Source organism: Meriones unguiculatus, assembly GCF_030254825.1.
Source record: "Meriones unguiculatus strain TT.TT164.6M chromosome X unlocalized genomic scaffold, Bangor_MerUng_6.1 ChrX_unordered_Scaffold_30, whole genome shotgun sequence".
Taxonomy (NCBI): domain Eukaryota; kingdom Metazoa; phylum Chordata; class Mammalia; order Rodentia; family Muridae; genus Meriones; species Meriones unguiculatus.
The window spans coordinates 6,334,237-6,406,325 of NW_026843706.1; positions in this window are offsets into that span (position 1 = coordinate 6,334,237).

Here is a 72,089-nt window from a genome sequence, read left to right on the forward strand (position 1 = left end):
AGGCAGGGATTCCAAAACCAGGGATGATCTCACAAAGGAGTAGACCATAGACTGTCTTTTGTTGATGGTGGGGAAAGCCTCCACATGAGAAAGTCTCGACCAAGACCAGGAAGTACATTATGTGTTTAATGGTGCACATAAGGGTAAAGTCAAGTTGCCACTCAGTCCATGGGAGAGAGCCTCTAGCCTGGTTGGTAGAAAAGGGGGGGGGGCTACAATATCTGAATTTGAAATCTGATATCTGACAGATTTTTACAAAAAGCAGTAATAGTCCTTAAGAAACACAAGTCCTCAGGGTGGGCTGCAGGAAGGTCTTACCAAAGTAAGACAAGGCTTGGCTATTAGGATAAAAGAGCTGGTGTAGAGAGGACAAAATTTGATGAGTGTCAGGAGATACAAAGGGAGATATATGTTGTAGTGCAATGATGTCCTGTGGTGGTTAAAGTGAATCTGGACCTCCAAGGGCCCAGATCTAGCTGCCCTGTCAGCTTGGTTATTTCCCTTAGAGATGATGGAATAATTGGTCCCATGTGAGGCTTTTAACATGGCCATGACTTGGTCAGCATTGATCATTAATCCCTCCTTTTGTTGTAGGTAACCCATGCTTTTTTTAGATGGTAGCATGGGATAGGAGGATATGAAAGGCATATTTAGATTCTGTGTAGATATTTAAGGATTGTTGCTGTGCCAATTGGAAGGCATAGGCAAGAGCTATTAGTTGAGCCTGCTGATTAGTGGTGCTGACAGGGAAAACCTGTGCCTCAGCGACTTCAGTATCTGACACTATGGCATAGTCAACTTTTCAGGCTCCCTTGTGTACAAAGGAGATGCTATCTCTGCACGATGTATAGATGACCTAAGCCATTGTGCCCTTCAGCATGTGTCAAGGATGGGACAATAGTTCTTCTATGGTTTCAATGCAAGAGATGTGGCATGGTCTGTGTTTGGTCTGGGGAAAAGATTTGAGATATTAAGAGGTGGGCATGATTAGAGAGTAAGTGTAGAGTCTTCTATTAGTGCTACTTGGAGAGAAAGAACTCTTCAGGAAGATAGAGTTGGCAAGCCTTTATATATTAAAGGTGTGTCAGTTTGTGGGAAGGGAAGACAGTAGTAGGTGACCCAAAAGTTAGTTTTTTAAATTTGTGAATAAGTAGATCAGAAGTTGCTAAAACATATAAGCAGGAAGCCCATCACTGGGTAGTCAGGTCTAATTTTTTGACAGGTATGCTAAGGGTTCAAAGGAAGATCCTATTTGGGTCATCTAGTCTTGGTGACCTAAGACCCTGAGGATGTATCCTTCTTTTTCTGTTACATAGATGAAGAAGGGATGGGTTAGGTACAAGAGGTGTAAGGCTGGGACCTGAATGAGAGCCAGTTGGAGCTTTTGAAAGGGTTTGGTAATAGGTTTGATAAGGAGTACATGTGAAGGGCTTAGGGCTGCCTTATATAGGGAGTAGGCAATAAGAGAAAATAAAGGAATCCAGCAACAAGCGTAAGAAGCCAGCTATTCTTAGGAATGATAAAATTTCCTCTTTATTAGAGAGGACTGCTAGAAACTGGATTAGGTGTTTTCTATCTAAGATAATGGCTTTGTGGGTTGGAGTGCCAATTAAGTGACCTGAAATGTGCACAGCTGGGCCTTAGAGGTGAGACTCTGTAGTCCCTGCCGGACATAAAATTTAGAAGAGCAGAGGTGTTATTTTGGCTAGTTTGTAGGGATGGACTAGAGAAAAGAAGGTCATCTACATACTGCATACGTTTAGATTTAGGGAGATATAAGGAGAGTAGAAGACATCTGTGTGGCTTGGCCACACAGATGAGGGCTGTCCTGGAACCTCTGGAGTAGGATAGTCCAGGTAAGCTGGGTAGAGAACTGGGTGTCAGGGTCAGTCCAAGTGAAAGCAAAAATTTCTTTTGACTGAGTATTGAGGGGGATAAAGAAGAAGTCATAACTGTGGTCCTAGACTGAGAAATAGGAGGCCCCTGAGGGGATAGTGGAGAGGATGGTCACTCACTCAGACGCAGGAAAACATTTATGTCAACCAAAAGGAGAAACTCATTAATCGTGGGGAGATGGATGCAAGAGCCCAGCGATTGGGTGATCAGAAAGTGAGTCTTTTGCTGGTGGACCAGAAATAGAGATCTGGTGTGGCTTCCACCCACAAAGGGGAGCACAAGCAACAGGAGAGGCTACTGAGTCTTGGAACCAATGATACAATCTATGTGGCAGATGCTATAAAGTCACACCATGACACAGATCTGACATGGGAGGTTTATTAAGGGAAGTGATACAAAGGCAGCCTCTGAGTGAGGGTAGATGGAAAGAGAGTGGGGGAAAGGGAAAAATACCTTTTATAAGGGGGTGTACTTCATGTGCAGGGGGAGGACATGTGGTTTATGGCAACATTGGGAATGCATTGCTTCTCAACAGCTAGTGATGATGTATCCTGCTGTTGCTGAGTCCCTGGATCTGGCTGAGGACATCCCTGAGTTCTAAAAGTGGTGGAATAGGAACTCACTTTAAAGAACACTGGGATGAAAGAATGATTTGGAACTGATGGAGGGCATAGTGAATCAAACAATGATTTTCTTTTCAAAAACATTTTGTTTGTTATTATAATGTAAGGGCAATTTATATCAGGCCTGCAATTTGACTTAGATGTTTGGTGGCACTAGAAGCTAATCCTGCATGATAATCAATGTTGCTCACTCTTTGCAATTACTGATAGTTCTTGAGACAATTAACAGCATGATCATCAAAGGATTTAGAGTAAAATCCCAGCTTCTTAACCACATTCCTAGTTTCCAAAGGTGTTCTCTCTGAACTCACGGGAAGGACTTAAAATTTTAATTGCATCCATTATATAGGTATACCCAAACATTATTATTTATATATTGTGAATGGAGTGTGATTATCTGGTGGTTATATTTTAGTATTATTTCAGTTTTCTGGTAAAATGTAAGTAGTGCTTCTGTAGACAGTGGCAGAGCATTGTATTACTTTTGTTTCTATTGCTGTGATAGATATGTACAAATATGTAGCAACTCTTCCAGATTATGTGGTAGAACCCAAGGCTTTGTGCTTGGTAGGTAGTCACTAAATCAATTGAACTACATTCTCAAACACAAAGGTTCCTCTGTATATATAGTGTAGGTCCAAATATATGTATGTATGTGTGCATGTATGTATTTCAGGAGTAACCAAATTATATCAGTAGCATGCAAGTACTTAAATTATAGTCATTTAAAAGATTTTATTTTTGAAGGTGTCAATACATTCATTACATTCTTATTTTCTTTCTCAAAGACTTCCATAGATTTAAATATATAATGTCCTCATCATGTTTTAGAGTTATTTCACATATGTTAGCAAATTTATCAATTACTCTGACTCGTAAGTACTCTGAATCATAGTGTTGAAGTTGGTGGCACACTCTGTCTTCCCTAAAGTTGTAAAGGTCAATGATTTATTTCATGTAATTAAATCTTATTGTAGCCTTGCTATTCTCTGGTAAATCAGAGTTCAAGAAAGTGTGCAGTATCATGGGATGAAGCTACAAAATCCCAGTAATTTCAAAAAATTAAATTCACAAATATGAATAGGAACTTGAATGTTTTTTGCGTCCTTTCCCCCTATAAACTCATAGTGTGATGGTAAAAGTTGCAACCCTTTGAAATTCTATAAAAAAAAAAAAATTCTACCAAAGAAATTGTTCAGAAACTAGGAGTCACATTGTAAAGATAAATCATCGTTATTCACATGATACAGAGATTTTCCTTCAATTTCACTTGTGTGTGTCAGAGAGAGACAAAATCAGACAGAGATAGGGAGAGATAAAGACAGAGATGGAGGTATAGGTTCATTTGGTCTGTACACAGTAATTAGCATATGGAGGCTGGGGATATTTGCTCCCAAACCCCAAGGGGATGTGATCAGAGGGCCAGACACTGAGTTCATGTCAGATATAACCCTCTGTCAGATATAGGGTTAATGAAGATCCTTTCCAAATATGTATGCTGTTGTTTTGTTCTGATGACAGTGTCCCTAACTTTATAGTAGCTTTTCACTTTCATGTGGTCCCATTTATTAATTTTTAATCTTAGAGCCTGTGCGGTTGGTGTTCTGTTGAGAAAGTTGTCTCCTGTGTCAATGTGTTCCAGGCTCTACCTTACTTTTTTTTCTAAGAAATTTAGTGTGTCTCATTTTATGTGGAAGTCTTTAACCAACATGGACTTTAGTTTTGTGGAGGAGGATAAATATGGATCTATTTGGATTTTTTTTCACATGTAGATAACCAGTTAGACCAGCAACATTTGTTGAAGATGCTATCTTTTATTTTCCTTTATAAGGTTTTGGCTTCTTTGTCAAAAATCAAGTACACACAGTTGTTTGGGTTTATTTCTGGGTCTTTGATTTGATTTGATTTCCTTGAGGCACCATTCTGTTTTACTGTCAGTAACGTGGTTTTTTTACTGTTGCTCTGTAGTACAGTTTGAGCTTCAGAAGATCTGTTATTTTATAGAACTGTTTTATCAATTCTGGGTTTTTCGTTTTTCCATATGAAACTGAGAATTATTCTTTCAAGTTCTGTAAAGGACTGTGTCAGTGTTCTGATGGGAAATGCATTGACTCTGTAGATTGCTTTTGGAAGAATGGCCATTTTCACTATGTTAATCTTAGTGATCCATGAGCATGGGAGATCTTTCCATCTTCTGTTCTCTTATTCAACTTCTTTCTTCAGAGACGTAAAGTTTTTCATTTTTCATACAGGTCTTTCAACTCGCTTGGTTCCAGTCACACCAAGTTACTTCAGATTATTTGTGATTATTGTGAAGGTTGTTGTTTCCCTAATTTCTTTCTCAACTCATTTGTCTTTTGAATACAGGAGGAATACTGCTTTCTAGAAAGGGTTTTGTATCTAGCCACTTTGCTGACCATGTTTATCAACTGTAGGAGTTTTCTGGTTAGAATTTTTGGAGTCACTCATATATACTATCATATAATATGCAAATAGTGACACTTTGACCTCTTCTTTTCCAATTTGTATTCCCTTGATCTCCTTTGGTTGTCTTATTACTCTAGCTAGGACTTCAAATACTAAGCTAAAGAGATAAAGAGAGGGTGGTTAGCCTTGCCTTGTTCCTGATTTCAGTAGGATTGATTTAAGTTTTTCTCCATTGAGTTTGATGTTGGTTATAGGCTTGCTGTATGTTACATTTACTATGTTTAGGTATGTGCCTTGTATCGCTGATCTCCCCAAGACTCTAAACATGAATGAGTATTGTATTTTGTCAACTTCTTTTTGGGCATCTAAAGAGATGATTATCCTGTGCTTTTTTTCCCCTACTGTTTGTTTATGTGGTTGATTACGTTGATGGATTTCCATATATTGAACCACCCCTGAATGCCTGGGATGAAACCTACTTTGCCATGGTGGATGTGTTTTTTGGATTCAGTTTGTGAGTATTTTATTGAGTATTTTTGCATCAATGCTAATAAGAGAGATTGGTCAAAAGTTCTCTTTTTTTGATTGATACATTGTGGGGATCATGTATCAAGGTAAGTATGACTACAGAATGAGTTTGTAATGTTCCTTCTGTTTATATTTTGTGGACTACTTTGAACAGTATTGGAGTTAGTTCCTCTTTGAAGGTCTGGTAGAATTCTACACTGTATTCATCTGGCCCTAGGCATTTTTAGGAAAAGAAACTTTTGATAACTGCTTCTATTTCCTTGGGGGATATAGGACTATTTAATCTATTTACTTGCTCTTGGTTTAATTTTGGTAAGTAGAATCTATCAAGAATATTGTCCATTTAGTTTAGATTTTCAAATTTTGTGGCTTATAAGCATTTGAAGTAAGACCCTATAATTCTTTGAATTTCCTCAATATCTGTTTATGTCCCCTTTTTCATTTCTGATTTTCATGGTTTGGGTAGTTTCTCTCTGCCTTTTAATTATTTTAGCTAAGGGTTTGTCTGCCTTGTTGATATTCTCAAAGAACCAGCTCTTGGTTTTGTTGATTCTTTGAATTGTTCATATTTTTCTAATTTATTGCTTTCAGGGATGAGTTTGATTATTTCCAACTGTCTACTTCTCTTCGGTGTGTCTGCTTCTTTTTTTTTTTACTATGGTTTTCAGATGTGTCATTAAGTTGCTTGCATTAGATGTCTCATACTTCTTTCTGAAGGCCCTTTGCTCTATTAACTTTCCTCTTATCTCGGCTTTCATTCTGTCCCATAAGTTTGGCTAAGTTGTGCCTTCATTTTCATTGATTTTTAAGAAGTCTATAACTTCTTTTTTTTATCTCTTCCCTGATCCAACTGTTGTTAAACAGAGAATTGTTCACTTGCCATGTGTGTGTAGGCTTTTTGATATATCTGTTATATTTGAGGTCTAGTTTTAGGCCATAGTTGTCTGATAGGATACAGGGGATTATTTCAAACTTCCTGTATCTGTTGAGGCTTTCTTTGTGCCTGATTGTATGATCAATTTTAGAGAAGGTTCCATGGGGTGCTGAGAAGAGGCATATGCTTTTGTGTTTGGGTGAAAAGTTACATATACATCTATTAAGTCCACATGATTTAGGACCTCTGTACATTACATTATTTCTCTATTCAGCATCTGTCTAGATGATTTGTCCCTTGGTGAGAGTGGAGTATTCAAGCTTCCCACTATTAAGGTTGTGGGATCAAAGTGTGATTTGAGTTTTTAGTTTAGTTTTGTTTTTTATTAATTACAGTTTATTCACTTTTTATCCCCCTTAGCTCCCACCCACTCTCCCCCTTCTCCACCATGTCCCTCCCCAAGTCCACTGATAAGGGGAGGCCTTCCTCTCCTTCCTTTTGATCTTAGTCTATCAGGTCTCATCAGGAGTAGGCTGCATTGTCTTCCTCTGTGGCCTGATAAGACTGCTTCCCTCTTAGGGGGAAGTGATTAAAGAGCAGGCCAATCAGTTCATGTCAGAGACAGTCCCGGTTCCCATTACTATGGAACCCACTTGGACACTGAACTGCCATGGGCTACATCTGTACAGGGGTTCTAAGTTATCTCCATGAATGGTCCTTGGTTGGATTATCAGTCTCAGAAAAGTCCAGGTGTTCATGTATTTGGAGCATAGATGCTCAAGACTGTGAGGTCATCTTGGTGGATCTTCCTTTGATGAGAATGAAGTGTCCCTCCTAATTCTTTTTAATTGATTTTGGTTGAAAATCTATTTTGTTAGATATTAGGATTGCTACTCCAGCTCATTCTCTGGTCTGTTTGCTTGGAAAAAAAATTCCAGCCCTTTACTCTGAGGTAGTGTCAGTCTGTGTTGCAGAGGTGTGCTTCTTGAATGAAGCAAAATGTTGCATTCTTTTTCCACAACCATTCTGTTAGTCTGTGTCTTTTTATTGCAGAGTTGAGTCTATTGATGTTGACAGATAACTGTGACTAATGAATGTGAGTTCCTTTTATTGTTGGTGGTGATAGTAAGTTTCTGTGCTTGTTTTTTTTTTTTTTTCAATATTTTTTGTTATGATGTTATCTATGTCCTGTGTTGTGTGACATGAGGAGTTTCTTTTCTGGTCTAGCCTATTTGGTTTTCTGTAAGCCTCTTGCATGTTTATGGACATTTCTTTCTTTATGTTTGGGAGAATTTTCTTCTATGATTTTCTTGAAAATATTTCTGGACCTTGGAAACTGAAATCTTCTTTTGTCTATTCCTATTATTCTGAGTTTTTGTCTTTTCAAGGTGTACTTGATTTTTTGGATGTTTTGTGTCAGGACTTTTCTGATTTTACATCTTTTTTGAAAGTTGTATTGAATTCTTCAATTGTGTCTTCAGTGCCTAAGATTCTCTTGTTCATATCATGAATTATGTTGGTGATGTTTACACTTGTGGTTCCTGATCTTTTTGCTAGGTTCTCCATCTCCAGGAGTTTCTCAATATGAGTTTTATTTTTTCTTTTTGATTTATTTCATTTTTATTTTTATATTAATTACATGTTATTTGCTTTGTATCCCAGCTGTGGCCCCTCTCTCATTCCCTCCCTATGACAAACTCCCTCCCTATCCCACATTCCTTCCCTCATCTCTTCCCATGCCCCTCTCCAAGTCCAATGATTGGGGAAGTCCTCCTCTCCTACCATCTAACCCTAGCTTATCAGGTCTCATCATAACTGGCTGCAATGTCTTCCTTTGTGACCTGGCAAGGCTGTTCTTTCCTCATGCGGGGTGGTCAGAGAGCCAGCCACCGAGTTCATGTCAGAGACAGTCCCTGTTCACCTTACTAAGGAATCTGCATGGATACTGAGTTGCCATGGAATACATCTGCACAGGAGCTCTAGGTAATATCCATGAATGGACCTTGCTTGGAGTATCAATCACTGAAAATACCCCTGGACCCAGATACTTTGGTTCTGTTGCTATGCTTGTGGAGCTCCTATTCTTCCCAGATCTTACTGTCTCCCCCTTCGTTCATAAGATTCCCTGCATTGTGCCCAATGTTTGGTTATGATTTTCAGAATCTGCTTTTATACACTGCTGGGTAGATTCTTTCAGAGACCCTCTGTGGTAGGCTCCTGTCCTATTCCCTGTTTTCTCCTTATTCCAAAGTCCATCCCATTTCTGAGTGAGGATTGATTATCTTTCCCAGAAAACTTCTTCTTCCTTAGCTTCTTTAGGTGTACAGATTTTAGTACACCTAAAGATTTTATCTTATATTATAGGTCTAGTATTCACTGATAAGTGAGTATGTACCATGTGTGTCTTTCTACTTCTGGGATACCTCACTCAGGATGACTGTTTCTAGTTCCCACCATTTGCCTGCAAATTTCATGATTTCCTTGTTTTTAATTGCTAAGTAGTATTCAATTTCATAAAAGTAATACAGCTTCTATATCCTTTCCTCCTTGAGGAACATTTGGGTCATTTCCAGGTTCTGGCTATTATGAATAAAGCTATCATGAACATGGTTGACCAATGTTTATGATATGAACATTCCTTGTATACTTGAGCAACTTTTGGATATATGCCTAGGAATGGTATAGCTGGATCTTGAGGAATAACTATTCCTAATTGTCTGAGAAAGCTCCAGATTGATTTCCAAAGTGGTTGTACAAGTTTATATTCCCAACAGCAATAGAAGAGGATTTCACTTTCTCCACACCATCTCCAGCATGTATTGTCACTTGAGTTTTTGATCTTAGCCATTCTGATGGGTATAAGGTGAAATCTCAGGGTTGTTTTGATTTGCATCTCCCTGATGGCTAAGGACATTGAGCATTTCTTTAATCGTTTCTGTGCCATTCTATATTCCTCTACAGAGAAATCTCCATTTAGCTCTATACACCATTTTTTAAGTGGATTACTTGATTTATTGCTTTTTAACTTCTTTAGTTCTTAATATATTTTTTTATATTAGCCCTGTGTCAGATACAGGGTTGATGAAGATCCTTTCCCAATCTGTATGCTGTCTTTTTGTTCTGACAACAGTGTCCTTTGCTTTACAGAAGTTTTTCAGTTTCATGAGGTCCCACTTATTGTTGATCTTAGAGCCTGTGCTGTTGGTGTTCTGTTCAGGAAGTTGTCTCCTGTGCCAATGAGTTCAAGACTCTTCCCCACTTTTTCTTCTAACTGATCTAGTGTATCTGTTATTATATTGATGTCTTTGATCCACATGGACTTTAGTTTCATGCAGGGTGATAAATATGGATCTATTTTCATTTTTCTGCATGTAGACATTCAATTGGACCAGCACCATTTGTTGAAAATGCTGTCTTTTTTCCATTGAATGGTTTTGACTTCTTTGTTAAAAATCAGGTATTCATATGTATGTGGGTTTATTTCTGAGTCTTCTATTCAGTTCCATTGATCCACCATTCTGTTTCTATGCCAATACCATGCAGTTTTTATTACTATTGCTCTGTAGTATGCTTGAGATCAGGGATGGAGATACCTCCAGAGGCTCTATTGTTATACAGGATTGTTTTGGCAAGTCCAGGTATTTTGTTTTTTCCAAATGAAGTTGAGAATTTTTCTTTCAAAATCTGTAAAGAATTGTGTTACTATTTTGATAGGAATTGCTTTCACTCTGTAGATTGCTTTTGGCAGAGTGTTCATTTTCACTATGGTAATCCTACTGATTCATGAGCATGGGAGATCTTCAATTGTTTTCAAACTATTCCACAAAATAGAAACAGATGGAACATTACCAAACTCATTCAATGAAGCCACATTCACCTTGATACAAAAACCACAAAAAGACCCAACATCATCCATCATGACCAAGTAGGCTTTATCTCAGGCATGCAGCGATGGTTCCATATTGGGAAATCCATCCATGTAATCCACCATATAAACAACCTGAAGGAGAAAACCACATGACCATCTCCATAGATGTCAAAAGAAGCATTTGACAAAATCCAAAACTCATTCATGTTTAAAGATTTGGAGAGAGTAGGGATACAGGGAACATACCTAAACATAGTAAAGACGATACACAGCAAGCCTATAGCCAACATCAAACTTAATGGAGAGAAAGTTAAATCAATCCCACTGAAATCAGGGAAAAGGCAAGGCTATCCACCCTCTCTATCTCTTCAACATAGTACTTGAATTCCTAGCTAGAACAATAAGACAACTAAAGGAGATCAAGGGGATACAAATTGGAAAGCAAGAAGTCAAAGTATCACTAGTCACGGATGATATGATAGTATACATGAGTGATCCCAAAAATTCAACCAGAGAATTCCTTCAACTGATAAACACCTTCAGCAAAATGGCTGGATACAAAATTAACTCAAAAAAAAAAAATCAGAAACCCTCTCATATACCAAAGACAAAAAGGCTGAGAAAGAAAGTAGAGAAATAACACCCTTTACAATAGCCACTAATAGCATAATAGCATAAAGTACCTTGGTGTGATTCTAACCAAGCAAGTGAAAGGCCTGTTCAAAAGAGATTTCAAGTCTCTAAAGAAATAAATTGAAGAAGATATGAGTTTTATTTTTTTATTCTAATTCCGTTTTCATGTCTTGTACCATTCCCTTTATCAGTTAGTATTTGTATTTCTGTCTATCCATGATGGCCTCTATCTGTGTGTGTGTGTGTGTGTGTGTGTTTTCTTCATGTGCCTCTATTTGTTTGGCTGTATTTGCCTGTATTTCTTTGAGAGCTTTGTTTGTTTCCTCTTTATGTGCCTCTAATAACTGGAAAAGCATAGATTTAAAATCATTTTATTTCATTTCCAATTAATTAAAATATCCATTGACTTTTGGAGGTTGCTGGTGAAGCCATGACGTCCTGATTTTTGTTGGATGTGTTCTTACACCAGCCTCTAGCCATCTGATGGTCTATAGTCTTCAGTGTTTGTTCCTGAAGCGTATTCTCCAGACAGGGAGGGTCTGTCTCTGGAGTCTGGAATATTCTTCAGGAACATGAGAGAAGTCCACCGGTTTGAGGGAAGGAAAGTCTTAGGCACATTTGCACATGCATGGGAGTGTGTATGGAAGTGTCCCTTAATGGCTCTCATTCTAGAGCATTTAGATGCCTGGAAGGATGGAGTATAAGCAGAGGTTAGGCTGCTGGTGAAGTGCAAGGTTGCAGATGTCCTGAATGGGTCAGTGCTCCAGTTGTACTATGCTCCAGTTGCTCAGAGTTACCTGTGCTGTGAATTTTGGCTTCAGGAATTGTTTCCAGGAATTGTTTGCCTGGAATCCACTGGGAGATCCACAGAACAGAAATGCCAGTGTTGAGAAGGCTGTATCAGGGATCCTTATTTTGCCTACAGTGTAGGTGGGGGTGGAAGGGATCAGATGTTTAGTGGCTATCATAGAGGGACCATGGGTCTGGGACTGTGTATGCACTCTCTGTATACACTCACTCACAGGGATATGTGGAAAGAGCAGAGGGCCCAGAAAGCACAGAGGGACCAAGGTTTTCTACTGTCAGATTTGGATCTCCTGTTTTGCCATTAGAGTAAGGAGGCCGCTTAACTGGTGTTAAATGCTTATATCTGCTGCTGCTGCTGCTGTCTCTCCAGCTGCCACTGAAGCAAGCAAAAGTGCAGGGGTCTATAATTTGCCACTCTCAGACCCCAGGCAGTACCACAGGGGGCCTGGATTCACTCTGTCCCAGCTCATGTTTTGTCCCCTCTAGCCTGAAAAGCCTCAAAGACAGTGCTCTGGTTTCAGGCACCATCATCGTCATCATCTGGCTTCAGCTGCTTTCATCATCATTAGTTTTGGAATTTCAGATCCTCTGCCCCTCAGAAGAGAGGTGCTCTGGTTGCTGCTATCTTGGCCATGGCAGAAGAGAGATCAGGGCATATTTTTTTTACATTAGTTGTTGTCCAAATTATTGTTTTTTTTTTTTTTTTTTGAGACAGAGCATCATTGAACCTAGATATCACTTATTTACTAGATTCGCTGACCAACTGGTTTTGAATTACACCTCTCTTCATGCCCCTCTGCTAATACTGAGCTTTTAAAAAGGTCCACACAGGGCTCTTATGTGCATATTAAGAATCTGAACTCAGATTTTCATGCTTGCATGGCAAGGGCTTCATCCACTGAGCAATCTCCCGTCCCCTGTTTATTTAAAAAAAAATATCAATTTTTTGTAGTAACTTTTAGCATATACATTATATATATATATATATATATATATATATATATATATATATATATATATACAACTTCTACAAGTAAGAAGTTTTCCTAGAAGTTTTACTGTTAAAACCAAAAAAATAACTTTCAATGGCCCTTGGGCTATGTAATATATAGTTCTATGTAAAAGGTGGTTCCTTCTATAGGTTCAATGGACTTCATAAAAATACCACTTCTCAAAGAGATCAGCTATTTGAACCATTCAGAATCTTGGAGAGGAATACCCAGTACTGGGAGAGACCAATCAGATTTGAGGTACAATGAAAGGGGTCACAGTATATCACTTCCTGGATGTAAGAGTTTGTTCGTTATTTGTTACCAATAATCTAAGTCCTCTAAAGCAAGAAATCAAGTTGAAATGATGACTGCTCAAAGTTATAGATGATCAGCATAATGACAACAATGTCCTATTCAAAGTGAATTCCTATGTTACATTTGCAACCTTGAGTTGGGGACTAAAATTTTTACTAGATAATGTAAAGACCATATATTAAAATAAAATTCTGGAATTCAGCCTATTTCAAGCAGCCCAGAAAACCAGAATATGACAAAATAACCTGTAAATTTGTTTCCTTTAATGAGAGCATGAGATTAGAGCTTTACAAATACATAGCTTAGGCTGACCCCATAGCATTTCTAGCTAAGTATACCTAGGCTTAGGTCTGGAAACTTCTAGCTTGCATACAATCTAATCTTCTGCAAGCCCAGACCTTGAAGGTTCTAGCTTTCAGCCTCTGTCTGTTAAACTAGGTCTAGAATGTTTTCAGCCTCTGAGACTTATTGCTCATTCACCCCTTCTACTTCTTTCTGAATTCTGGCTGGCTGGTTTAACTCACCTGTTCTGGCTTAAAACTCCTCTCCACGAACACTGTTTCAATACAGCATCTCTCCTCTCTTCACTGAAATTCTCTGCTTGGAAAAATCATCATCTGCACTCCATGAACTGAACTGCACAAATTCAACTGAACTGCACTGAACTGTGAGCTGACAGTATTCCCAAACTCTACTGTTCTCTCCTCCCACCCCCGCTCTTAAGTAGCTTCTCTTTTGTGTCTGTTCTCTTGAGAGTTGGGTGTATTCTATCTCTGACTCATTCTGTCAAACCTTTCTCTGATCTGTCACTTTGTCTGCCCCTCAATTTGATGTCTTTGTTGATGTTAGAGGTGTGTCCTGAATTCTAGCCAGGGGCGTTAAAGGTATGTCATGTATTTATTCCATCCAGAGGGATTGAAGTTGTGTAATAAGGGTATGTCTGCATTCCATCCACACCACAAAGATTGGATATGATTGTTTGCCACAGCAAGCATGTTGTTGATTTAAAAATCCTGTACAATAATTAGCCCATTATCTATCAGTCAGAATTGTACGTTCTCCAACTATTCTTTCTATTAAAACTCAAAAAAAAAAACCTGCATAATCCCTGTCACATATATCCAAAAATTTACTAATAACTGAAAGTTTCTACATTTATTTTTCTGAGGGCTAAACAGATAAGGCCAAATCTGCACCCTTAAATTATAACTTAGGATGTCCTCCTAGACAGCCTATCCACAGCTTCCTAATGCCAATTGAGGGCTAAATTTAACCCCTTTCTTTGATTCTACTACTTACCTTTTGAAATATAAACTTTTAATTTAAAAAAATTGAGCAATGCTGATTGACTTTTCTGGAAACATATCTAAGTTTTCTCTCTTTTTTTCATTGCATATTTTATTTATTTTTTCAAATGCATATGGACTTAATTTATTTAAATTATTTAAATATTTAATTTATTTAAATAAGCTGCATACAGTAAGAAAAGTTATGAAACAATCAGGAAAGCAATATGTAAAAGTTACATTCAAAATGTTTAGCCCATTTTTTTTGGCAACCCTGAAGAAAATACTATCTATCTTATGTAGATGAGTCTAACGTTTTGTACCTAAGTCACTCTCTACCATCTCTTTTAATCATTCCTTTTGATAGTTGCTACTCCCAATGTCTTTTCAAGCACAAAGTTTATCAGGACATGCATATCCAAACCTTATCATAGACAGTGTATGCAAAATATCTGGAACTACTATGTGAAGTCACTACAGCCAATCTACTACAAGATTATTAAGTAAAGATAACTTTATACATCTATTAAAGTCTTAGGTCCTATATATGGAAATCATTTGATTATGTGTAGTTCATTTTAACTATAGCCATTAAAAATGAGTTGTCCTTTAGGATTAAAAAGCTGCCTGGCCACTAGAGTATTTAATTAAAAAACATTAACTTTTAGGCAAAACTTCTACTTATACACATGAAAATAAAAATGAAATACCCCCTGTGGTAGGCTCCTGTCCTGTTACTTGTTTGCTCCTACATCCAATGTCCATCCCATTTGTCTTTCTAAGTGAGGATTGATCATTGTGCCCTGGGTACTCTTTCTTGTTTATCTTCTTTAGGTGGATAGATTTCAATATATTTATCCTATCTTGTAGGTCTCTATAAAGTGAGTATATACCATGTGTCTCTTTCTACTTCTGGAATGCCTAACTCAGGATGATTGTTTCTAGGTCCCACCATAGCAGATATTAAGACACATAACCAAACTTCAGGCAGAATGCAGGGAATCCAAAAAAAAAAAAAAAAAAAAAAAAAAAAAGGAGGAAGGGGAGTTAATATGACCTGGAGAGTACAGGAGTTCCACAAGGACCAAATATATCTGGGCACAGGAGTCTTTTATGAGACTGTTTCTCCAAACAAGAACCTTGTGTGGATGCAACCTAGAGCCTCTGCTCACAAGTAGCCCTTGGTAGCTCAGTATCCAAGTGGGTACCCTAATAAGGGGAACAGGGACTGTTTCTGACATGAACTTGATGGTGGGCTCTTTGAGTCCCTTCCCCCGTGGGAGGAGCAACCCTGCTAGTCCACAGAGGAGGACTTTTCAGCCAGTCCTGAAAATACCTGATAAACCAGTATCAGATGTAAGGGGATGAGGTTCTCCCTTATCAGTGGACTTGGAAAGGGCCATGGAAGAGATGAGGGTGGGAGGGCAGGATTGAGAGGAAAGCGGGAGCGGGATACAGCAGGGATACAAAGTTAACAAACTGTAACTGATATTACAAAAGTAAAAATTAAAAAGAAATGAAATACCACACTTTACTTTTATTTAGGTTTATTTTTACAGACCAGCAATAATTGTTCTCAATACAGTAAAATCAATAAGATCTTTGCTGACTTACACCTCAGAAAATATTTGCCTGTGAGAAATATTAAAGCATTAGAAACATTGAAAATTATCTTATAATTTTCAGTAAGAAATACCTGCTTGGTGTGAAATTTTCAATTAGAACATAAGTTAAAACAATACCATCCTGAACTCATTAATATAGTGATGAGCAATGGACTGCAGATATTTCCATTTTTCACTACTAGCATATAATGATAAAAATGAATTTAGGAATTAATGGGTCTTTCAAAAGTTTGCATGATCATTTAAAAACTGAATATTGAGAGCTAGAAAGAAGGCTCTGCATTTGAGAGCACTTGCTGCTCTTGAAGATGACACATTCAATTCCCATCACCTAAATCAGATGGCTTGTGAACACTTGTAAATCTAGCTCCATGGAAACTTAGGCTTTTGCCCTCCTTGGGTATCTGCACTCATGTACCCACACCCACACACAGATACACACCCATACACATAACTGAAAATAAAATCGTAAAAATAAAACATAAAGATCCTCTTAAATTTCTTTTCTTTCTGAACATTTCTCTATGATGATCTGGAGAATTCATGAAATAAATTTCCATGTTCATCTCTCATCATCACCCAAATTAGTAGACAATAATGACAAATAATAGAGACATAATTCTTTACTAAAATAAATGAAGAATTAAACTAATGTACTGAGAACACATATCCCCTCAAAACAATGAAATCTGATTTAGTCTAGCCAAGCATCCTGGAAGCTGACACAGAACTGTGCTGAGAAAACTAAGATTTTTTTTTCTAAAGAATTACAGTGGACATCTAAAGTATTGAAGAACCAAGGATTTTAGTCATTTATAGCTTCTTTAGCATTCACACAAACAAAAAAAAAAAACTGCGTAGCAGGTGAAAAATAAATTCCTGAAACTAAACAACAGCAAAGGCTCTAGGATCAAAAATCAATAAATGTGACTTTGTGAAACTGAAAAACTTCTGTAAAGCAAAGGACACTGTCTCCAGAACAAAACGTCAGTCTGCAGACTGAGAAAGGATCTTCACCAACCCTATATCTGACAGAAGGCTAATATCCAGAATAGATAAAGAACTCAAGAAGTTAAAAAAAAAACAACCAATTAAGTAATCCAATTAAAAAATGGGGTGCAGAGCTAAACAGAGAAATCTCAATAGAGGAGTATTGAATGGCAGAGAAACACTTAAAGAAATTCTCAACATCGTTAGTCATCAGGGAAATGCAAATCAAAACAACCCTGAGATTTCACCTTACAACCATCAAAATAACTAAGATTAAAAACTCAAGTGACAATACATGCTGGAGCGGGTGTCGAGAAAGGTGAAGCCTCCTTCATTGTGGTGGGAATGTAAACTTGGATAACCACGTTGGAAATCAATCTGGAGCTTTCTCAGACAGTTAAGAATAGTGCTACTTCAAAATTCAACTATAACACTTCTAGGCATATATCTAAAATATGTTCAACTATACAAGTATATTTGCTCAGCCATGTTCATAGCAGGTTTATTCGGAATAGTCAGAATCTGGAAAAAAGCCAGATGTCCCTCAACTGAGGAATGGATACAGAAATTTTGGTACATTTACACAATGGAATACTACTAAGCTACTAAAAGCAAGAAAATCACGAAAATTTCAGGCAAATAGTAGGAGCTAGAAAAGATCATCCTAAGTAAGGTATCCCAGAGGCAGAAAGACACACATGGTATATACTAACTTATAAGTGAATGTTAGGCATATAATATAGGATAAACATAAAAATCTGTATACCTAAAGAAGCTAAACAAAAAGGAGAACCCTGGGTAAGAGGATCAATCCTCACTCAGAAAAGCAAAAGGGACAGATATCTGATGATGTCGAAAACAGGGAACAGGACAGGAACCTATCACAGAGGACCTCTGAAAGACTTTACCCAGCAGGGGATTGAAGCAGATGTTGAGACTCATAACTAAACTCTTGGCATCATGAAGGTAATCTTATGAGAGAAGGGGAAGATAGAAAGACCTGGAGTGGACAAAAGCTCTACAAGGAGAGCAACAGAACAAAAAAAAAAAAAAAAAAAAAAAAAAAAAAAAAAAAAAGCTGGACAAAGCATATTTTCTGAGACTGATACTCCAACCAAGGACCATGCATGGAGATAACCTAGGACCCCTGCACAGAGGTGGCCCTTGGCAGCTCAGTGTCCAAGTAGGTTCCCTAGTAAGCGGAGCAGGGGCTGTCTCTGACATGAACTCAGTGGCTGGCTCTTTGATCACCTTCCTCAGGGGTTGGGGAACAGCTTTACCAGGCCACAGAGGAAGACAGTGCAGCCAGTCTGATGAGATATGATAGGTTAGGTTCTGAGGGAAAAGGAGTAGGACCTCTCCTATTAGTGGACTTGGGTAGGGGCATGGGAGGAGATGAGAGAGGGAGGTTAGGATTGGGAGGGAATGGGGAGGGGCTACAGCTGGGATACTAAGTGAATAAACTGTGATTAATAAAAAAATTAAATATTTTTTTAAAAAGAAAAAGAACAAAAAAGAAAACAAAAATATTCTTAAGTTGTAAGGAATCTTAAATTGTAAGGAATTCTTAAATTTTAAGGAATCAAATAATTTATCACCTTTATAACACAAGACAATATTTGGAAGGACTCTGAAAGAAAAATGAGTAAAGGTTTGCTTTAATTTGAGTTCAGTTTTGTAGGGAGCTAATTCTCAGTATCTGGAAACTATAGATAAAATTCAGCACATAGGTATTCTAATTTTTGAAAAATTAGATATAGAAAAAGGCAAATATATCCATATTTATCACCATGTGCAAAATAATAATTAAGAAATATCACTTAAGATAATCAAGGAAACTAGACTATAAATCAGGTAATAGTTGATTTTCAGGGATAATTCTAATTATGGTAAGTATGATAATGACATTGTTGTGTTATTTATAATTCCCTGTTCATTTAATTGTCAACTGAAAAAAAAATACAGTTGAAATGATGCCATACTTTAGTGTTTGCATTTAAACTCTGCAGGCTCCCCTGGGCCCAGATTTTTTTGGCTTTGTTGGTCTCTTTGTAGAGCTCCTGTCTCCTCCAGGTTTTTCTAGCCTCCTTTCTTCCATAAGACTCCTTGAATTCTGCCCAAATTTGGGATTCGAGTCTCAGCATCTGTTTTGATGACACCCTGTTGGGTAAGTTCTTTCAGAGGCCCGCTGTGGTAGGTTCCTGCTCTGTTCTCTTTCTTCTTCTACTTCTGATGTCTATACTGTTTGTCCTTCTGAATGAAGACTGATCATCTTACCCAGGGTCCTCCTTCTTGTTTAGCTTCTTTAGATGTACAGATTTTAGTGTGTTTATCCTATATTATATGTTTAATATCCACTCATAAATGAGTATATACCATGTGTGTCTTTCTGCTTCTGGGTTACCTCACTCGGCATGATCTTTCCAAGTTCCATCCATCTGGGCTCTCACGTACATATCATCAGAGCCCTACACCATATCCCTCTCTATGCCCCAGAAGGCAGGCCATTATCAGCTGGCAATGACCATGCCCTACATGAAGACAAGTATCAGCTGTGGACAAACAAAAGCCAAATCTAAAATCCCATACTTGGGATCAGAACAAAACCATATGTACATAACAAACTGAGTATGTTTTGTTTGTTTGTTTGTTTTGTTTTGTTTTTTTATGTGTATGGGTATCTTTCTTTTATTTCTCTCTTTTTTTAATTTTTATTAATTACACTTTATTCATTTTGTATTCCCCCCATAAGCCCCTCCCTCCTCCCCTGCTGATCCCACCCTCCCTCCCCTTTCTGCATGCATGCCACTCCCCAAGTCCACTGATAGGGGAGGTTCTCCTCTCCTTTCTGATCTTAGTCTATCAGTTCTCATCAAAAGTGGCTGCATTGTCCTCTACTATGGCCTGGTAAGACTGCTCCCCCCTCAGGGGGAGGTGATCAAAGAGCAGGCCAATCAGATTATGTCAGATTCAGTCCCTCTTCCCATTACTATATAACCCACTTGGACACTGAATTGCCATGGGCTACATCTGTGCAGGGGTTCCAGGTTATCTACATGAATAGTCCTTGGTTGGAGTATGAGTCTCTGGGAAGTTCCCTGTGTTCAAATTTCCTTGTTCTGTTGCTCTCCTTGTGGAGACCCTGTCCTCTCCAGCTCTTACTATTTCTCACTTCTTACATAAAATTCCATTCACTCTGCCCAACAGTTGGCTATCAGGCTCAGCATCTGCATTGATAGTCTGCAGGTCAGAGGCTTTCAGAGGTCCTCTGTGGTAGGATCCTAGTTTGTTTCCTGTTTTTTTTTCTTCTGGCTTTCTGAAGCCCTCTGTAGAAGGTTCCTAGGTTGTTTCCTGTTTTCTTCTTCTTCTGATGTCCATCATCTTTGCCTTTCAGGATGGGGATTGACCGTTTTAGTTAGGGTCCTCTCTCTTGCTTAGTTTCTTTAGATGCACAGATTTTAGTGGGTTTGTCCTATGTTGTATGTCTATATGAGTGAGTATATACCGCGTGTGTCTTTTTGCTTCTGGGACAACTCACTCAGGATGATCCTTTCCAGGTCCTACCATTTACCTGCAAATTTCATGATTTCCTTATTTTTCATGCTGAGTAATATTCCATTGTATAGATGTACCACAATTTCTGCATCCATTCTTCAGTTGAGGGGCATCTGGGTTGTTTCCAGGTTCTGGCTATTACAAATAAAGCTGCTACAAACATGGTTGAGCAAATGTCCTTTTTATGTACTTGAGCCTCTTTTGGATATATGCCTAAAAGTGGTATGGCTGGATCTTGGGGAAGCACTATTCCTAGTTGTCTGAGAAAGCGACAGATTTATTTCCAGAGTGGTTGTACAAGTGTACAATCCCACCAGCAGTGGAGAAGGGTTCCCCTTTCTCCACAACCTCTCGAACATATGTTGTAACTTGAGTTTTTGATCTTGGCCATTCTGATGGGTATAAGGTGAAATCTCAGGGTTGTTTTGATTTGTCTACCTTCTGTTTTCTGTTCTGAAAGGCCTCATGAAACTTGTTTAAAGTGTGTGCCTATGTGTTTATAAGGTCTATGAACGCATCTGTATAGGTTACCACATGGTATATGAAGTGCCTCAGTGCCTCACCGCCATCTTGTACCATGTGGATTATAATGTGACCGCCATCTTGGTATGGGTAAAAAAAAAAAGAGAGAGAGAGAGAGAGAACCTTGCAAGGTCAAATAATTCTCATTTCCTTCTAGGTTAAAAGGATGAGTTATTTTAAATTTGGTATTGGTCTTAGAAATTAAATTATTTGCACTGGTAAATTCTGGTTTTACAATCTGGTTTTGACTTTTAAGATTATGGTTATGCCTTGTGACTTCTCTCCTACAAAAGCAGTACTTTATTTTGATATTGCAAAAGTGGGTTTAAAAAAAGTTTAAATGTTTAAGGCTATAAAATGTTTAAAGTTTATCAGGCATTTGGGTGTGACAATGATCTTGGGCAGTCTAACAGAAAAATTTGAAAGTTTCTCAATACTTTTGGGGAGAATAAAAATACTTTGGTATTTATTTTATCAATTTTACTAAATGAAACCCAGCCGTAAAGTTTGTGCTAATTAAAAAAAAAATTGCAGTTTTTATAATGTATCTTATGGAGAGCTGTTTTTTTGTTAAGCTGCTTTGTTTATGGAAAAACATTTCCACCCTGTTCTTTACCTTGAGACAAAGAAAAGAGGAAGTTTCACCAAGTTCCTTAAAGCTTGTTCTAAGTGCCTTAGAGTTTATGTGACCTTGGACCATCTTATCTGCTACAGGGAAGTAATTTTAGAGAAAGAGTTTAGTAGTTTCAGAACTTTTTGTATTAATGTAACTTGGTTTTGCTTTGCCTATCAAAATCAAATTGTGGATGCTGGGCTCCAACAGGATCATGTCAGAATGGAAAGTTCCATTTTGATGAGAGTTTTTATGTTGTCTGAAAAGCAAGAGAGAGAGCAAAAAAAGTAAGACTGTCTGGTTAAGCCAGGAAAAAGGAAGCTAGAAACCTGAAGGTATATAGAATGTTGCAGAAGGTTATTGAATGTATTATAAAAAGCCAGAGAGTTAATATGATTTGAGAAAAAAAACTGTATTTAAATGTTATAATCATTTAAAAGGCTGGTGATTCCTCATTGCAAAATGTTTTCTTATGCTCTTTTAAGGGGAAAGAATTCTGGCTGATAGGTTTGGTGTGGCCAGAATAATTCATATAGTTTAAAATTGTTCTGTACTGTTCTGTTAATGCAGTCAGTTCTAAAACTTATTTGATCACAAAGTTAGGACTTTTGGTTATAGGAGCTAGCAACATCAGCAGCAGCACCTAACAGCTATGTTTGGTATTGTCAGTAGCAGCCTGTGCTAACACATGGCTAGCCGCCATGATGGTTCAGGGATAGAGAGCGTGTGAAACTGTAGTTGTGCTGCTATATTTGTTTAGGGATTCCAGCTGAGTTCAGTTACAGGTGGCCAGCTGCCATGCTAGTCCAGAGATAAAGAGGGTGGAGTCATGAGTTTGCGATCATCTTTGTTTAGGTCTCAAGATTTGCTAGCCTCTCTAATAACTGTATCTGATTAAAAGGTTTGCTTTAATTTGAGTTCAGAAAGAGCAGACTTAAAGTTATGCTAACAACTGCAGTTGGTTATACCTAGTATCTTTGTTTAGGTTTTTTTACACAGTTTAGAGCAGATGATAAAGACAAAGAGTGACTCAGATATGCTGACCCTCAAGCTTGTCAGAGATCTGATAAATATGGCATTTTAACATGTGTAAGCTTATTGTGACAGAAATCCTGGCAGTAGCTCCCCAAGGTCTCCGAGAGGATTTGGACACAACGACAGATGACTGTGACTCTGGATTGTGGCATGCTAACCACTGGGCAATACTGCCTCAACTGGCCCACTGCTAGGATCCAGCCTAAACTGTGGACAAAATTGAGGACACCTGGAGAGTCAATGTTTCACGTTGTTGAGGGTGAGGTGAGGCCATTCTCTTGTTTCTTTCTCCACAGAAACAGTCTCTCATCTTATGTGCCTGGCAGAACCGCCTCTGTTCAGGATGCCGTGAGACCACAAGAGCCAGGGACACTGCCTAGGTGATGGACTAACTAGTCATCCCTGTCATTTTGATTGGCACATGAATTGGTATATTTATTTAGCTTATAATTTATCTTCTCAGGTCTCTGAACACCTTGATGGTTATGCTATGATTACAGTAGCTTTGCAGCTAGAGAGAAGACAATTAGATCCACTGTTAGCTCATTGATCAGTTCATTAGCTAGAACTACTGGGTACTAGATCTCTTATTTAGAAGAAAAACAGGTTTGCCTTGCTCACAGGACTCATGTTAGTTGCCTGTGTCTTAAGATAAATAAATGGAGCCTATGTAGGGTCTGTGGATACAGGAGTTTAGGTTGTAAAAATCTAGAGAGTGTTGTTATTTGGTCTGAGAAAATGTTACAGGGTTGATAAACACAAAAGATTGGAGAGTCTAAGTAGGTTTTTTAAGGTATAAAATTATGAGTTATAAAGAGATAAAAATGTTTTAAAGCAGATTAAAAATGGGAGATATTTTAAATTTCTCCTCCCTCTTTGCTACTGTTGTGCTTATGTTATAAGATTTTAGAAGTTCAGAGTTTTGGCATTGATCAATAGAGTTCTGGTAAGTTGATGGAGCAATGACTGCTTATTATTCAGTCACCAGGTTGAGATTTTAATTTCCTTTGGTTGTCTTCTGGAGATAGACTTAAAGGTGCTTCTCATCATGTTAAAAACATCTGTTTAATGTCTATATCTGACCAAAAAAGTCATAGCTTTTAGTATGGTATTCTTAATATCTGCCATTTCTGGGGTAGACTTTGACACAGGAATATCTTAAACCTATTCCTTCTAGTTACTTTATAAAGAAAGTCCAAGCATCCAGGGTTTAGCACTAAAGCCAGTAATGTATTTCTGCCTAACTTTCCAGTGTGAACATGAAGATGGGGTCTAAAAGTAGATGCTGAATGTATGAAAAATGGCCAAGTTCCATTCGTGGCTAATTACCAATAGATATGCCAACTCTTTAACACCAACAGTGTTAAAGAGTTCCAGACCATGGACACACTTAAGTTGTTTATAAACGTTATAAAACAAACAGCTAACTTATACTCATTCAGTGGGATGCAGTTTTACCTGTTACTCTCAAAATGTTTGATTTGCTGATATGTTACTTTTCTGAATATTTAAAATTATGTATTTCCTTTTGTGTACCAAAAAAATTTCATATGAGTTTCAGGATGTGACCTGGATCTGGCATAGCTCAAAAGGATCGCAGGTGAGATTTTCCCTGATCTTTCCCATTTAATAGACAAAACTGAGTTTTTAAATAAGTCAAAGCTGAGTTCCAAGGTGGCAGCAACCAGCACACACCGTGACTGAGGGGAAGAGGATCTGAAACTCCGAAATTATTGAGTGGAGGGACAGCTGAACCGAAAAAAACCAAACTGAGCTTTCCATGGAGAAAAGGGACAAAGGATACAGATCAACTGCGGACATCTCCACAGACTTCCGAAGGGAATCAATCCCCAGGCTTTTCCCCTTTAACAGGCAGAGGCAGCGGTGGAGGCACCACAGACAGCAGCAGATGCAGAGGAGGTGGCCTACAGTGCATGCAGAACCTAGTACAAAGCACAGTGCTGGCTGCTCCAAGTACATAACTCCCTGCTTGAGAATTGAAACAGAGAATACTCGATCCCCCAGCATTTCCTCACAACAGGCCTGCCTTCTCCCTTCTTGTCAGATGGGGAAGCTGCAGAGGCAGACCACGGCACCCACCACAGAGTACAGAGTCCAGTCTGCAGTGCACACAGCTCCTAGAACAGAGCACAGTGCTAGCAGCTCCATCAGACCACACAGGCCCACTGCTCGCCCCGGTCTTCCAGAAGGCATCTGTGCCCTAGGCCTCCTACTTCTTCCTTGGTGGCTGGACTCCCACTGTACCGCAACACCAGGCCCCAGGTTCTGCTGCAACATAGGGATTCTTGGGACAGAATTATGAACATTGAAGCCCCTACTCTGTGGGTCTATCAGTGAAGTTAAGGCAAACAACTCCTGGAACTCAGACAGATCTGAATACCAGAACAACAGTGTAACAGGACTGTAGACCACTGAGGTATTCAGGAAATCCACGCAGGCATATTGTGCTCTCAAACTGTGCCCCAAAACTGTGATAGCAACTGGACCCCCTGTGCCTGCTCCCACCCACACATTCCAAGCATCTACACTCTCTAGCACTCTCTCCTTCAAGGCACATTTCTGTGCACATGGATATGCTTGCCCCCCCCCACACACACACAATTGTGATTCTGTGCCAGTGCTTTTCCTTAAGTACAGCTGAAACACCAATGCACACTCTCAAACCAGTGGACCTCTCTCAACTTCCTGAAGAATACTCCAGACACCAGACAAAGACAGACCCAGTCTGAAGTAGAGACTCCAGGAACAAACAGTGAAGGTTACAGATAAGCAGATGGCCAGAGGTTGGCATAAGAATACACTAAACAAAAATCAGGATATCGTGGCTCCACCAGCAACCCCCAAAATCAATGGATACTCCAATTTGTCAGAAACACAGGAAAATGACTGTAAAGCTATGCTTATCCAGTTATTAGAGACACATAAAGAGGAAATGAACAAATCTCTAAGAGAAAGAGGCACAGAAGTGGAGGGAAATAAAGAGCAAACAAACAATGCTCTCAGATATATAGCCACACAACTGGAGGCAAATAAAGAGGAAATGAACAAAGCTCTCAAAGAAATACAGACAAATACAGCTACACAAGGAAAGGCACAATTAGAGGCATATAGAGAGGAAACACACACACAAAAAATAGAAGCCATCATAGAAAGACAAGAATCCACATTCAAACAAATGAAGGAAATGGTGCAAGGCATGAAAACAAAATTAGAATCAATAAAGAAAACACAAACAGAAAGAACCCTGGAGCCAGAGAACTTAGAGAAAAGATCAGGAACCACAAAACTAAGCATCACCAATAGACTACAAGAGATGGAAGAGAGAATTTCAGGTGCTGAAATACACTTGCAGAAATTGATATTTCTCTCAAATAAAAAGTAAAATAGGGAAAGTACCAAACACAAAAAATCCAAGAAATCAAGAACGCCATGAAAAGATGAAATCTAAGAAAAATAGGATAAAGGAAAAAGAAGACTCCAGGCTCCAAGTTCTGGAAAATATTTTTAAGAAAATCATAGAAGAAAATTGTCCCAACTTAAAGAAACAGATGTCCATAAACATACAAGAAGCCTACAGAACAATGAATAGACTAGACCAGAAAAAAAAAAAAATAGCGCTTCATGTCACATCATAACCAAAACACTGACCCTACAGAACAAACATGAAGAAGTTAAAAAGCAACAAATCAATTAAAAATGGGTTACAGAGCTAAAAAGAATTCTCTGTACAGGAATTTAGAATGGCAGAGAAACAAAGAAATGCTCAGTGTCCTCAGTCATCAGGGAGATGCAAATCAAAACAACCCTGACATTTCACCTTACACCCATTAGAATGGCCAAGATCAAAACCTCAAGTGACAATACATGCTGGAGAGGATGTGGAGAAAGGGAAATCCTCCTCTATTGCTGTTGGGAATGTAAACTTGTACAACCACTCTGGAAATCAATCTGGCACATTCTCAGACAACTAGGAATGGTGCTTCCTCGAGAACCAGCTATACCACTCCTAGGCATATATCCAAAATATGCTCAAGTATACAACAAAGACAGTTGTTCAACCATGTTCATAGCAGGTTTATTCATAATAGCCAGAACCTGGAAATGACCCAGATGTCCTTTAACTGAGGAATGGATACAGAAATTATGGTACATTTAAGCAATGGAATACTACTCAGCAATTAAAAACAAGGAAATCATGAAATTTGCAGGCAATTGGTGGGAACTAGAAACAATCATTCTGAGTGAGGTATCCCAGAAACAGAAAGACACACATGGAATATACTCACTTCTATGTGGATACTAGACGTATAATATGGGATAACCAACAGAAATCTGTACACATAGAGAAGGTGAGCTAGAAGGAGGACCCTGGTTAAGAGGATCAATCCTCACTCAGAAAGGCAAATGGTATGGACATTGAAAGAAGGAAAAAATAGGAAACAAGACAGGAGTCTACCCTGTAGGGCCTCTGAAAGACTAACCAGTATTGCATAAAAGCAGATAATGAGACTCATAAACAAACTTTGGGCAGCGTGCAGGGAATCTTAGGAAAGAGGGGGTTGGTAGTAAAACCTGGAGATGACAGGTGCTCCACAGGGAGAGCCCAGAACAAAAAATACCTGGGCACAAGGGCCTTTTTTCTGACTGATACTCCAACCAAGGACCATTCATGGATATAACCTAGAACCCCTGCTCAGATGTAGCTTATGACAGCTCAGTATCCAAGTGGAATTCCCTAATAAGGGGAATGGGGACTGTCTCTGACCTGAATTCAGTGGCTAGCCTCTTTGACTGCCTCCTGTGGATGGGGCAGCAGCCTAGCCAAGCCATAGAGGAGGACAATGCAGCCAGTTCAGATGAGGCTGGATAAGCTAGAGTCAGATGGAAGGGGAGGAGCACCTCCCTTATACATGGACTTGGAGAGGGGCATAGGAGGAGATGAGGGAGAAAGAGTGGGCTTCGGAGGGGAGGAGGGAGGGTCTACAGCAGGGATACAAAATAAACTGTAATTAATATAAAAAATAAAAATTTAATTAAAAAAAGAAACCAAAGCTTCCATTACCCCATACCTTTGCTTTTCTTTGCAGTTCTTCAGAAAAAAAAAATTCTGTAATTATAGGTATATATTTAATCATTTATACATATATATTTACCCTTTAATCAAGCAAGTGGTTAATTAGAACAACACTAAATTTGCTCAACATTATCTCATTAAAAGAGAACATAAGCTTTATAGGACTGGCAGAGTATCTGAGGCACTGGTCAAAGTGAGAAATGTGAGAGATGTGGCAGTAAGTCAGGACCAGTGAATACACTAAGAGAGCAGGATATTCATTTAAAAACTTTCATAAAAAGTAACATTGAAAAGTTTTGAGATAAACCTATCTCGTAAAATTTAAGGAAGGCGGCTGTTAACAGATGAGCATTTTGTAAAACAAAAGAAAAATAATTTCCAAACAATGTACAGAAAAGAGACTCAGTTATCACAAGGAAAATAGAAAATGAATTGATGAGTCTGTTACAAAAAAGAAGAGTATCTTATCCATAAAAAATTTTTAAAAATTTGTAAAATGGGCATTTTAGCTAGTATTTTTAAAAGTTAATATACCAGATATTTTGTGAAAAAGCACTGTTCTTATACCCTTTAATTCTCACAAAAAAACCTATGTCATGAGAGTTGTTATAGCAGTATTTGCTAGTTGCCTTTATGAAGACTTAGTAAGCAGTCTTCATTTAATTGTCCAGTGGAATTAAGCTTAAGATAGGCAAATTTGTTTCTTACATAACCTCCTATGACTCCAAAAACTTACTGTTATCTGGCTTCAATAGCCTGGTTTACTTTCATGAATGTGAGAGCAGTTTTCTCCCTAGAAATTTTATTTACACTTTGTAGGGCATAAAAACCACGTATTACATATGGAAGCCAGTTGAAAATGTTTGCAATAGATTTTGAAAGAATATCTGACACCTAGACCCATCTAAAGGAAAAATAAGGAACACTGAGTAAATGCTATTGAAGGGCACTTTAGTTGAATTTCCATTAAAGTCTTCCTAAATAGACAGGGCACCTTGAATTCATCAGTACTTAGAAGAATGTAGTTATTGTGACCACTAGTTCTTAGTTTGATTTTAGAAACACAAGGAATATGCTTATTCACTGAAATTAGTTCATATAAGTGCATATGCTATCATCATCAACAAGTATTTATGGAGTACTCCAGAAGTGTATGTTAGTTTCAGAAATTGCAATGGGAATTTTTATAATACAATAAAACCATCCTGTTGTTTTGCACTTCTTTTACTTTTACATTTGATATGAATTTTTTATTTGCTCAGTTTAGAAAACATATTTTACTTGTTTCATAAATATGGTATTTTATTATCTCTTAAGAAGTCTATGTTTGGCATATGATAAAATACACTGATGTGAGAGTGATCAGTTTCTGTTTGGTTTTCCTGTTTCTGTATGATTTAGTAAAATTTTTATTAGGTCTATATTTGAATAAAAACATATTTTACCCACCAGAAATTGATTTTAGAAAACTAAAGTATATTTTCCCCTACTAAAAATATATATCGAATTCTAGATAGTCTTTTTCATGATTTCTATGCAATAAGTAGAAAGGTTTTTAAAAATATGGTTTAAAAGTCTGGCATGGTAGCCAGATCTCAGTGAGTATGAGGCCAGCCTGGTATATATACTGAGTTCCAAGGAAAGAAACGGATGCATATTTTTTTTTCAAAAAAATTAATAAGGCTTAAAAGAATAATCAACCAAGGAGTATACTAGAGTTTTCAGTGTGTTTTGAATTTGGAGAAAATTCAAAGGAACAAGAAATACTTCCACAATGATGTTATCAGCTATAAAATGTCATTTTACATATCAAAATGAAGACAGTCTGTGTCAGGAATTTTTTAGAAAAAAAAATGAAGAAATTTGCTTATTTCTAAAACTTAGACTGCAAATATTTTTCCAACTAGATTTAAGATAGATTTTCTACACTTCATATTTCCAGATCTTAATTGTGAATCACAATTTATGCTTCCATATTTAAATAAGCAAATAGACATGGATAGGCATAAAATACACTTTCAGGTTTTAATTTTTTTCATTTATATTTTAATATAATTTTTATTCATTACAATTTATTCAGTTTGTATCCCAGGTACAGCCCCCACCTTTGTTCCCTCCCATTCCTGCCTTCCCTTACTCCCTCATCTCCTCCCATGCCCCTTCCCCAGTCAACTGATAGGGGATGGCCTCCTTCCTTTCCATCTGACTCTAGGCTATCATGTCTCATCAGGACTGGTTCCATCATCTTCCTCTGTGGCCTGGTAAGGCTGCCCCCCAGCTCAGGGTGAGGTGATCAGAGAGCCAGCCACTGAGTTCTTGTCAGAGACAGCCCCTGTTCCCCTTACTAGGTGGCCTATTTGGAGAATGAACTGCCAGGAGCTACATCTGTGCAAGGGTTTTCAGTCCTATCTATGTGTGGTCCTTGGATGCAGTATCAGTCTTAGAAAATACTCCTTGGGACAGAGTTTTTGGTTCTCTTGTTCTTCTTGTGGAGTTCCAGACACTTCCACGTCTTCTTATCTCCCCCTTCTATCATAAGATTCTCTGCTCTTTGTCCAAAGTTTGGCTATGAGTTTCTTTTTTTTTTTTTGTTATTTTTCTTTATCAATTACATGTTATTCACTTTGTATCACCCCCCCCCCGTGGTTGCCTCCCTCCTCCCATCCCAAACTCTCCCTTCCTCCACCCTCTGCATGCATACCCCTCCCCAAGTCCACTGATAGGGGAGGACTTATTTTCCTTCCTTCTGATCCTTGTCAACTAGGTCTCATAAGGAGTGGTTGCATTGTCTTCTTCTGTGGCCTGGTAATGTGGGAGGAAATTAAAGAGCAGGCCAATCAGTTCATGTCAGAGACAGTCCCCGTTCCTATTACAATGGAACCCACATGAATACTGAGCTGCCATGGGCTACATCTGTGCAGGGGTCTTAGTTTATCTACATGCATAGTCCTTGGTTGCAATAGCAGTCTCAGGAAAGACCCCTGTGCTCAGATTTTTTTGGTTCTATTGCTCTCCTTATGGAGTTCCTGTCTTCTCCAGATCTTACTATTTCCCACTTCTTTCCTAAGATTCCCTGCACTCTGCCCAAAGGTTGCACATAAGTCTCAGTATCACCATTGATAGTCGGCAGAGCAGAGATTTTCAGAGGTCGTCTGTGTCAGGCTCCTGACATGTTCCCTCTTTTCTCCTTCTTCTGATGTCCAGCCTCTTTGCCTTTCTGGATAGTAATTGAGCATTTTAGCAAGAGTCCTCCCTCTTGATTAGTTTATTTAGGTGTACAGATTTTAATAGGTTTATCCTATATTATATGTCTATATGAATGAGTATATACAGTGTGCATCTTTCTGCTTCTGGGATAGCTTGATCAGGATGATCTTTTCCAGATCCCACCATTTACCTGCAAATTTCATGATTTCCTTGTTTTTTATTTCTGAGTAATATTTCATTATGTAGATATACCACAATTTTTGCATCCATTCCTCCACTGAGGGTCATCTGGGCTGTTTCCAGCATCTGACTATTACAAATAAGGCTGATACAAACATGGTTGAGCAAATGTCCTTATTGTGTACTCTTTTAGATATATGCCTAGGAGTGGTATGGCTGGATCTTGAGGAAGCGCTATTCCTATTTGTCTGAGAAAGCGCCAAATTGATTTCCAGAGTGGTTGTACAAGTTTACATTTGCACAAGCAGTGGAGGAGGGTTCCCTTTTTCCACAACCTCTCCAGCATGTGTTGTCTCTTGAGTTTTTTATCTTAGCCATTCAGATGGGTGTAAGGTGAAATCTTAGGATCGTTTTGATTTGCATTTCCCTGATGGCTAATGAGGTTAAGCATTTTTAAGTGTTTCTCTGTCATTCGATATTCCTCTGCAGAGAATTCTCTGCTTAGCTCTGTACCCCATTTTTTACTTGGATTACTTGGTTTCTTGCTTTTCAGTTTCTTCATGTCTTTATGTATAGTTGATATTAGCCCTTTGTCAGATATAGGATTGGTGAAGATCTTTTCCCAATCTGTAGGCTGTCGTTTAGTTCTGAGGACAGTATCCTTTGCTTTACAGAAGTTTTCAGTTTCATGAGGTCCCATTTATTGATTTTTGCTCTTAGAGCCTTTGCTGTTGGTGTTCTGTTCAGGAAGTTGTCTCCTGTGCCCATGAGTTCAAGGTTATAACCCACTTTTTTTTCTAAGCAGTTTAGTGTGTCTAGTTTTATGTTGAGGTCTTTGATCCACTTGGACTTTAGTTTTGTGCAGAGTGATAAGTATGGATCTATTTCCATTTTTCTACATGCAGACTTCCATTTAGACTAGCACCATTTGTTGAAGATGCTGTCTTTTTTTCATTGAAAGGATCTTTTCATTGAAAGCATCTTTTTCAAAATCAGGTGTCCATAAGTTTGTGGATTTTTGTCCGGGTCTTCTATTTGATTCCATTGATTCACCAGTCTGTTTCTATGCCAGTACCATGCAGTTTTTAGTATTGTTGCTCTATAGTTCAACTTGAGGTCAGGGATGGAGATACCTCCAGAAGATCTTTTACTCTAGAGAATTATTTTAGCAATTCTGGGTTTCTTGTTGTTCCATATGAAGGTGAGAATTTTTCTTTCAAGATCTGTAAAGAATTGTGTTGGGAATTTGATGGGAATTGCATTGAACCTGTAAATTGCTTTTGGTAAGATGGCCATTTTTATATTAATCCTGCCAAGCCATGAGCATGGGAAATCTTTCCATCTTCTGATATCTTCTAATTCTTTCTACAGAGACTGGAAATTGTTTTCATAAAAGTCTTTGACTTGCTTGGTTAGGTTCACACCAAGGTACTTTATGTCCTTTGTGGCTATTGTGAAGGGTGTTGTTTCCCTCATTTCTTTCTCAGCCCTTTTGTCCTTTGTATACAGAAAGGCTACCAATTTTTTTGAGTTAATTTTGTATCCAGCCACTTTGCTGAAGGTTTTAATTAGCTGTAGGAGTTCTCAGGTAGAGTTTTGGGGGTCACTCATGTATACTATCATATCATCTGCAAATAGTGATACTTTGACATCTTCTTTTCCAATTTGTATCCCCTTGATCTCCTTCAATTGTATTATTGCTCTAGCTAGGACTTCAAGAACAATGTTGAAAATATATGGAGAGAGTGGACAGCCTTGCCTTGTCCTTGATTTCAGTGGGAATGATTTGTTTCTCTGCATTGAGTTTGATGTTGGCTATAGACTTGCTGCATATCGCCTTTACTATGTTCAAGTATGTGCCTTGTATCCCTGATTTCTCCAATACTTTAAACATGAATGGATGTTGGATTTTGCCAAATGCCTATTCAACATGTAAGGAGATGATCATGTGGTTTTTCTCATTCACTTTGTTTATGTGGTGGATCACATTGATGGATCTCTGTATATTGATCCACCCCTGCATGCCTGTGATGAAGCCTACTTGGTCGTAGTCTATGATGTCTTTGATGTGTTCTTGGATTCGGTTTGCAAGTATTTTGTTGAGTATTTTAGCATCAACGTTCATGAGGGAGATTGGCCTGAAATTCTCTTTCTTTGTTTGGGTCGTTGTGAGGTTTAGGTACCAAGGTGATTGTGGCTTTATATAATGAGTTTTGTAGTGTTCCTTCTGTTTATATCTTGTGGAATAGTTTGAAGATTATTGGTATTAGCTCTTCTTTGAAGGTCTGGTAGAATCTGATGCTAAAACCACCTGGCCCTGGGCCTTTTTTGCATGGTAGAATTTTGATGACAGCTTCTATTTCCTTAGGGGATATAGGACTACTTAATTGGTTTACCTAGTCTTGATTCAGCTTTGGCATGTAGAATCGGTCACAAAAATTGTCCATTTCACTTAGATCTTCAAATTTTGTGGCATATAGACTTTGGAAGTAAGATCTAATTATTGTTTGGATTTCTTCAGTGTCTGTGGTTATGTCCCCCTTTTTGTTTTGGACTTTTTTGATTTGGATAGTTTCTCTCTGCCTTTTAGTTAGTTTGGCTAAGTGTTTGTCTATCTTGTTGATTTTCTCAAAGAACCAGCTGTTTCATTTATTCTTTGAATTGTTTTATTTGTTTCTAATTGATTGATTTCAGCCTTGAGTTTGATTATTTCCAGCCATCTATTCCCCTTTGGTGTGTCTGCTTCTTTTTTTTCTAGGGATTTTAAGTGAGCAATTAAGTTGCTTGCATGAGATGTTTCGAATTTCTTTTTTAAGGCACTTAGTGCTATGAACTTTCATCTAAGCACTGCTTTCATTGTGTCCCATAAGTTTGGGTATGTTGTGCCTTCTTTTTCATTGAATTCTAGGAAGTCTTTAATTTCTTTCTTTATTTCTTCTCTGACCCAGCTATCATTTAGAAGCAAGTTGTTCAGTTTCCATGTGTGTGAAGGCCTTTTGCTATTTTTGTCATTGAGGTCCAGTTTTAGTCCATGGTGGTCAGATAGGATACAAGGGATTATTTCAATCTTCTTGTATCTGTTCAGGCTTGCTTGGTAACCAATTATATGGTCTATTTTGGAGAAGGTTCCATGAGGTGCTGAAAAGAAGGTAAATTCTTTTGAGTTTTGGTGAAAGGTTCTGTAGTTGTCTGTTAGGTCCATTTGATTCATGACCTCTATCAGAGTTATTGTTTCTTTGTTTAATTTCTGTTTTGTTGACCTGTCCTTTGTTGAGAGTGGGGTATTGAAGTCTCCCACTATTATTGTGTGGGGGTCTATGTGTGATTTAAGTTTTATTAAAGTTTCTTTTACAAATGTTGTTGCCCTTGCATTTGGGGCATAGATTTTCAGGATTGTGACATTTTCCTGGTGGATTTTTCCCTTGATGAGTCTGAAGTGTCCTTCTCTATCTCTTTTGATTGATTTTGGTTAGAAATCTACTTTATTAGATATTAGGATGGCTACTCCAGTTTGCTTCCTGGGTCCATTTGCTTGGAAAACCATCTTCCAGCCCTTTACTCTCAGGTAATGTCTATTTTTGTGATTTAAGTGTGTTTCTTGTATGCAACAGATTGTTGGGTCTTGTTTATGCATCCATTCTATTAGTCTGTGTCTTTTTATTGGAGAATTGAGTCCATTGATGTTGAGGGAGATTAATGACCAGTGGCTGTTAGATCCTTTGATATTGATGTTGGCCATGGTAGTGTGTTTGTGTGTTTGGCTACTTTTGCTTGCTGTAGTGAGGTTATTTATTTCCTATGATTTCCTGAAAGTAGTTAGTTTTCTTGGGTTGTATTTTTCCTTCTAGTATCTTCTGTTACGCTGGATTTGTGTGTAGGTATTGTTGGAATTCATTTTTTATATTGAATATCTTGTTTTCTCCATCTATGAGGACTGAGAGTTTTGCTGGGTACAGTAGCCTAGGCTGACATCTGTGTTCTCTTAGGCTCTGCATGATATCTGTCCAGGCTCTTCTGGCTTTCATAGTTTCTGTTGAGAAGTCAGGTGTGAGCCTGATGGGTTTGCCATTATATGTTACTTGGCCTTTTTCCCTTGCAGCTTTTAGTATTTTTTCTTTGTTCTGTATACTTATGGTTTTGATTATTATGTGACTGACAGGAGGATTTTTTTTCTGGTCTAATTTATTAGGTGTTCTGTAGGCCTCTTATATTCTTATAGGCTTCCTCTTTAAGTTGGGGAAATTTTCTTCAAATGATTTTGTTGAAAATATTTTCTGGGCCTTGTAGGAGGGAATCTTCTTTTTCCTCTATTCCTATTATTGTTAGGTTTTGTCTTTTTTATTTTTTTATTGTTTTTTTTTTTTTTTTACATTTTATTCACTTTGTATCCCTCATAAGTCTCTCCCTCCTCCCCTCCCAGTCTCACCCTCCCTACCCCTTCTTCATGCATGCCCCTCTCCAAGTCCACTGATAGGGGAGGTCCTCCTCTCCTTCCTTCTGATCTTAGTCTATCAGATCACATCAGGAGTGGCTGCATTGTCATCTTCTGTGGCCTGGTAAGACTGCTCCCCCCTCAGGGGGAGGTGATAAAAGAGCAGGCCTATCAGATTGTGTCAGAGGCAATTCCTCTTCCCATTACTATATAACCCACTTAGACACTAAATTGCCATGGATTACATCTGCACAGTGGTTCTAGGTTATCTCCATGCCTGGTACTTGGTTGGAGTATGGGTCTCTGAGAAGACCCCTGTGTTCAAATCCTCTAGTTCTGTTGCTCTCCTTGTAGGGTTCCTGTCCTCTCCATAACCTACTATTTCCCTCTTCTTACATAAGATTCCATGCACTCTGCCAAACAGTTGGTCATAAAGTCTCAGCCTCTTTGATAGTCTGCAGGGCAGAGCCTTTCAGAGGCCCTCTATGGCAGGTTCTTAGGTTGTTTCCTGCTTTCTTCTTCTTCTGATGTCCATCCTTTTGGGATGGGGATTGAGCGTTTTAGTCAGAGTCCTCTCTCTTAATTAGTTTCTTTAAATCGACAGATTTTAGGTTTATCCTATAAGTCTATATGAGTGAGTATATACTGCGTGTGTCTTTCTGCTTTTGGGACAGCTCACTAAGGATGATCCTTTCAAGATCCCACCTTTTACATGCAAATTTCATGATTTCCTTATTTTTCATTGCAGAGTAATACTCCATTGTATAGATGTACCACATTTCTGCATCCACTCCTTAGTTGAGGGGCATCTGGGCTGTTTCCAGCTTCTGGCTATTACAAATAAGGCTGATACAAACATGGTTGAGCAAATCCAGCATATATAAAGAACTAAAGAAGCTGAAAAGCAGCAAACCAAATAATCCAATTAAAAAATGGGGAACAGAAGGCCTGCTAACACTCCCATGCCCGCCCATTCCTTCAGATGATTCACGGCTGCAGCAATCCATGTTGATAATCCTGTGGCTAGTCCTGCGTCCACTCTGGTAGAATTTACTGTGACAATGGCCACTCTCAGATGCTCCATTGTATTATCGAATTCTCCAGTCCAATTACCTAAAATATAGCTTGACAATTGTTTAGACAGATTTGCGAGGCTAAGCACTGCACTCAGGGTCAGCCGCTTTGGACCCAGAGAAGAGCATGTCTGATTGCATATGGGTTGATGCCCCAGGTCCCGCCTCTGAGAAAAAGGTATCGGACGGGTCTGATGCTCTTTGGGTGGATGACACCTAAATGAACATCTGTACAAAGTCCCAATTTATTTCTAATATCAGAGATCATACCTCTACTCTTGCCTGATGCGTCTAAAACAAAAAGGGGGAACTGTAGAGAGCTGCGGAATGCTATGCCTTAAAGATGGAGCTGGTTTCCGCCTTCCACCTTCCTGATGGTGAGTGCTCTCTGTCACGAACAACTCCACATTTGGCTAAGGCCGAGGATCTGGCTTGCTTCCGTGTATGTGGACCTATCTGCATTGCCCCCGTGGCACACTGGGGTTGGCTACCCAGAGGCTATTTAAGCTGTGGGCTGGCTTTCCCCGGGGTCCGAGGATTGTTCAATGTTCCTGAATAAACTGCATTGAAAAAAAAATGGGGAACAGAGCTAAACAGCAAATTCCCTGTAGAGGAATATCAAATGGCAGAGAAACACTTGAAGAAATGCTCAACCTCATTAGCCATTACAGAAATACAAATCAAAACAACCCTGAGATTTCACCTTACACCCATCAGAATGGCCAAAATGAAAAACTCAAGTGACAATACATGTTGGAGAGGTTGTGGAGAATGGGGAACCCTTCTCCACTGCTGGTGGGAATGTAAACTTGTACAACCACTCTGGAAATCAATTTGGTGCTTTCTCAAACAACTGGGAATAGTGCTTCCTCAAGATCCAGCCATACCACTCCTAGACATATATCCAAAAGAGGCTCAGGTTTGGTTTTTTTATGTTGTCTTGGATTTCTTGGATGGTTTGTGTCAGGAATTTTTTAGATTTATTATTTTCCTTGATGGATACATCAATTTCTTCCATTGTATCTTCCACACCTGAGATTCTTTCTTCCATCTCTTGTAATCTGTTGGTTATGCTTACCTCTGTAGTTCCTGTTTTCTTTCCTAGATTCTCCCTCTCCTTGATTTCCTCTATTTTTGTTTTCTTTAATTCTTCTAATTCTATGTTCAGATCTTGAACCTTTTTGTTGATTTCCTTTACCTGTCTGACTGTATTTTCCTGTTTTTCCTTAAATTCCTTCAGCTGTTTGTTTGAGCGTTCCTTTGTTTCTTTTATTTCTTTCACTAGCACAGACTGTTTGGCTGCATCTTCCTCTATTTATTTATGGATGACCATAATCTGTTTTATTATATTTTCCCCTAATTTTTTACGCATTTTATTTACTTCCTCCATTAACCTCTTCATTAGCATAGATGTTAGGTCATCTTCTTGAATTTCACTTATGTTAGGGTGTCCAGGGTTACTTGCCCCTGGATAACTGGGTTCTGAGGATGCCATGTTGTTTTGCCTTTTGTTGGTTGTAATTTTTCTCTGGCCTCTACCCATCTCTCCGTCTCAGGTGTTGTCTGTAAATTCCTGGTGCCTCTGAGTCCTGGGGTAAAGAGAATCCACTTGGCGGGGTTCTGAAGTTCTCTGCTTTTTGGGTATGGTCAACTGAATAGTGTTGCTTCTCAGGAATTGTCATAGTTAACTTCAGGTGTATGGATCTGTATGGTAACTGTGGTATTCAGGAAAGGTCTCCTCTCCTCAGGAGAGGTCCTGGTGATGGCTGTCCTGCTGCTGGGTTTCTTGCTCTTAATTTATTGAGCAGCAGCTGTTGCTCTTAAGGTGTAATTTTTGGGTGCAGCACTCTTGAAGGACCAGGGATTTCCACAGTTTTGTCAGTCTAGCTAGGGATAACTGGTTGATCCCTGGCACAGTATCTGAGGACTGCTGTAATGGCTCTCTGGCTTTTGTAGGTCTGAGGATGCAGCTGTGTGCCCCAGTGTCCTGTTGGTACTCAATAATGGTGGCTGAGCACAGTGTTCCTGCCTGCAGTAGAAGGCTAGAGCCTAGAGTCTGCGTGAATCCAGAAAGTCTTCTGGTGTTGGGTGTCCTGAGCGTTAGTCTTGATGATCCCCCCCACTGTGGGGTTTTCTCCTGACAGGGACACCCAGTCTTTGCTTTGGGGACCGCCGTTCTGTCTGGGATGACGAGTAAAAGCCGCAGGCACAGACGTGTTTGACTCTGCCTTTCTGGCCTTTGGGAGTCTGGGCGTCTGTCTAAACTGGGTAATTTTCCTGAGACCTTTTCGGGGTGGTGGTATCAGCTGAGTGCTCTGAGATCAGACCAGCCGATTTCCTCCCTGTGCTGCACCCGACAGTGAAACTCAGTCTCTGGTCCCCTAGAGCCCACAGTTCTATCTGGGGCAGCGAATCAGTTGTGCAGGCAGGGCTCTGTGCTGGAGCCTGGGTCCCTGGCTCTGGTTCTGGGCTGGCACCTGGGGTACCCGCGGAACCCAAGTCTTTTCCAGGGGATATCTGGGTGAGCTAAGGTCGGTCCCAATTGTTTCCTGCACCGTGGAGTTATCTCTCGACTGGAGATTCCAGTCTCTGATGTTGTGGTTTGCACAATTCAGTCTGGGACCAAGACCAGAGCACATTGGTGTGTGGCTCTGGACTGGCGACCTAGTGTCTGGCAGAACTGGGATCTCTTCTGCGGTTTAGCCTGGTGAGTTAAAAGCTGATTGAATCCCCCACCGTGGGGTATCCTCTCACCTGGGAAACACAATCACTTGTGTTTTATGGCCACGAGTTCTGACTGCTGGTCACTGTGCCGATCCTGCTGTGCTGCTGGTCAGAATGAGAGTCCTCCAGGTGCTGCCATCTTACCCCGCCCGAGCCTCATCATCTATGAGTTTCAACATCTGCTTCAATACTCTGCTAAGAAGAGTCTTTCAGAGGCCCTCTGTTGTAGGCTCCTGTTCCGTTCCCTGTTTACTCCCTCTTCAGTTGTCTATCCTGTTGGCCTTGTTGAATGAGGACTGAACAACTTTCCCTTCTTGCTTAGCTTCTTTAGGTGAACAGATTTTAGTATGTTTATCCTATATCACATGTCTAATACGCACTTATAAGTGAGTATGTACCATGTGTGTCTTTCTACTTCTGGGATATGTCACTCAAGATTATATTTTTCTTTGGATTACTTGATTTGTTCCTGTTTAACTCTTTGAGTTCTTCATATATTCTGGATATTTGTCCTCTGTCAGATATAGGCTTAGTAAATTACTTTTCCTAGTCTGTATGCTGTCATTTGGTTCTGATGACACTATACTTTACGAATTTTTCAGTTTCATGAGGTTCCATTTATTGATTGTTGATCTTAGAGCCTGTGCTGTTGGTGTTGTGCTCAGGAAGTTGTCTCCTGTGCCAATGAGTCCTAGGTTCTTCCCCACTTTTTCTTCTAACAGATTTAGTCTGGTTTTATGTTGGCATATTTTTTTTTTGTTTCATCAGTGTTTATTTTTTATTTTATTTTTTATTTTTGTTATTACTTACATTTTATTAACTCTGTATCCCAGCTGTATCCCACTCACTCATTCCCTCCCAATCCCACCCTCCCTCCCTCATCTCCTCCCTGTCTCTTCTCCAAGTCCACTGATAGGGGAGGACCTCCTCCCCTTTCATCTGACCCTGTTTTAACAGGTATCTTCAGGACTGGCTGCAAAGTCCTCCTCTGTGGCCTAGCAGGGATGCTCCCCTCTTGCGGGGTTGACATATTTGATCAACATGGACTTTAGTTTTGTGCAGGCTGATAAATATGGATCTATTTGCATTTTTCTACATGTAGACATCTAGTTAGACCAGCACCATTTGTTGAAGATGTTCTCTTTTCCATTGTATGGTTTTCGGTTTTTTGGTCATAACACAATTATCTATAGTTGTGTGGATTTATTACCGGGTCTTCTATTCAATTGCATTGATCCACCATTCTGTTTTCATGCCAGTACTTTTTATTACTATTGCTCTGTAATACAGTTTGAGAACTGGGTGTAGATACCTCCAGAAGATCTTTCATTGTTTCATTTTACGGGATTGTTTTAGCAATTCTGGTTTTGTTTTGTTTTGTTTTGTTTTTTCCTTTTTCCATATAAAATTTAGAATTTTCTTTCAAGTTCTGTAAGGTTATATTGGTATTTTCTAGAGAATTTCAGTAAATCTGTAGACTGCCTTTGGCAGGATGGCCATTTCTGCTAAGTTAATCTTACCGATTCATGAGCATGGAAGTTCTTTCTGTCTTCTAGTATCATTTTAGTTTTCTTCATTCAGAGGCTTGAAATTTTTTTGCAAACAGGTATCTCACTTGCTAGTGAGGATCACACCAAGGTACTTTATGTTTTTAGTGGCTATCATGAAGGGTGTTGTTTCCCTAACTTCTTTTTCAGCTCTTTCTCTTCTGTATATACGAGGACTACTGATTTTTTTTGAGATATTTTATCCAGCCACTTTGTTGAAGGTTTGTATCAGCTGAAGGAGTTCTGTGGTTGAATTTTTGAAGTTGTTTATATATACTATCATATCATCTGCAAATAGTGATACGTTCACTTCTTCTTTTCCAATTTGCATCCCCTTGATCTTCTATATTGTGTTATTGCTCTAGCTAGGACATCAAGTACTGTGTTAACAAGGTAAGGAGAGAGTAGGCAGACTTGCCTTGTCACTGATTTCAGTGGGGTTGATTTATGTTTTTCTCCATTTAGTTTGATGTTAGTTATAGGCTTGCTGTACATTGCCTTTACTATGCTTAGATATGTGCCTTGTAGGCCATATCTACTGAAGACTTTAAACATGAATGCATGTTGTATTTTCTCAAATGCTTTTTTTGGCATCTAAAGATGATCATGTGTTATTTTCTCCATCAGTTTGATTAAATGGTGGATTACATTGATGGATTTCCATATGTTGAACCACCCTTGCATGCCTAGGATGAAGCCTACTTGGTCATGGTGGATGATATCTTTTATGTGTTTTTGGATTTGGTTTTCAAGTATTTTATTGAGTGTTTTTGCATCAATGTTCATAAGAAAGATAGGTCTGAAGTTCTCTTTTTTGTTGGATTTTGGTTTAGGTATCAAGGTAACTGTTTTTTCATAGAATGAGTTTGGTAATATTCCTTCTGTTTCTATTTTGTGGAATGGTTTGAAGAGAATTGGAATTTGCTCTTCTTTAAGGGTCTGGTAGAATTTTGCACTGAAACCCTGTGGCCATGACGTTGATTTGGAAGGACACTTTCGAAGACTGCTTCTATTTCCTTGGGGAATATAAGGCTATTTAATGTATTTACCTGATTTCGATTTAATTTTGGTAAATGTAGTCTATCAAGACAATTGTCCATTTCATTTAGATTTTCAGTTTGTAAGATATAATGATTGTTTGGATTTCCTCAGTGTCTGTCATTATGTCCCCCTTTTCATTTCTGATTTTGCTGATTTGGATAGTTTCTCCCTTCCTTTTTGTTAGTTTTGTTAAAGGTATGTATATGTTGTTGATTTCCTCAAAGAACTGGCTCTTAGTTAAAATGATTCTTTGAATTGTTGTCCTTGTTTTTAATTCATGAATTTCATCTTTGAGTTTGATTACTTCCAATCATCTCTTCCTCTTGGGTGTGTTTGATTTTTTTTTTCCTAGTAATTTTAAGTGTGCCATTAAGTTTCTTGTATGAGATGTCTCATACTTCTTTCTAAAGGTACTTAGTGCTAAGAACTTTCTTCTTAACACTGCTTTTATTATAGCCCATAAATTTGAGTAAATTGTGCCTATATTGTCATTGAATTTTAGGAAGTCTTTAATTTGTTTTATTTCTTCCATGTGTATGTATACTTTTTGTCAATTTTCTTGCATTTGAGGTCTATTTTTAGGTTATGGTTGTCTGAAAGGATAAAAGTGATTATTTCAGTTTTCTTGCATCTCTTGAGGCTTGCTCTGTACCAGACTTCATGGTTAATTATGGAGAAGGTACCATGAGGTGCTGAGAAGAAGGTATACTCTTCTGAGTTTGGGTGAAAAGTTCTGTAGACATCTGTTAGGTACATTTGATATAGCACCTCTGAAAGTGTCATATTTCCCTATTTAGTTTCTCTCTAGATGATATGCCCCATGTTAATATTGGGCTATTGAAGTCTCCCACTATTAAGGTATTGGGATTGATGTGTGATTTATGCTTTAATAATGTTTCATTCACAAATGTAGGTGGTCTTGTATTTGGCGCATAAATGTTCAGAATTATGATGTCCTCCTGGTAGATTTTTCCTTTGATGGGAATGAAGTGTTCCCTTGATCTTTTTTATTAATTTTGGTTGAAAGTCTCTTTAATTGGTATTGGAATGGCTACTTCACCTTGTTTTCTGGATCCATTTGTTTGAAAAGTCTCTTTCCAGCACTTTACTCTGAGGTAGTGTTTATCTTTGTTGCAGAGGTGTGTTTCTTGGAGGTACAAGAATGTTGGATCCTGTTTCTGCAACCATTCTGTTAGTCTGTGTCTTTTTATGGGAGAGATGGGTCCATTGATGTTGATAGATAATAGTGACCACTGAATGTTAGTTCAATTTATTGTGGAGTTGGTGATATTATTGTATTTCTATTAATTGTTTTCTTTTAATTTTTTGTTGTGAAGTTATCTATATCCTGTGTTTCCTTGGGGTGTAGCTGATTTTCTTTGGATTGGAGTTTTCCTTCTAGTGTCTTCTCTAGGCCTGGGTTGCTGTGTGGATATTGTTTTAGTTTAGTTTTGTCATTGAATGTTTTGTTTTCTACATCTATGTTGATTGAAAGCTTTGCTGGGTATAGGAATCTAGGTTGGCATCTGTGGTCTCTTAAGTCTGCATGTCATCTGTCCAGGCCCTTCTGGCTTTCATAGTTTCTGTTGAGAAGTCCAGTGTGATTCTGATAAGTCTATGATTGTATGTTACTTGCCCTTTTAACTTGCTGATTTTAATATTTTTTCATTGCTCTGTAGATTTTGTGTTTTGACTATTATGTGACATGAGGGTTTTCTTTTCTGGTCTAGTCTATTTAGTGTTCTGTAGGCTTCTTGTGTGTTTATGGACATCTCTTTCTTTTAGTTGGGGTAATTTTCTTCTCTCATTTTCTTGAAAATATATTCTGGACTTTAAAGCCTGGAATAATCTTCTTCATCTATTCCTATTATTCTTAGATTTTGTCTTTTCATGGTGTCCTTGATTTCTTGGATATTTTATTTCAGGAACTTTTTTTCATTTTATGTCTCTTTTTAGAGATGTATTGATTTCTTCAATTGTGTCTTCAACACCCAAGATTCTCTCCTACCCCCCCATCTTGAATTTTGTTGGTGATGATTACCTCTGTGGTTTTTGATCTCTTCACTAGTTTTTCCATTCCAAGTAGTTTCTCTCTGTGTGTTTTCTTTATTGATTCTAATTCTGTTTCCATGTCTTGCATGATTTCCTTTATCTATTTGTGTTTGGATTCCTGGTCTGTCCATGATGGCCTCTATTTTATTTCTCATTTCCTCTCTATATGCCTCTACATATGCTTATCTATGTGCCTCTACATGTGCTTCTATTTGTTTGGCTGTTATTTGCCTGTATTTCTTTAAAAGCTTTGTTTGTTTCCTCTTTATGTGCCTCTAATAACGTGATAAGCATAGATTTGATATCCTTTTCCTTTGTTTCCAATGAATTAAAATAGTCATTGATTTTTGGTGTTGTTGGTGAAACCATGACGTCCTGATTTTTCTTGTATTTGTTCTTATGCTGTTCTCTAGCTATCTCCTTATCTGTAACTTTCACTGTTTGTTCCTGAAGCCTTTACTGCAGACTGGGTCCATCTGTATCTGGAGTCTGAAGTATTGTTCAAGAATATGAGAGATTTCCACAGGTTTGCGAGTGGATGTTGGTATTTCAGCTGTAGCTAAGCCTGGAAGTTCACCAGTCCATGTGCATAAGTACAGAAGTGTGTGTGGAAGTGTGCCTTGAAGCACTGTTTGCTAGAGTGTGTAGATGTCTGCTCAGTGTGCATGCACATGTGCCCTGAATGCCTCAGTGGTCCACTGGCCTTTCCTGTTCTCCAGGCATACAGATCTGTGTGGGTTGCACCATCTTGGTTCAAATAATTTTTTTTTTTTGCCTGGAATCCACTGGAAGACCCACAGAACTGGGACTTCAATGATGAGAACACTCTCCCAAGGATCCCTATGTTCCCCACAGTGCCAATGGAAGGGTTCTTTTGTCTCTCTGCTATAGTAGAGGGACCCTGGATCTGGGGTTCTGCACATATTTACTTGAAGACGCCCTCACTATGTGGAAAGCACAGTGGTACCCTCCTCCTCCTCTCCCCAAACCCCTATTCTGTACCTTCAGATTTGAAAACTCAGGGGCAAATGAAAGTGTAGGAGAACTGTCAGGGGTGTCAGGTGTCTGGCCATCAGGGAGGGAGTCCCGTACTTGGGGCCTCAGTCACTGAAAATGGAGGCTAGTGCTTGGGGCATCCACTGCCTCCTCTACTAAGCAGGAAGGAACATACTTGGGACAGCTGCCTTTTTTTTTTTTTTAGTTTTATATCTTTATTATATAACAAATTTATTCTTTGTTTTTATCCATTTATTTTCAATGCAGTTTATTCAGGAACCTTGAACAATCATCTGACCCTGGGGAAAGCCAGCCCACAGCTTAAATAGCCTCTGGGTAGCCAACCCCAGCATGCCACATGGGCAATGCAGATAGGTCCACATACATGGAGGCAAGCCAGATCCTCGGCCTTAGCCAAATGTGAAGTAGTTCGTGACAGAGAGCACTCACCATCTGGAAGGTGGAAGGCAGAAAACAGCTCCATCTTTAAGGCACTGCATTACACAGCTCTCTACAGTTCCCCCTTTTTGTTTTGGACGCATCAGGCAAGAGTAGAGGTCTGATCTCTGATATTAGAAATAAATTGGGACTTTGTACTGATGTTCATTTAGGTGTCATCCACCCAAAGAGCATCAGACCCGTCTGATACCTTTTTCACAGAGGCAGGACCTGGGGCATCAACCCGCATGCAATCAGACATGTTCTTCTCTGGGTCCAAAGCGGCTGACCCTGAGTGCAGTGCTTAGCCTCGCATCCTGAGCATAACATTTTAGCTTTTTATTGTAGCCAACCATGCTTGGGGAGACTGTCCTGCTTCAATGGATGTAAAGGCCTGAATGGTCATGGCTGCATTACACTGTTGTGAGACTCTAATCTTGCATATATACCACAGGCAAACCAAGGAGATCAACACCAGAAGGCCTGGTAACGCTCCCATGCCTGCCCATTCCTTCAGATGATTCATGGCTGCAGCAATCCATGATGAAAATCCTGTGGCTAGTCTTGCGTCCACTCTGGTAGAATTTACCATGACAATGGCCACTCTCAGCTGCTCCATCTTACTAACAAATTCTCCAGTCCAATTACCTAAAATATAGCTAGACAATTGTTTAGACAGATTTGCAGCACAGGGAAAATTCTCATGTTGTATGCTAGTGACTCAAAGTCCAGCATACTTTCATTGACAGCCAAGTTGAGCAATTTGCCATAGGGTATCAATTTGCTCCTGCACTAGGTCAATCCTCTGATTGAACACCATCAAGCCTCCTTTTAGTTGAGCATTAATTCCTTTTTGTACATCTAAGGCATGAGCTACATTGGCTAAAAAGTTATTCAGGGTCTGAGCAGTCTGCACAATATGACTCCTGGCTAATTCTCGTGGTGGTAGTTCCAATAGCCGCCAATGAGATGGCAGTAACAATGGCAGCTGTAATTCCAAGATCTTTTTTCTGTCTGAAGAGAGTCATAGCGTGAGGGGCAGCAACAGGCACAGGCACCCAGCGAGGCATGTGAGTAACCAGCTACTAAATTTACTAGCATTCCAGCATTGGGCAAAAAAGCAAGTATCATTACCACAATTACTTGGCTCTATCTGGCTAATAATGAATAGAAATGGGGGACATAAACAAACAGGTGTGGGCTTATAGGAAATATTATGAGAATCATTAACCCCCTCGTTGGAACATCTTGCATCAGTTCTAGAACTAGCAGTGGTAGTGTCCGAGGTCTGAGTAGATTCAGGAGACCATTGCCCCCAGGGATGAGACGTGCTCCATGTAAATTGACTAACTCCATGTTTTCCTCCACTTTTGAAAGTCATTTAAGGTTCTTAAATTATTTTACTCATTCTGCAACCCCCCATAAGCCCCTCCCTCCTCCCCTCCCAATCCCACCCTCCCTCCTCCCTCTGCATGCATGCCACTCCCCAAGTCCACTGATAGGGGAGTTTCTCCTCTCCTTTCTGATTTTAGTCCATCAGTTCACATCAAAAATGTCTGCATTGTCCTCTACTATGGCCTGGTAAGGCTGCTCCCCGTCAGGAGGAGGTGACTAAAGAACAGGCCAGTCAGTTCATGTCAGAGGCAGTCCCTCTTCACATTACTATGTAACCCAATTGGACTCTGAACTGCCCTGGGCTACATCTGTGCAGGGGTTCTGGGTTATCTCTATGGATAGTCCTTGGTTGGAGTATGAGTCTCTGGGAAGTTCCCTGTGTTCAAATTTTCTGGTTCTGTTGCTCTCCTTGTGGAGACCCTGTCCTCTCCAGCTCTTAATATTTCCCAGTTCTTACCTAAAATTCCATTCACTCTGCCCATCAGGCTCAGCATCTGCTTTGATAGTCTGTAGGGCAGAGGCTTTCAGAGGCCCTCTGTGGGAGGTTCCTAGGTTGTTTCCTGTTTTCTTCTTCTTCTGATGTCCATCCTCTTTGCTTTTCCAGGTGGGGATTGGACATTTTAGTTAGGGTCCTCTCTCTTGCTTAGTTTCTTTAAATGCACAGGTTTTAGTGGGTTTGTCCTATGTTGTATGTCTATATAAGTGAGTATGTACCATGTGTGTCTTTTTACTTCTGGGATAACTCACTCAGGATGATCCTTTCCAGGTCCCACCATTTACCTGCAAATTTCATGATTTCCTTATTTTTCATTGCTGAGTAATATTCCATTGTGTAGATGTACCACATTTTCTGCATCCATTCTTCAGTTCAGGGGCATCTGGGTTGTTTCCAGCTTCTGGCTATTACAAATAAAGCTGCTGCAAACATGGTTGAGCAAATTTCCTTTTTGTGTGCTTGAGCCTCTTTTCGATATATGCCTAGGAGTGGTATGGCTGGATCTTGGGGAAGCATAATTCCTAGTTGTCTGAGAAAATGCCAGATTGATTTCCAGAGTGGTTGTACAAGTTTACATTCCCACCAGCAGTGGAGAAAGGTTCCTCTTTCTCCACAACCTCTCCAGCATGTGTTGTCACTTGAGTTTATGTTCTTAGCCATTCTCATGGGTGTAAGGTGAAATCTCAGGGTTGTTTTGATTTGCATTTCCCTGATAGCTAATGAGGTTGAGCATTTCTTTAAGTGCTTCTCTGTCATTCGATATTCCTCTACAGAGAATTCTCTGTTTAGCTCTGTTCCCCATTTTTTAAGTGGGTTACTTGGTTTGCTGCTTTTCAGCTTCTTTAGTTCTTTATATATACTTGATATGAGTTCTCGGTCAGATAAAGGGTTGGTGAAGATTTTTTCCCAATCTGTAGAAGGTCACTTTGTTTTGATGATGATGTCCTTTGCTTTGCAGAAGCTTTTCAGTTTCATGAGGTCCCATTTATTGATTGTTGCTCTTAGAGCCTGTGCTGTTGGTGTTCTGTTCAGGAAGTTTTCCCCTGTACAAATGAGTTCTGGGGTATTGCCCACTTTTTTTTCAAGCCAATTTAATGTGTCTGGTTTTATGTTGAGGTCTTTGATATACTTGGACTTTAGTTTTGTGCAGGGTGATAAGTATGGATCTATTTTCATTTTTCTACATGTAGACATCCAGTTGGACCAGCACCACTTGTAGAAGGTGCTATCTTTCTTCCATTGTATTGTTTTGGCATCTTTTTCAAATATCAGGTGTCCATATATGTGTGGGATTATTTCTCGGTCCTTTGTTCAGTTCCATTGATCCACCATTCTGTTTCTATGCCAGTACCATGCAGTTTTTAAAACTGTTGCTCTATAGTACAACTTAAGATCAGGGATGGAGATACCTCCAGAAGATCTTTTATTGTAGAGGATTGTTTTAGCAATTCTGGGTTTCTTGTTATTCCATATGAAGTTTAGAATGTTTCTTTCCAGGTCTGTAAAGAATTGTGTTGGTAATTTGATGGGCATTGCATTGAATCTGTAGATTGCTTTTGGTAAGATGGCCATTTTTACTATGTTAATCTTGCCAAGCCATGAGCATGGAAGATCTTTCCATCTTCTCATATCTTCTTGTAGTTCTTTTTTTAGAGATTTGAAATTTTTTTCATACAAGTCTTTGACTTCCTTGGTTAGGGTTACTCCGAGGTATCTTATGTCATTTGTGGCTATTATGAAGGGTGTTGTTTCCCTAATTTCTTTCTCAGCCCTTTTGTCTTTTGTATACAGGAGGGCTACTGACTTTTTTGAGTTAATTTTGTATCTGGCCACTTTGCTGAAGGTGGTTATCAGCTGTAGGAGTTCCCTGGTAGAGTTTTTGGGGTCACTCACGTATACTATCATATCATCTGCAAATTGTGATAATTTGACTTCTTCCTTTCCAATTTGTATCCTCTTGATCTCCTTCAACTGTCTTATTGCTCTAGCAAGGACTTCCAGTACTATGTTGAAGAGATATGGAGAGAGTGGGCAGCCTTGTCTTGTCCCTGATTTCAGTGGGATTGCTTTAAGTTTCTCTCCGTTCAGTTTGATGTTGGCTCTAGGTTTGCTGTATATTGCCTTTACTATGTTTAGATATGTGCCTTGTATTCCTGATCTTTCCAATACATCAATGGATGTTGGATTTTGTCAAATGCTTTTTCAGCATCTAGGGAGATTATCATGTGGTTTTTTTCTTTCAGTTTGTTAATATGGTGGATCACATTGATGGATTTCCGTATGCTGAACCACACCTGCATACCTGGGATGAAGCCTACTTGGTCATGGTGGATGATATCTTTGATGTGTTCTTGTATTCGTTTGCGAGTATTTTGTTGAGTATTTTTGCATCAATGTTCATAATGGAGATTGGCCTGAAGTTCTCTTTATTGGTTGGGTCTTTGTGAGCTTTAGGTACCAAGGTGACTGTGGCTTCATAGAATGAGTTTGGTAATGTTGCTTCTGTTTCGATTTTGTGGAATAGTTTGAAGAGAATTTGAGTTAGCTCTTTTTTGAATGTCTGGTAGAATTCTGTGCTGAAACCATCAGGTCCTGTGCTTTTTTTGGATGGGAGACTTTCGATGACTGCTTCTATTTCCTTGGGGGATATAGGACTATTTAATTGATTTACCTGGTCCTGATTTAGCTTTGCTAAGTGGAATCAATCAAGAAAATTTTCCATTTCATTTAAATTTTCGAATTTTTGTTGCATATAGACTTTTGAAGTAAGTCCTAATGATTGCTTGGACTTCCTCAGTGTCTGTAGTTATGTCTGCCTTTTCATTTCTGATTTTGTTCATTTGGATGTTGTCTCTCTGCCTTTTAGTTAGCTTGGCTAAGGGTTTTTCAATCTTGTTGATTTTCTCAAAGAACCAGCTCTTGGTTTCATTGATTCTTTGAATTGTTTTATTTGTTTCTAATTGATTGATTTCAGCCTTGAGTTTGATTATTTCCAGCCGTCTGCTCCTTCTTGGTTTGTCTGCTTCTTCTTTTTCTAGGGTTTTTAAGTGAGCCATTAAGTTGCTTGAATGCGCTGTCTCAAATTTCTTCTTGAAGGCGCTTAGTGCTATGAACTTTCCTCTTAGCACTGCTTTCATTGTGTCCCACAAGTTTGGGTATGTTGTGTCTTCATTTTCATTGAGTTCTAGGAAGATTTTAATTTCTTTCTTTATTTCTTCCCTGACCCAGCTGTCTTTTAGTAGCAAGTTGTTCAGTTTCCATGTGTGTGTAGGCTTTTTGATATTTCTGTTGTTACTGAGGTCCAGCTTTATTCCATGGTGATCAGACAGGATACAAGGGATTATTTCAATCTTCCTGTATTTTTTGAGGCTTGCTTTGTGACCAACTATGTGGTGTATTTTGGAGAAGGTTCCATGAGGTGCTGAGAAGAAGGTAAATTCTTTTGTGTTTGGGTGTAAGGTTCTGTAAATGTCTGTTAGGTCCATTTGATTCATGACCTCTGTTAGGGATATTGTTTCTTTGTTTAATTTCTGTTTTGTTGACCTGTCCTTTGTTGAGAGTGGGGTGTTGAAGTCTCCCACTATTAGTGTGTGGGAATCTATATGTGGTTTAAGTTTTATCAATGTTTCTTTCACAAATGTGGGTGCCCTTGTATTTGGGGTATAGATGTTCAGGATTGTGATGTCTTCTTGGTGGTATTTCCCCTTGATGAGTATGAAGTGTCCTTCCCCATCTCTTTTGATTAATTTTGGTTGAAAGACTACTTTATCAGATATTAGAATGGCTACTCCTGCTTTCTTCTTGTGTCCATTTGCTTGAAAAGCCATCTTCCATTTCTTTACCCTCAGGTAGTGTCTATCTTTGTGACTTAGGTGTGTTTCTTCTATACGACAGATTGCTGGGTTTTTTTATGCATCCATTCTGTTAGTCTGTGTCTTTTTATTGGGGAATTGATCCTTTGAATTTGATATTGGCTGTGGTCATACGGTTGTGTGCTTGGTTGTTTTTTGTTTTACTGTAGTGGGGTTATTTATTTCCTGTGTTTTCTTGAACGTAGCTAGCTTTCTTGGGTTGTGTTTTCCCTTCCAGTGTCTTCTATAATGCTGGATTTTTTGTCGGTATTGTTGAAATTTGTTTTTGTCATTGAATGTCTTGTTTTCTCCGTCTATGAGGACTGAGAGTTTTGCAGGGTATAGTAGCCTAGACTGACATCTGTGTTCTCTTAGGGTCTGCATGATATCTGTCCAGGCCCTTCTGGCTTTCATAGTCTCTGTTGAAAAGTCAGGTGTGATTCTAATGGGTTTGCCATTATATGTTACTTGGCCTTTTTCTCTTGCAGCTTTTAGTATTTTTTCTTTGTTCTGTATACTTACAGTTTTGATTATTATGTGGTGGGAGGATTTTCTTTTCTGGTCTAATTTGTTGGGTGTTCTATAGGCCTCTTGTATTCTTATTGGCCTCTCCTTTAAGTTGGGGAAATTTTCTTCAATGATTTTGTTGAAAATATTTTCTGGGCCTTGGTGCAGGGAATCTTCTTTTTCCTCTAGTCCTATTATTCTTAGGTTTTGTCTTTTTATGTTGTCTTGAATTTCTTGGACTGTCTCTGTCAGGAATTTTTTAGATTTAACATTTTCTTTGACAGATACATCTATTTCTTCCATTGTATCTTCCACACCTGAGATTCTTTCTTCCATTTCTTGTAGCCTATTGGTTATACTAACCTTTGTAGTTCCTGCTTTCTTCCCTAAGTTCTTTCTCTCCACAAGTTCTTCCATTTGTGTCTTTTTTTTTTTTTTTAATTTTTCCAATTCTATCTTCAGGTCTTAAGCTATTTTGTTGTTTTCCTTCCTCTGTCTGACTGTATTTTTATGTTTTTCCGTCAATTCCTTCAATTGTTTGTTTGAACAATCCACTGTTTCTTTTATTTCATTCAGTGATTTAAGCATTTCCTCTTTTAAGGCCACATACGGTTTGGCTGCAGCTTCTTCTATTTCTTTTCGTATTTTATTTGTTTCCTCTGTTATCATCTTCTTGAGCATAGATGTTAGGTCATCTCCTTGAATTTCATTTATGCTGGGGTGTCTAGGGCTATTTGCCTTTGGATAACTGGGTTCTGGAGATGCCATAATGCTCTGGGTTTTGTTGGTTGAACTTTTACGCTGTCCTCTACCCATTGGGCTATCTTAGTTGTTTGAATTTAGTTTCTGGTTGTTCCTGGACTCTTGTAGTGGAGAGAATCCCTTTGGCAGGAAGTTGGTTTTTCCTCAAGGAAGCCTTCCCAGCTTTTTGGTTATAGTTCCTGGATGTCTGGTGTTTTTCAGGAGTTGCTACAGCTCACCTCAGGCATAGAGAGCTGGGTGGTAACTGTGGTCCTGATTTGTCAAGAGGGCTCTCCTCTCACCGGGAGAAGTCCTGAAGACAGCTGCCCTCCTTCTGTGTTTCTTGCTGTAAATTTAGTGATCAGCTGCTGTAACTTGTGTGTCCCGTGGTTTGGTCAGTTTTGTTAGGGATAACTGGTTGCCCCTTGGAGCATTATCTGGGGGTTGATCTCAGGGTTCCCGGTCTTTTGTAGGTCTGAGGTTGGGTCTCTGTGCCCCAGAACCCAAGAGGTAATCTGTGGCGGGTGAGTAGTGCTCTGGTGTCTTGGGGCACTCAGTTCTGTCTGTAAGGAGTAGACGGTACGAAGCAGGCCTCTAAGCTGGTGGAGCGTGTGCCCACCTGCTAGTCTGCGGGAGCTGAGTTTCCAATCACTCTGTGCTCCCTCTTTGGGCTCAGATCTGTGATGGCTGGCCGTACTCACCTGTTTGCGATCTGCAGTCTGCTAGACTTTCCCTAGGTGACCCCAGCAGCAAGGTTTCTTCCTTCTCTGTGGGGTCCTCTCCGGACAGGGGTTCCCAGTCCCTGTTGTACTGGGGCGTGCAGCTTGTCTGTATGGCTGAGCTGAGTGCAAAGCTCTCCGCGAGCGGCAGGAGCTTGGCTGTGATGGCGGCAGAGACCTTCCGGGGAAAGACTGGTTGACCTGGGACCAGACCCGCAACCCTGCTTCCCCATGGGGTCCCCCCGCGACTGGGACTCCCAGTCTCAGGTACCCTTGTGCCCATGGATCAGCCTGGGAAAGTGACTGGGACACGCCCATTTGCGGCTCCAGCCTGGAGACCCAAAGCCTGGGTTACCCGGGAATTCTTCCGGGTTCTGGCTGGGTAGCCGTGAGTGGCCCCCACCGATTCCCATGCTGTGTGAGCCTCCCCTCACCTGGGAAACAAGATCGATGTAGTTTCAGGGCCCCAAGTTCAGTCTCCTGGTCTCTGCATGGAGAGTGCTGTCCTGCTTCTCAGATGTGCTGTTCGCCGGTGCTGCAATCTTGGCTCCCCCGACAGCATTCTTTTTATAGTTTTCCATGATACTTTATTAGATTTTTTCACTTTTATTGTTAAATAAAAATGCATAGATACATTAAAAATTGTTTATTTACCTATCTATGGACTTTTGGGTGTTTTCAGACATATTTTTGCATAGTGGCTAGCTATGAATACGTAGTTATTGTATAAAATATGGACATAACAACATGCCAGTATTCATGTGGACATATTCAATTTTCTAAGATAAAGTACTAAAAGTCTAACTGTTAGATGGCAGACATTAATAAGCTTCAAGAAAATGGCGGTATACTCAATATTTGGTGTCTCTGGTAACACACTAATTTTGATAAAGTAGACAAAATCATAACTGATTCTCTGTGGGTGCTGTAGTCCTAAAATGGGATCCAGTGTACAGTGTGGGAGGCTTCCATATTCTCAATAGTATGAGTGTTCAAGTCTGCTGATGAACCACATGACATAAAAGGATGATGCTAGCAAATTGATAGAGCTTCTGATTGGTGTCTGAAAAAGGGTGGTGGCTGCTTTACACATCTGCATGGAAGTTTTCCCAGGTACTGGTAGGCCTGGCATTTCCTCATAGTGACAGTGAGATAGTTGGCTACCCCAGAGCTCATATTGACTCCCCAGTGGTCCAAAGACTCTATAAAAAATTTTGGAGAGCTGCTTTTTTTCACCTTGGCCTTCACCTGGAGACAGGGATAGGCAGGATGTTTTGCCAAGCTCATTTCTTTGTTTGCGTGAGAATCTCACAGACAAATTGTTGAGGAAAACAAGTTTGACTTCTAGATGGACTACATTGATTTGAGGGGCTTTACTCTGACCATAGAAAGGAATTATGGAATAAACCAGTGTGACAGTTTCTACTGGCAGCCCTCTCGACAGATCCCATGTGTAGTGTATTATTGTTGTTTTTTTACTTTATTTTATTTCAATCCCCACTCACCACTCAGGAACTTTCCACTCTGCTGGCAGGCTCCAGCAAAAATGCTTCCTGCTGAGCAACAAAAGTAGATCTGCTCCTATCCCCTCCAGGTCTTTCTATCTCCTCCTTCTTTCATATGATTTCCTGCACTCTGCCCAAAGTTTGGCTGAGTCTCAGCATCTTCTTTGATAAACTGCTGGGTACAGTTTTTCAGAGGCCCTCTGTGATAGGCTCTTGTCCTGTTTCCTGTTTTCTCCTTCTTCCAATGTCCATCCCGTTTGTCTTTCTACATGAAGACTGATAATCTCACAAGGAAAGTAACAGAACCAAAATATCCGGGCACAGGGTCTTTTTTGAGACTGATACTCCAACCAAGGACCAAGGTCCATTCATGGATATAACCTAGAACCCCTTCTCAGATGTAGCCCATGGCAGCTCAGTATCCAAGTGGGTTCTCTAAAGGGGAAGAGGGACTGTCTCTGACATAAACTCAGTGGCTGGTTTTTTGACCCCCACCCTCAAGGGAGGAGCAGCCTTGCCAGGCCACAGAGGATGACAATGCAACCAGTCCTGTTGATACCTGATAAGCTAGAGTCAGAGGGAAGAAGAGGAGGACCTCCCATATCAGTGGAATTGGAGAGGGGGATGGGAGGAGATGTGGGAGGGAGGGTGTGATTTGGAGGGAATGAAGGAGCAAATGAAAGATTCAGTGAGATAGAAAGTGAATAAAATGTAATTAATGTCCAATCCACATCCGAAAAGGCAAAGAGGATGGACATCAGAAGAAGAAGAAAACAGGAAACAACCTAGGAACCTACCACAGAGGGCCTCTGAAAGCCTCTGCCCTACAGACTATCAAAGCAGATGCTAAGCCTGATGGGCAACTGTTGGGCAGAGTGAATGGAATTTTATGTAAGAACTGGGAAATAGTAAGAGCTGGAGAGGACAGGGTCTCCACAAGAAGAGCAACAGAACAAGAAAATCTGAACACAGGGAACTTCCCAGAGACTCATACTCCAACCAAGGACTATTCATAGAGATAACCCAGAACCCCTGCACAGATGTAGCCCAGGGCAGTTCAGAGTCCAATTGGGTTACATAGTAATGTGAAGAGGGGCTGCCTCTGACATGAACTGACTGGCCTGCTCTTTAGTCACCTACTCCTGAGGGGGAGCAGCCTTACCAGGCCATAGTAGAGGACAATGCAGCCACTTTTGATGTGAACTGATGGACTAAGATCAGAAAGGAGAGGAGAACCTCCCCTATCAGTGGACTTGGGGAGTGGCATGCATGCAGAGGGAGGAGGGAGGGTGGGATTGGGAGGGGAGGGAGGGGCTTATGGGGGGATGCAGAATGAATAAAGTGTAATTGATGAAAACTTAAAAAAAAGGACAAAAAAAGAAAAGATAATTTAAGAACCTTAAATGACTTTCAAAAGTGGAGGAAAACATGGAGTTAGTCAATTTACATGGAGCACGTCTCATCCCTGGGGGCAATGGTCTCCTGAACCTACTCAGACCTCGGACACCACCACTGCTAGTTCTAGAACTGATGCAGGATGTTCCAACGAGGGGGTTAAGGCTTCTCATAATATTTCCTATAAGCCCACACCTGTTTGTTTATATCCCCCCCATTTTTTATTCATTATTAGCCAGATAGAGCCAAGTAATTGTGGTAATGATACTTGCTTTTTTGCCCAATGTTGGAATGCTAGTAAATTTACTAGCTGGTTACTCACATGCCTCGCTGAGTGCCTGTGCCCGTTGATGCCCTCACACTATGACTCTCTTCAGACAGAAAAGGGATCTTGGAAATACAGCTGCCATTGTTACTGCCACCTCATTGGCGGCTGTTGGAGCTACCACCACGGCATTAGCCAGGAGTCATACTGGGCAGACTGCTCAGACCGTGAATAACCTTTTAGCCAATGTAGCTCATGCCTTAGATGTACAAAAAGGAATTAATGCTCAACTAAAAGGAGGTTTGATGGTTTGATGGTGTTCAATCAGAGGATTGACCTCGTGCAGGAGCAAATTGATACCCTATGGCAAATTGCTCAACTTGGCTGTCAATGAAAGTATGCTGGACTTTGAGTCACTAGCATACAACATGAGAATTTTCCCTGTGCTGCAAATCTGTCTAAACAATTGTCTAGCTATATTTTAGGTAATTGGACTGGAGAATTTGTTAGTAAGATGGAGCAGCTGAGAGTGGCCATTGTCCTGGTAAATTCTACCAGAGTGGACGCAGGACTAGCCACAGGATTATCATCATGGATTGCTGCAGCTATGAATCATCTGAAGGAATGGGCAGGCATGGGAGCGTTACCAGGCCTTCTGGTGTTGGTCTCCTTGGTTTGCCTGTGGTATATATGCAATATTAGAGTCTCACAACAGCATAGTGCAGCCATGATCATTCAGGCCTTAACAGCTGTTGAAGCAGGACAGTCTCCCCAAGCATGGTTGGCTACCATAAAAAGCCAAAATGTTATGCTCAGGATGCGAGGCTAAGCACTGCACTCAGGGGCAGCTGCTTTTGACCCAGAGAAGAGCATGTCTGATTGCATGCGGGTTGATGCCCCAGGTCCTGCCTCTGAGAAAAAGGTATCAGACGGGTCTGATGCTCTTTGGGTGGATGACACCTAAATGAACATCAGTACAAAGTTCCAATTTATTTCTAATATCAGAGATCAGACCTCTACTCTTGCCTGATGCGTCCAAAACAAAAAGGGGGAACTGTAGAGAGCTGTGTAATGCAGCTCCTGAAAGATGGAGCTGTTTTCTGCCTTCCACCTTCCCGATGGTGAGTGCTCTCTGTCACAAACAACTCCATATTTGGCTAAAGCTGAGGATCTGGCTTGCTTCCATGTATGTGGACCTATCTGCATTGCCCACATGGCATGCTGAGGTTGGCTACCCAGAGGCTATTTAAAGTGGGCTGGCTTTCCCCAGGGTCAGATGATTGTTCAAGGTTCCTGAATAAACTGCATTGAAAAAAAATTAGCATGTGTTATCTAAAACAATTAAATAAAATAATAAATTCCATCATGAAAAAAAATGTAATTAATGTAAAAAAAATAAAAATTAAATTAAAAAAAAAGTAGGTCTGCACTCCCTGATGGTCTCTGGAGTCTATTTTCCAGTTTGGTGACTCCATTTCTATCACTTTCTTCTAGGTCTCTGTTCCCACAGCCTTCCTTGGAATTTGAAATTCATGATTAATCATCAGTAATTTCCTTTTAAAATTGACTTGGTGGCATATAATACTCTGTGGGAAAAATAGCAAGAGCTACCCTTGCCAAGGTAAGAAGATGCTTCTAAAAAGGAGAAGATATTGTTTAGGAATGGTTCAAATACTAAAAGAAAGTAGCCATTTTAGCTGATTTGTAGTGATATTTCATTGCAGTTTTCTTTTGTATTCAATATATAATCATTTTAATAATTTTCATTTGCTTTTGTTCCATTTCTTTATTTGTTGTTATTTTTATTTTTCATATATTAATGACAGTTTATTTACTTTGTATCCCAGCTGTAGCCTCCTCCCTTATTCCCTTCCAATCCCAACCTCCCTCCTTCATCTCCTCCCTGTCTCTCTCTAAGTCCACTGATAGGGGAGGTCCCATTTCTCTGGTATATGCTGTCAGCCTCTACAAGTTTGCAAATTTCTGAAACAGTCCCAGCACCTCCTATGACCTCCTATGCTGTATGTTTTTATTTTATTTTATTTTATTTTATTTTATTTTATTTTATTTTATCAGTTACATTTTATTAACTCTGTATCCCAGCTGTGTCCCGATCCCTCATTCCCTCCCAGTCCCTCCCTCCCTCCCTCATCTCCACCGTGCCCCTTTCCAAGTCCACTGATGGGGGGACCTCCTCCCCATTCATCTGATCCTGTTTTATCAGGTATCTTCAGGACTGGCTGCAAAGCCCTCCTCTGTGGCCTAACAGGACTGCTCCTCCCTTTGGGGGTGGGGAGACCAAAGAGCCAGTCATTGAGTTCCTGTTAGAAATAGTCCCTGTTCCCCTCACTTTGGGAAACCAATTGGTTACTGAGCTACCACAGGCTACATCTGAGTGGAGGTTCTAGGTTATATCCATACATGGTCCTTGGTTGAATGTCAGTCTCAGAAAAGACCCTGTGCCCAGATATATTTGGTCCTTGTGGAGCTCCTATCCTTTCCCCAGCAGACTAACTCCCCTTCTTTCTTTTGATTCCCTGTACTCTGCCAAAGGTTTGGTCATGAGTCTTTGCTTTGAAAACACTGCTAGTTAGAGTCTTTCAGATGCGCTCAGTAGACTCCTGTCATACGTTCAATGCACATCCCTTCTGTCTTTCTAAACGAGGATTGATCATCTTAACCCATGTCCGCTCAATTGGTTATCTTTTTTAGGTGTATAGATTTCATTATGTTTATCATATCTTATAGGTCTATATAAGTGAGTATATCCCATGTTTGTCTTTCTCCTTCTGGGATATTTCACTCAGAATGATCTTTTCTAGATCCCACCATTTGCCTGCAAATTTCATGATTTCCTCCTTTTTGATTGCTGAGTAGTATTCCATTGTATAAAAATACCACAATTTCTGTAATCATTCCACCATTGATGGACATCTGGGTTGTTTCCAGGTTCTGGCTATTACAAATAGAGCTGCTATAAACATGGTTGAGCAAATGTCCTTTTTGTGTACTTGAACAAACTTTGGGTATATACCTAGCAGTGGTATAGCTGGGTCTTGAGGAAGCACTACTCCTATTTGTCTTAGGAAGCGCCAGATAGCTTTCCAGAGTGGTTGTACCAGTTTACATTCCCACCAGCAGTGGAGGAGGGTTCCCCTTTCTCCACAACCTCTCCAGCATGTGTTATCACTTGAGTTTTTCATCTTGGCCATTCTGATGGGTGTAAGGTGATATCTCAGGGTTGTTTTGATTTGCAATTCCCTGATGGCTAATGAGGATGAGCATTTCTTTAAGTGTTTTTCTGCTATTTGATATCCCTCTGTTGAGAATTCTCTGTTTAGCTCTGTTCCCCATTTTTTAATTGGATTACTTGGATTGCTGCTTTTCAGCTTCTTTAGTTCTTTGTATATACTGGATATTAGTCCTCTGTCAGCTAAAGGGTTAGTGAAGATTCTTTCCCAATCTGTAGGCAGTCGTTTTGTTTTGATGATGGTATCCTTTGCTTTACAGAAACTTTTCAGTTTCATGAGGTCCCATTTATTGATTGTTGCTCTTAGAGCCTGTGCTGTTGGTGTTCTGTTCAGGAAGTTGTCTCCTGTGCCAATGAGTTCTAGGCTGTTCCCCACTGTTTTTTCCAATTGATTTAGGGTATCTGGTTTTATGTTGAGGTCCTTGATCCACTTTGACTTTAGTTTTGTGCAGGGTGATAAATATGGATCTATTTTCATTTTTCTGCATGTAGACATCCAGTTGGTCCAGCACCATTTGTTGAAGATGCTGTCTTTTTTCCATTGAATGGAATTGGCTTCTTTGTCGAATATCGAGTATTCATAGGTGTGTGGATTTATTTCTGGGTCTTCTATGCGGTTCCATTGATCCTCCTTTCTGTTTCTATGCCAATACCATGCAGTTTTTATTACTGTTGCCCTGTAGTACAGCTTGAGATCAGGAATGGAGGTATCTCCAGATGATCTGTTGTCGTACAGGATCGTTTTGGAGATTCTGGGTTTTTTGTTTCTCCATATGAAGCTGAGAATCTTTTTTTCAAGGTCTGTAAAGAATTGAGTTGGTATTTTGATGGGAATTGCATTGAATCTGTAGATTGCTTTTGGCAGTATGGCCATTTTCACAATGTTAATCCTACCAATCCATGAGCACGGGAGATCTTTCCATCTTCTGATATCTTCTTCGATTTCTTTCTTCAGAGACTTGAAGTTTTTCTCAAACAGGTCTTTCACTTTCTTGGTTAGAGTCACCCCAAGGTACTTTATGTTATTAGTGGCTATTGTGAAGGGTGTTGTTTCCCTAATTTCTTTCTCAGCCTTTTTGTCTTTGGTATATAGGAGGGCTTCTGATTTTTTTGAGTTGATTTTGTATCCTGCCACTTTGCTGAAGGTGTTTATCAGCTGAAGGAGTTCTCTGGTTGAATTTTTGGGGTCGCTCATGTATACTATCATATCATCTGCAAATAGTGACACTTTGACCTCTTCCTTTCCGATTTGTATCCCCTTGATCTCTTTTAGTTGTCTTATTGCTTTAGCTAGGACTTCAAGTACTATGTTGAAGAGATATGGAGAGAGTGGGCAGCCTTGTCTTGTCCCTGATTTCAGTGGGATTGATTTAAGTTTCTCTCCATTGAGTTTGATGTTGGCTATAGGCTTGTTGTATATTGCCTTTACTATGTTTACGTATGTGCCTTGTATCCCTGATCTCGCCAAGACTTTAAACATGAATGGGTATTAGACTTTGTCAAATCCTTTTTCGGCATCTAAGGAGATGATCATGTGGTTTTTCTCCTTCAGATTGTTTATGTGGTGGATTACTTTGATGGATTTCCATATGTTGAACCACCCTTGCATGCCTGGGATGAAGCCTACTTGGTGATGGTGGGTGATATATCTGATGTGTTCTTGGATTCGGTTTGCAAGTATTTTATTGAGTATTTTTGCATCAAAGTTCATTAGAGAGATAGGTATGAAGTTCTCTTTTTTTGTTGGGTCTTTGTGTGGTTTAGGTATCAAGGTGACTGAGGCTTCCAGGAATGAGTTTGGTCGTGTTCCATCTGTTTCTATTTTATTGAATAGTTTGGAGAGATTTGGAGTTAGCCCTTTTAGAAGGTCTTGTAGAATTCCAAACTGAATCAATCTGGCCCAAAAGTTCTTTTTGAAAAGAAGACTGTTGATGACTGCTTCTATTTCCTTGGGGGAAATAGGATTATTCAATCATTCTACCTGATCTTGACTTAATTTTGGTAAATGGAATCTATCAAGAAAATTGTCTATTTCTTTTAAATTTTCAAATTTTGTGTCATATAGGCTTTTGTAGTACGACCAAATGATTGTTTGGATTTCCTCAGTGTCTGTAATTGTATCCTCCTTTTCATTTCTGATTTTGCTGATTTGGATATTTTCTCTCTGCCTTTTAGTTAGTTTGACTAAGGGTTTGTCTATATTGTTGATTTTTTCAAAGAACCAGCTTTCTGTTTCATTGATTCTTTGAATAGTTTTATTTGTTTCTAGTTGATTGATTTCTGCCCTGAGTTTGGTTATTTCTAGCCGTCTGCTCCTCTTGGGTGCATTTGCTTCTTTTTTCTCTAGGGCTATCAGTTTGGCCATTAAGTTGCTTGTATGAGATGTCATAGTTTTTTTCTTGGAGGCATTTAGTGCTATGAATTTTCCTCTGAGCACTGCTTTCATTGTGTTCCATAAATTAGGGTATGTTGTACTTTAATTTTCATTGAATTCTAGAAAGTCTTTACTTTCTTTCTTTATTTCTTCCTTAACCCAGCTATCATTGAGCAGCAAGTTGTTCAGTTTCCATGTGCTTGTAGCCTTTTTTCTAATTCCATTGTTGTTGATATCCAGCTTTATTCCATGGTGGTCAAATAGAATACAGGGATTATTTCAATCTTCTTGTATCTGTTGAGGCTTGCTTTGTGACAACTATATGGTCTATTTTGGAGAAGGTTCCATGAGGTCCTGAAAAGAAGGTATACTCTTTTGCGTTTGGGTGAAAAGTTCTGTAGACGTCTATTAGGTCCCTTTCATTTAGGACCTCTGTAAGTGCCTTTATTTCCTTATTATGTTTCTCTCTAGATGATCTGTTCCTTGGTGAAAGTGGGGTGTTGAAGTCTCCCACTATCAAGGGTATGCGATCGATGTGTGATTTAAGTTTTAGTAATGTTTCATTTATGAATGTAGGTGTTCTTGTATTTGGGACATGGTACATACATGTTCAGAATTATGATGTCCTCTTGGTGGATTTTTCCTTTAAGGAGAACGTAGCATCCTTCCTTATCTTTTTTGATTAATTTTGGTTGAAAATCTATTTTATTAGATATTAGGATATTTACCCCAGCTTGTTTTCTGGTTCCATTTGCTTGAAAGAGAGTTTTTTTCAGCCCTTTACTCTGATGTAGTGTTTATCTTTGTTTCAGAGGTGCATTTCCTGGATGCAGCAAAATGTTAGATACTGTTTTCACACCCATTCTGCTAATATGGGTCTTTTTATTGGCGAGTTGAGGCCATTGATGTTGATCTCCATACCTCTTCAACATAATACTTGAAGTCCTAGCCAGAGCAGTAAGAAAACTAAAGGAGTTCAAGGGGATACAAACCGAAAGGAAGAGGTCAAAGTGTCACTATTCACAGATGATATGATAGTATACATGAGTGACCCCAAAATTCAACCAGAGAACTCCTTTAGCTGATAAACACGTTCAGCAAAGTGGCAGGATACAAAATCAACTCAAAAAAATCAGAAGCCCTCCTGTATACCAAAGACAAAAGGGCTGAGAAAGAAGTAAGTGAAACAACACCCTTCACAATAGCCACTAACCATATAAAGTACCTTGGGGTGACACTAACCAAGCAAGTAAAAGACCTGTTTGAGAAAAACTTCAATTCTCTGAAGAAAGAAATTGAAGAAGATTTCAGAAGATGGAAAGATCTCCCATGTTCATGGATTGGTGGGATTAACATTGTGAAAATGGCCATCCTTCCAAAACCAATCTACATTGCAATTCAGTTCCAATCAAAATACCAACTCAATTCCTTACAGACCTTGAAAAAAAGATTCTCAGCTTCATATGGGGAAACAAAAAACCCAGAATCTCCAAAACATTCCTGTACAGCAACAGATCATCTGGAGGTATCTCCATCCCAGATCTCAAGCTGTACTACAGAGCAATAGTAATAAAAACTGCATGGTACTGGCATAAAAACAGAAAGGAGGATAAATGGAACCAAATAGAAGACCCAGAAATATACCCACACACCTATAAATACTTGATTTTTGACAAAGCAGTCAAATCCATTCAATGGAAAAAAGACAGCATCTTCAACAAACAATGCTGGTCCAACTGGATGTCCATATGCAGAAAAATGAAAATAGATCCATATTTATCACCCTACACAAAACTAAAGTCCAAGTGGATCAAAGACCTCAACATAAAACCAGATACTCTAAATCGGTTAGAAAAAAAATTGGGGAAAAGCCTAGAACTCATTGGCACAGGAGACAACTTCCTGAACAGAACACCAACAGCACAGGCTCTAAGAGCAACAATCAATAAATGGGACCTCATAAAACTGAAAAGCTTCTGTAAAGCAAAAGACACTATCATCAAAACAAAATGACTGCCTACAGATTGGGAAAAAATTTTCACCAACCCTTTGTCTGACAGAGGGCTAATATCCAGTATACATCAAGAACTAAAGAAACTGAAAAGCAAGAAACCATGTAATCCAATTAAAAAATGGTTTACAGAGCTAAACAGAAAATTCTCGATAGAGGATATCGAATGGCAGAGAAACACTTAAAGAAATGCTCAACCTCATTAGCTATTAGGAAAATGCAAATCAAAATGACCTTGAGATTTCACCTTACACCCATCAGAATGGCCAAGATGAAAAACTCAAGTGACAACACATGCTGGAGAGGTTTGGAGAAAGGGGAACCCTCCTTCATTGCTGGTGGGATGTAAACTGGTACAACCACTTTGGAAGTCAATCCGGCGCTTACTCAGACAATTAGGAATAATGTTTCCTCAAGACCTACCTATACCACTGCTAGGTATATACCCAAATTTTTCTCGAGTACACAACAAGGACATTTGCTCAACCATGTTCTTAGCAGCTTTATTTGTAATAGCCAGAACCTGGAAACAACCCAGATGTCCATCAAGGAGGAATGGATACAGAAATTGTGGTATTTTTACACAATGGAGTACTACTCAGCAATCAAAAATGAGGAAATCATGAAATCTCAAGGGAAATGATGGGATCTAGGAAAGATCATTCTGAGTGAAGTATCCTAGAAGGACAAAGACAAACATTGTGTATACTTGCTTATATAGACCTACAAGATAGGATAAACATAATGAAGTCTATACACCTAAAGAAGATAAACAAGACAGCAGACATGAGGTAAGATGATCAATCTTCACTTAGAAAGACAAATGGGATGTGCATTGGACATCTTACAGTAGTTGCATTGGACATATTACAGGAGTCTACCGCAGAAGGCATCTGAAAGACCCTACCAACCTCCGTTTCAAAACAGACACTAAGACTCATAACCAAACCTTCGGCAGAAGGTGAGTTAGTATGATGTGGAAAGGATAGGAGCTCCACAAGGACCAAATATATCTGGGCACAGGGGTCTTTTCTGAAACTGTTGCTCCAACCAAGGACCATGTATGGATGTAACTTAGAACCTTTGCTCGGACGAAGCTCGTGGTACCTCAATAACCAATTGGTTTCCCTTAGTAAGGGGAACAGGGACTATCTCTGACAGGAACTCAATGGCAGGCTCTTTGACCTCCCCACCCCCCAAGGCAGGAGCAGTCCTGCTATGCCACAGAGGAGGACTTTGCAGCCAACCCTGAAGATATCTGATAAAACAGGGCCAGATGAAAGGGGAGGAGATCCTCCCTAATCCATGGACTTGGAAAGGGGCAGGGAGGAGCTTAGGGACGGAGGGTGGGATTGGGAGGAAATAACAGAGCAGGATACAGCTGGGATACAGTTAATAAAATGTAACTAAGAAAAATAAACAATTATATATATATATGTTTATATATATATATATATATATATATATATATAAACTATGAGATTTCATCTTACAGCTATTAGAATATCTGAGATCTGTAACAGGAGTGACAGCACACAGTAGAAGTTTATACTCCACCAGACTGGAAAACATAAAAGAAATTCATATTTTCAGTAGTTATCACTTATTAAATTTAATTCAAGATAAGCAATTTAAATTGACCCATAATGACTAATGAATTAGAAGCAGTCGTTAAAATCTACCCTCTATACCACCCATATACATACACACAAAATACACGCACAAAGTAAGGTTCAAAGGGTTTTAATGCAAAATTCTACCAAACTTTCAAAGAAGAGCAAATGCCAATACTCTACATATTATTCAAAAAAATAGAAACAAAATGAATATTTCCCAATTCATTTTGTGAGACTACTGTTACCCTGATATCCAAACCACATAAAGACCCATGAAAGAAAGAAAATTCCAAACAAATTTTTTTTGTGAATATAGATGAAATGAAGCCAAAACCATACAATGGAAAAATACAACATCTTCAGCAAATGGTGCTAATCTATCTGGATGGTTACATGTAGAAAAATGAAAATAGATCCATATTTATCACCTTGCACAAAACCAAAATCAAAGTGAATCAAAGACCTCAACATACATCCTGACACTGTAAGCCTTTTAGAAGGAAAAGTGGAGAAGACCTTGAACTCATTGACACAGGAGACAACTTCCTGAACAGCAAAGTTACCAGGTGAGTTTCCTAGTAAGGGGTACAGGGATTAGCCCTGACATGAACTCAGTGGCTACCTCTTTGAAATCTTCCCCCTGGGGTATTCAGCCTTGCCTAGCCACAGAGGGAGACGATGCAGGCAGTCTTGATTAGACCTATAAGTTATGGTCAGATAGAGGGGCAGGAGGTCCTCTGCTATCAGGGGGCTATGGAAAGGGCATAGAGGAGAAGAGGGATTGTGGGTGGGACAGGGGAGGGGGTTGCATTGTAGATACAAAGTGAAAAATTATAATAAATATATAATTAAAATGAAATATAAAATATTCTCTATGAAACACTTGTAAACCTAATCTAAAAAATCCACTAAAAAGATCAGCACAATCAAGTAAACTTCATCCCAAAGATGCATGGATGGTTCAATATGAGAAAAATCAGTAAATATAACTCACCATATAAACAAAAAGATTAAAGCCAAATTATCATCTCTTTAGATATAGAAAAGGCCTTTGACAAAATCCAACATTCTTTTTTTTTATTTTATTTTATTTTTTTTTATTCTTTTTTTTTTTTAATGCAGTTTATTCAGGAACATTGAACAATCCTCGGACCCCGGGGAAAGCCAGCCCACAGCTTAAATAGCCTCTGGGTAGCCAACCCAGGCGTGCCACGGGGGCAATGCAGATAGGTCCACATACATGGAAGCAAGCCAGATCCTCGGCCTTAGCCAAATGTGGAGTTGTTCGTGACAGAGAGCACTCACCATCGGGAAGGTGGAAGGCGGAAACCAGCTCCATCTTTAAGGCATAGCATTCCGCAGCTCTCTACAGTTCCCCCTTTTTGTTTTAGACGCATCAGGCAAGAGTAGAGGTCTGATCTCTGATATTAGAAATAAATTGGGACTTTGTACAGATGTTCATTTAGGTGTCATCCACCCAAAGAGCATCAGACCCGTCCGAAACCTTTTTCTCAGAGGCGGGACCTGGGGCATCAACCCGCATGCAATCAGACATGCTCTTCTCTGGGTCCAAAGCGGCTGACCCTGAGTGCAGTGCTTAGCCTCGCATCCTGATCGTATCATTTTAGCTTTTTATGGTATCCAACCATGCTTGGGGAGAATGTCCTGCTTCAATGGCTGTAAAGGCCTGAATGATCATGGCTGCATCACACTGTTGTGAGACTCTAATCTTGCATATATACCACAGGCAAACCAAGGAGACCAACACCAGAAGGCCTGCTAACATTCTTTCATGATAAAAGTACTAGAGAAATTAGAGATACAAGAAAGGCAGCTTATAGCAAGAACATATAACCAACATCAACTTAAATGGGAAGACCATAATAGCAGTGCCACCAAAATCAAGAACCAAAGAAGGTTGTTCACTCTTTCTCTATTTATTCAACAAGACAACTGAAGGAAAAGAAAGGGATATGAGTTGAAAAGGACAAAGTCATACAAACTTTATTTGCAGATTATATGATAGTATACATAAATGACTCTAAAGTTTGTACCAGGAAACTCTTACAGCTAATAAATATGCTGAGTTTTGATTTATTGAATGGCAGTTATTGAATAACCCAAAAGACAGTTCAGACAGCTCCACTTTTTGTACGTAAGCTTTATTATGTTTATTTGCACTGAAGAATCTCAAGTTGTTTTTTAAAATGTTAATAGATGTTCTGTATACAATTTAAACTGTCATTCAATAAATCAAAACCATCCCATATTATTTATTATTATTTCAGAAAAGCAGCTACATGCATAATTATCTCACAAAAAATCAATAGCCCTCCCATATCCAAATAACAGTGGATTGAGAAAGAAATCAAGGAAACATTACTTTTCACAATAACCTCAAATAATATAAATTACCTTGATGTAACTTTAAACAAGTGAAAGTATGATAAAAGCTTCAAGAATTTGTAGATCAAAATTGAAGATAATATCAAAAAATAAAAAAATACTTCCCATACTTATAGATTCACAAGAGTAACATATTAATATTTACATATTATGAAGAGAAGCCTACAGATTAAATGTCATCCTAATCAAAATTCCAATACATTTCTTCACACATCTTGAAAGAACAATTCTTACCTTCATTTAAAAAAAAAATCCAACAACAGGATAGACAAAACAATCCTTTACCATAAAAGAACTGCTGGAAGCCCCATTATCCTCATTTTCAAGTTGTACTACAGAACTATAATAATAAAAACCACATGCTGTTGGCATAAAAACAAAACAAAAGAAAGAAAACATGTTGATCAATGGAACTGAATCGAAGAGCCAGACATAAATGTACATACTTTTGGACACCTGATTTTTAATAAAGCAGCCAGAAATATACACTTCAAATTTGATAGCATCTTTAACAAATGGTACTGGGCAAACTGATCGTAGCATGTATATGAATTCAAATAGATCAATACTTATCACCCTACACAAAACTGAATTCTAAATGGATCAACGGACTTGACATGAAGCTAGATACACTAAACCAGATAGAAGAGAAAGGGTAATAGCTTTGATCACAATGGCTCAGGAAAGAACTTTCTGAAGAGAACACCATTAGTACAGGCACTAAGAACAATTAATAAAGGAAACCTTGTGGAAAAAAAAAAACAAACAGGAAATAAGATAGTAGCCTACCACACAGGGCTTCTGAAAGACTCTACCCAGCAGGGTATCAAAGCAGATGGTGGGGCTCATAGCCAAACTTTGGGCAGATTGCAGAGAATCTTACGAAAGAAGGAAGAGATAGACAGAACTGGAGGGGACAGGAGTTCTACAAGGAGAGAAACAGAACCAAAATTCTGGGTCCAGGGGTCTTTTCTGAGACTGATACTCCAACCAAGGACCATTCATGGAGATAACCTAGAACCCCTGCACAGATGTATCCCATGGCAGCTCAGTATCCAAGTGGGTTCCCTAGGAAGGCTAACAGGGGTTGTCTCTGACAGGAAATCAGTGGCTGGCTCTTTGATCACCTCCCCCTGAGGGGGGAGCAGCTTTACCAGACCACAAAGGAAGATGCTGCAACCAGTCCTGATGAGATTTATTAGGGTAAGGTCAGGTGGAAGGGGAGAAGGACCTCCCTTATCAGTGGACTTGGTAAGAGGCATAAGGGGAGATGAGGGAAGGAGGGTGAGATAAGGAGGGAATGAAGGAGGGAGCTACAGCTGGGATACAAAGTGAATGAATTGTAATTAATATAAAAACAAAAATAATACAAAATAAAGTAAATAAATGAAACTACAAAGTTTCTCTAATGCAAAGGCAATATCCTACATACAAAATTGCAGCCTACAGAATGGGAAATAACTTTTACCAACTCCACACCTAATAAAGCACCACTTATTCCTTACATATGTAAAGAACTCAAGAAACTAGATATAAAAAACACAAATAATTCAATTAAATATGGGGTACAGACCTAAACAGAGAATTTTCTGTAGAGAAAACTCAAATGGCTGATAAACACTTGAAATCTTTAATTTCCTTAGTCATTAGGCAAATGTAAATCAAAGCGACTTTGAGATTTCATCTTACAAATGTCAGAATGGCTGAGATCAATAACACAAGTAACAACTAATGCTGGCAAGAACATGGAGAAAGGGGAGTACTTCTCCACTTCTGGTGGGAGTGCAAACTTCTACAATCACAATGGAAATCAGTGTGGCATTTGCTTAGAATGATGGAAACATATCTACTTCAAGATGCAGCTATACCACTCTTGGGCATATACCCAAAGAGTGCTTCACTGTACCATACAGGCACTTATTCAACCACATTCGTTGTTTCTCTATTAACAATAGCCAGGAATTTGAAACAGCCTCGACATTCCACAGAAAAATAGATAAGGAAAATTTGGTACATTTTCACAATACAGGATATCTCAGCTGTTAAAAAATGTTATTATGAAATATGCAGGCCAATGGGTAGAACTAGGAAAAAATATTGTCCTGACTGATGTTATAAGCACAGGTTAATAAATATAGCACAGATTCACTTACAGATTGGTATTAGCGATTAAGCAAACAATAACAAAGCTACAGTGTGTAGACTCAGAGATGGTAGGTATAGAGGAAGCAACTGGTATTGGGGATGGTTCATGTGGATTTCCCTGGGTTGGGAGAAGAGAATACATTTTATACTGGATTGGTTGCAACTAGAAAAGGAAAGATCAAGGCAGAGTGGAAAGAAATGTGAGCAGAGACAACTAGACACTTTTTAAACTACATATTAAGACAATCCTAATGAATGTTCTTTATAATGGATAAGATGGAGGAACAACTGGCCATATCTTGTCACCAAACAATTGTTCCAGTACCAGGACTGGGTTATATCTAATTGATTAATTGACCAAAGAGATTCCATTGACATCCCCAAACAACCCAGGCTGTTTGATCTCTCTATCTAACTATCTGGCTGGCTGTCTATCCTATATCTATATCATTATCTATATCTATATCTACTATATCTATATCTACTATATCTATATCTATATATCTATATCTGTATCTATCTGTATCTGTATCTATATCTCTATCTCTATCTCCTCTATCTCCGTCTTTGTCTCTGTCTCTATCTCTATTATCTATATCTGTCTCCGTCTCTATCTATAATCTATATCTATATCTATGTACTATATATCTATCTATTCATACATCTACCTACCTACCTATTTACTTCACATCCTGGTCTTAGCCCCCTCCCTCCTCTTTTCTCCGTTACACTCTCCCTCCTTGTAACCTTTATCCCTCCTCCCCTACTACTTACAGAAGAGGATCCCCCACCCAACCACCACAGCATATCAAGTCCCATCAGACTGAGTGAATCATCTTCCCCTGTGGCCTGGTGAGATAACCACACAAGGGAAAAGTGATCGAAAAGCAGGCAACAGAGGCCATGTCAGAGTCAGTACCCATTCCCCTTACTAAGGTACACATATGAGGACTGAGCTGTCCGTCAGCTACATCTGAGGCCTAGGTCCAGTCCATGCACGGTCCTTGGTTGGTGATTCAGTCTCCACAAGTCCCCCTTGGCCCTGGTTAGTTGGCTCTGTTGGTCTTCTTGTAGACCTCCTGTCCTCTCTGAGTCCTTTTATCCTTCTCAGGCTGTTTTACAGACAATATGTTGCTGACAGCAATGACCTTACTGCTGAGGACATCACTGACACAACTCTTGAATATGGAGAGGTCAAGCTGGTGCCTACATAGAACCTCCACTCTTTTTTTTTTCCATAATTTTATTTTTCTCATTAGTTACATTTTGTTAATTCTGTATCCCAGATGAATCCCTCATTCCCTCCCCAATCCCACCCTCTCTCCCTCATCTCCTCCCTGCCCCTTTCCAAGTCCACTAATAGGGGAGGACCTCCTCCCCTTTCATATGACTCTCTTTTGTCAGGTATTTTCCGGACTGGCTGCAAAGTCCTCCTCTGTGGCCTAACAGTACTGCTCCTCCCTTGGGAGGTGGGGAGGTCAAAGAGCCAGTCATTGAGTTCATGTTAGAAATAGTCCTAAAGAAGATAATCAAGAAAGCAGACATGGGGTATGATGATCTATCCTCATTTAGAAAGACAAATGGGATATGCATTGAACGTATGACAGGAGTCTACCGCAGAAAGCATCTGAAAGACTCTACCTAGCAGTGCTCCAAAAAAGATACTAAGACTCACAACCAAACCTTCGGCAGAGTGCAGGGAATCATATGAAAGAAGGGGAACAAGGACTATTTCTAACATGAACCTCCACTCTTATGTTCTATTGTCTTTGATAAGCGAAGGCACTCTGCAGGGTACTGAAAATGAAAGGTATACATCAAACCAGTTAACCCTTTGCTCTATAGTATGATGCTCCCTGTAAAATATGCTAAGGCATTGTTGGGACAAAACAGGTGGAAGTGATCAACTAACATTTGGTGCAAGGCCTAATCCACAAGATGGAACCAATAACTGACACTGCTTGGGTGACCTAGAAATAGAGACCAGTTAGCCCAGAAACCTAGAGTAAAACCAAACAATAGTGGTCTTAAAAAGAAAA